The sequence below is a fragment of the Papaver somniferum genome, chromosome 6 (assembly GCF_003573695.1).
Source record: "Papaver somniferum cultivar HN1 chromosome 6, ASM357369v1, whole genome shotgun sequence".
NCBI lineage: Eukaryota > Viridiplantae > Streptophyta > Magnoliopsida > Ranunculales > Papaveraceae > Papaver > Papaver somniferum.
In genome coordinates this window covers 20,762,919-20,835,007 of record NC_039363.1, presented here as the reverse complement: position 1 = coordinate 20,835,007, position 72,089 = coordinate 20,762,919, and the positions used below count along the sequence as shown (strand labels likewise).

Below are 72,089 nucleotides of genomic sequence, written 5' to 3'. Positions count from 1 at the left end.
ACTTCATTGGGATTGTGAAGCCAGATCGATACTACTTTCTCGTAGTTGTGTGATCTGATCTTGTTGTTTCTATCGTACGAGTAAAATCGCAAAGATTGGCTTGAGATTGATATCTCCGATAGGCAAGATATAAAAGTAGTCACAAACATCTTCATCTCATCGTTTGTGATTCCACAATATCTTCTTTCGCCGCGTCGATTAAGATTATTGTGAGGTGATTGATAATACTAGGATGTTCTTCGGGAATATAAGTCCGGGTTATCAATTGGTTCCTGTTCACCTTGATTTATCAAAAGACGGAACAAAACTCGTAGGTATTTCTGTGGAAGACGGATTTATCTATTACCGTAAACTTTTCTGTGTGATACATATTTGTTTATTAAAGTCTTCGACTTTGGATCGTAGCAATTCTTAGTTGAGGGTAAGATCAGCTAAGGGAATCAAGTACGTAGTATCCTGCTGGGATCAGATATGTAAAGAGCGCAACTGTACCTTGGATCAATGTGAGATTAATTAGGGTTAAACTACAGTACAGACCGAAGTTAGTTTGTAGTAGGATAGTATCTGTAGCGGCTTAATACAGTGTGTGTTCAATCTGGACTAGGTCCCTGGGTTTTTATGCATTTGTGGTTTCCTCATTAACAAAATTCTGGTGTCTGTGTTATTTCTATTCCGCATTATATTTTGTTATATAACTGAAATATCACAGGTTGTGCGTTAGAATCAATCAATTGGAAACCTGACCTTTGATTGTTGATTTATATTGGTTGATACTTGAACATTGGTCTTTGGTATCGTTCAAGTATTTTCCCTTGTATTCAATTAGACTCGCATATATCTATTTGCTTGAGTAAGAATTGAATCGAGAAAGAGAGATGTTATAACTCTTTTATATATTGTTATCTAGATTGAGTGTGACTGTCTAATTGATTCTCTAGAAAGTATATTGGAGTTAATCCATAAAGATTGCTAAGCGAAATATTGGGTGTGGTTTTTGTACTCCCGCTTTTTCACTTTTGGCATTTCTTGAGTGGTTAAGAACAGGTGAATCTTCTGGTAAAACTGGAGGTAAGGATTCTATTGCTACGGAATATTCTTGTTCTTGTTTTTTCACCCAAGCCAGTATTTCTTCTGATGTTGTTTGCTTTTGGCGGTAAATTAGTTCATTCCTGGCCATCCATAAGGTCCAGAATAAAAAGCAAAAAGTATAGATGACAGATATTGGTGCTGATTGTTGTAGAATTTGGGAAATGGTTGTTTTCGGTGTTAAAGGACATGTGGGGTTATAATTGGAGTTTGGTAAGGTTGATAGCTGAGTGAATAAGGTGTTCCAAGCTGCAGTTGTCATTGGGCAGTGAATTAGTAGGTGAGTCGATGATTCCTAATTAGTGTTGCATCTGGGGAAAATGTCGGAATTGGTCAGATGGATGTGATGTAGGAGAGAGAAGGTTGGTAGACCCTCATTGATTGCTTTCCACAAGAAAAGCTGAATTTTTAGTGGACACGGTAAAGTCCACAAGAATTTAGTAGGTGGGAGGGGTTTTTGAGTAGGTTGACCTTGGGTTAGACATTTGTATCCTGACGAAGTAGTGTATTTTCCAGATTTTGAATGGGGCCAGACTATTTTGTCCTGGGGGATATCTTGGGGCAGGTGGATGTTTATTATTTTCTGAGTTGTATGATTGGGTAGGGTGTTTAATTTTTCCTGGTTCCAGTTATGAGAGATCGGATCAGTGATATCAGCCACTTTCAGGATAGGGTAACATTAAGCTGGGTCTAGGTTTGGGGAGTGTGGAATCCAGTTGGATTCTATTGGTGTTGATAACCCATTTCCAATACAATGAAAAATCAATTGTTGCATTGTAGGGACGAGTGATGCCAATTGTCTTCATTGAGCACTGGAGGAAGACGGTATGGTATCAATGCCCTGTAGAATTGGTTGTTGGTTGAGATATTTTTCACTGCATAAACTTCCACAAATGGATTTAGGTTGTTCATGTAAATACCAAATTATTTTCTTGAGAAGTGACTTGTTATGATCATTGCTTTTCCTTATGCCTAGCCCTCCTTCAGATATTGGTTTTTTTACTTTATCCCAACCAATAGGGTGAAGCTTCTTAACTGACGAATCATGTTCCCAAAGAAAATTCCTCGTGATAAGATCTATTTTTTTGTGGAAATTGATGGGTAGATGTTGTGTTTGCATGAGGTGGTTTGAGGTGGGGGTTAGGGAGGTTTTAATGAGGACAATTCTCCCAGCTGGAGTCAGACATTTTGTCATCCACCCTTTAGCTTTTCGAGCTAATCTTTGAACGATCAGTGCAAAGGTATGATTAGATGCTCTTCCTTGTTTGAATTGGACTCCAAGATAAATTGGGGGTTTTGATGTGGACGACATATCAAAAAATTGCTGCAGATTACTTATTTCAACTGGATCCAATATCGGGTAATGAATAATTACTAATTTGGAAGTATTAATTACCTGGCCTGCCGAAGTGCCATAAAAGTGAAGTAGGTTCATAAGTTGGAGATTAATCTGAGTAGAAGCTTTATATGTGATTAGAAGATCATCAACATACATTAAATGAATAATTGGTGGTGCTTTTCTTGAAATGTTAAGTCCTCGAACCAACTTTTGATTTTGAAGGTTTCCCAGATTGGTAGACAAGATTTCCGCACAAATTATGAATATATATGAAGATAGTGGATCTCCTTGTCTACTTCTATTTGGGTTGATATATCCATGAGGCGTGCCATTTATGTTGATCGAGTATGTAACAGTTGTGATGCATAGCATAATGTAATCTACAAAGATTGTTGGAAATCCAAGTTTGGTGAAGGAAGCTTTGATGAATCCCCAATCTAAGCTGTCGTAGTCTTTCTGGATATCTAGATTTAGAGATATTTTCGGGTCTTTTGTGAGGCTTGAAGTTTTTATATGGTGAAATAGTTCTCCAGCGATTGTTATGTTATCATGAATTGATCTTTGTGGAACAAAGGCACTTTGAAAAGGGATTATCAAAAAAGGGAGTAGTGGTCTAGTTCGATTAACTAGGATTTTTGCAATGATTTTATAAATGACGTTACAGAGTCCCATGGTCTGAATTGAGAAGGCTTTGATGGATGGTCCACTTTGGGTATTAGTGTTAGGTTTGTGTGGTTCATGAGTGGATGTATATTAAGATCATTGAAAAAACTGCGAACCATGTCAATCAATTGAGGATGAGTTGTTTCCCAAAAAAATTTGAAGAACTTACTCGTATAACCATCTGGACCAGGAGCACTCTCGGAGTTTATGGAGGATAAAGCTTGTTTGGTTTCTGCTGCAGTTACCTCTTTAGTAAGAAGGTTCATTTGTCAGGGACTTAATCTGGGATTGATATCTGTGAAAATATCTTCATCTATGATTGTAGGTTGAGCCGTGTATTGTTGGTAGAAATGGTCAAGAATGAGTTGAACCACATCTTCTTTCTTATTTACCAAATTGTTATGTGGGTCCTGAAATTTTTGTATATTGTTGCATGCTCGGTGGATGGTTGCTTTAGTGTGGAAGAAAGTTTTACTGAGATCACCTGATTTAGCCATTAAATTCTGGATCTTTGTTACCAGTATGTTGAGTGACATTGTAGCAGACTCGGGCTTGAATATGCGTGGATTTACTACAGATAATAAAAAAGACAAAAATACTTTATGACGATGTCACATTAAGTTTGCAAATAATTTTTGTGTGAGTCGTTGAATTCCAACGCAATGACTAACTCCCACTATACTTAAACAAAAAAGGCTATTTCTCGTTTTGAATAAGGTTGAGTGACTAGACATGATTTAGACTCAACGCGGTCTGCGTCATTAGAGAAGAAAAAGATGTTCAAATGAGAAGAGTTGAAAAAAAAAAGTGTTTTCCATGATATATATGACAGAACATCCATGCACATCTATGCTAAGACCATGTTAGATGAGGGAGGAGGGAATTCTCTTAAAATATGATGTGGCAGCGAATCTAATCGACGTGTAAAGAGGTAGGGGAGCACCAACCAAGTCTTATGGTTGTCAAAATGACATGTATTACGATCGTTTAAATGTTTCCTGACAACTAAAATGTTTCATGGTCGGTAAAATGCTTAGTGAGAAACATTTTCTCAATAAATTATTACAACCATAAACACTAGTGCTTAGTGAGGAATCACCACCAACTCTACGGATGATCCTAACGTTGTTTCTCCAGAAAGGAATCATGTGACCGAAGCTATGGCACTGCCACTCATACTCATCAACCACCAGCTACGTTATCTGACTACCATTGCTCTTTCTCTTCTATCTGGTCTCTACATGAACCCAAATCCTACACGGAAGAATCTACCTGTCATGTTTGGAAAAACTCTATGGGCGAAGAGTTAACAACAGATAAGAACGCAAATACATGGGACATGGTAGATCTTCCTCCTGAGAAGTCTGTTGTTGGTAGCAAATGGGTGTACAAGATAAAGATAAATTCAGAAAGGAAAATAGAACGATATACATATCGTTTGGTTGCTCAAGGATACACACAAGAGTATGGTATTGACTATGAGGAGATATTTGTTCATGTTGCTCGTATGACTATGGTACACACTCTTATTGTTGTTGCGTCTTCTAGGAATTGGGATATTCATCAAATGGACGTTAAAAATGCCTTTCTCTCTCTATGGAGAACTTCAAGAAGAAGTTTATATGCAACCACCACCTGGATTAACTCACTCTCCAAATCAAGTATGAAAACTTCGCAAAGCACTATACGATCTCAAACAAGCACCTCGCACTTGGTTTGAAAAATTCTCTAATGTTATTCTTCAATATGGATTTTATCAAAGTGCATATGACTCAGCTTTGTTTAGTCGGTCAATTGAACAAGGCATGGTTATTCTTCTCATGTATGTTGATGACATGATCATTACAGGCAGTGACTTGAAATAAATTTATGCTTTGAAGCTTCATCCAAGCTGTTACTTTGAAATGAAAGATCTTGGTCTCTTAAGATATTTTCTTGGGATTGAAATCGATAAATCTTGTGATGGATATTTTATTTCCCAAGTAAAGTGTGCATTTGATATTCTCCAATGTGCAGGGTTAACTGATAGAAAGATTGTTGACACACCTCTTGAACTGAATGTTAAGCTCAACTGTTATGATGGACAGACATTATCTAATCCTTCAATGTATCGACAGATTGTGAGGATTCTTAACTATCTCAGCATTACACGACCAGATATCAACCATGCAGTCCACATTGTGAGTCGGTTCATGATATCTCCAAGATCAACATACTTTGCTATTTTTTTTCGAATTTTACGTTACATCCAAGGTACTTTATATCAGGGCTTACACTTCTTAAACAATTCAGATTTTCGTCTTCATATATACTCTGACTCTGATTGGGCAGGTGATATTACTGATCGACGATCAACCACTAGATTTGCATGTTTTTAGGTAATTCTTTAATATCTTGGTGTAGTAAGAAAAAAATTGTGGTCTCTCGCTCCAGTGCTGAAGCTGAATATAGAGCTCTTGATCACCCTAGTTTAAAAATTGTTTGGCTACGATGGCTACTTCAAGATATGGGAGTTAAGTTATCTGAACCTACTCCACTCTCCTGTGATAACAAGGCAACAAGTCTGCTGTTCATATTGTTCACAATGATGTATTTCATGAGCGTACAAAACACATTGAGATAGACTGTCATTTTGTACGTCATCACTTCAAACATCTCACAATCACACTGCCGCATGTTTCATCAGAATTGCAACTAGCAGATATCTTTACCAAGACTTTACCTTCTGTTCGTCTTCATTTCTTGGCTTTTAATATGAATATGTGCTCTGCACCATCTTGAGTTTGAGGGAGGATGTTAGAAATAATATCTCTATAGCTATTATTTTATTCTGCTAGAGATATTATACGATTACATATCATGTTTCCTTAGGCATGTATATTCTGTGTTATGTTGTAATATTTTGTTTCCTTGTATATTCTCTGTTCATGTGTATAAGATCAGTGTGTATTGTATCTCCTTTTATCAATCAAGCAATACAATTCTATTTCCAGAATATACATGCCATGACTATTTCTGTCAAATGGTTTTTCTTGATAAGATACAATGCTGGTATGGATTGGCGGCTGTTTGAGAATTGCAGAATATTACACCACACCGACATGAACATGAACACGATGGATTTTTTTTATAGTGAAGATACAAGGAATTGATGGCTTTTTGTTTGGGAATCAAAATTGAACTGGCAGCCGTCGGATCTAATATATGTGACATTATGAGACTATGGGTTTGACCCAGTTATCTTTGTGTTTACTTTACCAAGGAGAAGGAAATCCAAAAAGATAACTAATCTCCATTATGGTTGTTTCTCATGTTTACATTTTAGTTTCAAGACAAGAAGATTAGAGATTTGATATGCATGTAGATAGAATTCGTGTTTGTTAATTTCAACGAGGATCCAATTCAGCGACGGATACCTCATTTACACTCCATGCCTCTTCAATTGCTTGATTTGAAATAAAATACGCAGGCCTTGTAGGTAGTGTGAGAGTCATGGAGTTACTATTAAGCATTAGAATAACCGAGGCCATCGTCGGTCTATCTTCAACACTGTCTTGAACACATAGTAGGGCAATGTGGACACATCTCATAAATTTATTGCTCGAACAGTTTTCTTTCAAACTCGAGTCTAACAATTCCATGGTTGAACCATTTTGCCAATGTCTCCATGCCTGAGGAAAAAATGTACTTTTAATTTGGCTTGATAAAATAATACCGTAGTATGAATGAAGATATCAAAAAAAAAGAAGTATCAGCTGGGATTTATTTGGGTGATGCAGGATCTTGAAATTTTTTAGCCATTATTTTATGGGTAGTTCCACGATATTTGTCACGGAAAATTAAGCTTTCGATTAGAAACTCCCATTTGTTTATTTTAAATGACCTAAAAAATTGGGATGATTTTCATACTCACATAAGTTAGAAGATCTTGAGCACCACCTGTTACAGATTCATGAAACGAAGTGTTCCTCTTCCCGCTAAGAATCTCGAGAACTAAGACACCAAAACTGAAAACGTCTGATTTTACGGAAAAACGTCCATGTAATGCATACTCCGGAGCCATATATCCACTGAAAATATATCATATGCAATGATATTTAAGTAGCTAGTTTCATGTTTGTTTTAACCATATGTTGTCAAAAGGTTGAGATTGATTAATAAATCCCTTCATGCTAAATGGTGCTGGAAATATGGAAAGAAGAGGAAGGAATTAACGAGATCTATAGTCCACTAGAAATTTGGTGGGAATGAGAATGCTCTACTGCCTAATAAATCTTCAAGCTCTGTTGATAAAAGTCTTTCGTGTGGTATTCTAAAATCAAAAGATATTGTCAAGAGCAACTCTGCAGTTCAGATTCAAAGTGGTAATAGAACTTTATTCTGGAAAGATAATTGGAATGGGAATCAGTCGTTGGATTCTCTATTTCCTACTCTCTACAAGATCTAAGAAAACAAATTTGCTACTATTAAGGATATGGTTTGTCTCTCTAATGTCATTCGTTATTGGGATTTTAAATTCTTCAGAAACCTTAAATAAGATGAAGTGGCGTCTATAAGTAATCTGTTTCATCTTGTCAATATTCTTATTTGTATGATTCTGATGATGGTTTCCTCTCTTAGATACCAGGTAATACTTTCTCAGTAAAATCCTTTTATAATATCATGGAAACTGATGGCCTGATCAACTTTCCTAACAAAAATTTATGGAATCCAAGAGTTCCTCAAAAGGTGTCTTTCTTCACTTGGACTCTTTGTTGTTAGAGAATTGCTTGGTCTAACTCGCATACGTTGCTATCTCAAGCATGTTTGTCAATATTAGTGATCAAAACTATAAGTCTTGATTTCTTGTCTACTATATCTAAGGTCTCGTACTAGGATAAAAAGTGTAGTTGAGCTCAAGAACTCCATGGAAATCATCATACAAGACGAAGGACTACTCAAGGAACTGGTGGATCTTCATCGACTAAAAGGTATGTGGAGACTTGAACTTATCTATCACTCAAAATTCTATTTATCTCCTATCTTGAGACAAAAGTCGTTTTGCTATATAGATTTAGATTATAGACATTTGGTATTTCGAGCCGAGTTTATCTCGCCTATCTATTTCTCTAAATATGTGTTGGTAAGCTTTCGCTTTAGCCAAGTTCATCTTTACCTAGTGACCAAAGTCATGTTATGTTTCAATCACTTTCAAAATTTCTCTGACGAAAAATGGTTTGTGAATAACAATTATATAACGTCCTCTGAGAATGTTTCATTGATTGAAATGAGAGTTTAGATTATATAACCATTGGAGGATATAAGCATTATTGTGGAAACACGTATATGTATAAGTCCTTATTCCTTGAACCGAAGTTTGCGAACTTTGTTGATCAAGTGAACCGGAGTAGTGCGTGAGCTAAGACCGCGAACTCAGTCCACGAACCCAGTCCGTGAACTGGCGAAGTTCTCATACCCGAGAATTTTTGCTGTAGTTTGTAAACTCCATCCTGGAACTTAAGTCCGCGAACCCAGTCCGCGAACTTGAGTAGGTTATATCTAAAAGACTTTTTTTGTGAACTTATTCATATTAACTAAGGAATGCAATTGCAACCCGTGGCTATATAGTTCATGAACCAATTCGAGTGAATCACATCGTTTTTGCTTCAATTGTGTCTTGTGTAGTACATAAGATTTCCTTGCAATTGAAAAACTATCTAACTAGTTCATTTGAGTAATTTTAAATAATTATGGTGAAGAAGAATATGGTTGATATGAAAGTGATCATATGGCTAACCATTTGGTTAACTATTGTTGAACCAACTAATGTACAAGTTTGGGTACGGTTACACAAGCCTAGAAACGTGCATTTCAATTGTGTATAACAATCTATGTTTTCGATCTAACGGTTGATAAATATTAGCTTGAATCTAATCAGGTTTTCATCTAACGGTGAATATTGAATGCTTTGTTACCAAGCTAACATTGATTGCAAACCCTGATTTGAAAGACTATATAAAGAAGAACTCTAGCAAATGGGAAACCTAATCCCCACACATTCTGTGTGATACTAGTTGTGCTAAGCTAGAGTCGGTTCTCCTTTAACCTTTGGTTTCTTCTTCTAAACCAGGTTAACGACTTAAAGACTTCATTGGGATTGTGAAGCTAGGCCGATACTACTTTCTTGTAGTTGTGTGATCTGATCTTGCTGTTTCTATCGTACGAATACAATCGCAAGGATTGACTTGAGATTATTATCTCCGATATGCAAGATAAAAAGTAATTACAAACATCTTCGTCTCATCGTTTGTGATTCCACAATATCTTTTTTCGCTGCGTCAATTAAGACTATTGTGAGGTAATTGATAATACTAGGCTCTTCTTCGGGAATATAAGTCTGTATTATCAATTGGTTCCTATTCACCTTGATTTATCAAAATACGGAACAAAACTCGTAGGTATATTCGTGGGAGATGGATTTATCTATTACTGTCGACTTTTCTGTGTGATACAGATTTGTTTATTAAAGTCTTCGACTTTGGGTCGTAGCAACTCTTTGTTGTGGGTGAGATCAGCTAAGGGAATCAAGTATGTAGTATCCTTCCGGAATCAAAAACGTAAAAGCATAATTGTACCTTGGATCAGTGTGAGATTGGTTGGGGTTCAACTACAGTCCAGATCGAAGTTAGTTTGGAGTATGGTAATGTCTGTTGCGGCTTAATACAGTGTGTGTTCAATCTGGACTAGGTCCCAGGGTTTTTCTGCATTCGCGGTTTCCTCGTTAACAAAAAAATTCTGGTGTCTGTGTTATTTCTTTTCCGCATTATATTTTGTTATATATAATTAAAATATCACAGGTTGTGCGTTGTTCAATTAATTAGAATATCCGAACTTTTGGTTGTTGATTGACACTTGGATATTAGTCTTTGGTACCGTCCAAGTTATCTCTCTTTGATAAAGACTTGCAGATTTCTATTTGCTTGAGTATAGATCAAATCGAAAGATTGAGATACAAAACTCTTTGTTGTACTTTTATCTAGATTGAGTCTGACTATCTAGTTGATTCTCTAGAAAGTATGTGTGTCCATACAGATTGCTAAGCGAAAGATTGGGTGTGGTTGTTAGACCCCCGCTTTTTCAATTGGTATCAGAGCAGGCAAACACGTTTAAGACCTTACAAATCTGTGTTTGTAGCGATCTGACTATATGGATAATATTGTCTCTGATAACGCAATATCAGTCAAAAGACACTCATGTGTGTCACAAGGTTCTGAAGCTTCCGAGAATAACTCTATCTCCTGTTCCTTGACTGAATTATCGTTCGACTGGGAAAAATCTCTTGATGAGAAGTTAGATGATCTTTAAGATGACACTGATTCAGAAGAAGGAAAGAGTATTGATGAGGAAGTCTCTTAATATGTCAAGTTGTTCGACCGTGCCTTGAAAGAAAAAAGGTCAACAACTTGATTGAGTAAGTACATGGCTCCTATTTTTCAAGAAAACAGAAAATTGAGGAAACTCTTTAAAGGATATCATAGTGGATATAATATCCTAAAATTTATCGTTAAAGATCGTGAAGAAGATGTATGCACAAAAAGGTCTGAATGTGATAATCTTCTTCGAAATCTCTCTATGTTGAAAGAAAGACTTGTAGATGCTGAAGCAAGGTATGACTCTCAACAAAAATGTTTTAATGATAAAGAAATCAGTCTTCTCGCCAAATAAAAATCCTTGGAGAATGACCTTGCAGCTGCTCTCAATAAAGTGAAATCACTGGAAGATAATATGAGTAGATTCAATTCTATCTCTACTAAATTATCTTCTATGATTGGAGCATGTAAAGAATATCGTGATACACATGGTCTGGGCTATAAGGGAATACACGCTCCAAAAACTAGTAAGATCAATTTTGTTACAACTATTGATAATTATTCATGTGAAAAACCTTTAGAAGTGGGTAATATGCCTAAAAACAAGGTTACTTCTCCTTCCAAATCTACTCACATAGTTAAGAATAATTCCTTTAACTGCTATTACTACGGAAATAAAGGACATTCTGAGCGAAGATGTCGTCTTCGTGTAAGGAATAAAAAACTTCACAACATCCTTGCATGGATGTCTAAAGAAGTTATCAAACCCGTCTCTTATATTGTTGGAATAAAAGGAAATTTCAACAATCAAGAAAAATTCCTTGATAAGTCGTTTCTTAATCGTGCCTTTGAAACAAAAAATGTATACAATGGTAGAAGGAAGAAAGGCAGAAGAGTAACTGACTTCTTAAAAAACTCAGAAAAGAGAAAAAGTCATAGGAGAAAGAAAAAAAGGTCAAGTTCATTGTCTTTCTCTGAAGAAGGACGCGAATCCAAGAATTATGCCCCAGATTTCTTACATATCAATAATCGGGTCTCAGAACTTAAGATAAGCATAAACAGGCTCAAATGGGGCATCAAAAATACATGGAAAGTGAATGACTCAGGTACTCCTAGTTCCTATCCTAATAAAACTTCTTCAATCTTGTTGTGTGATTTGTCTCTAAATCCCCTTAAAGGAGAAAAAGAAGAAGCCAATTTTGATGAGCATAATGATCATCTTAACACACCTGACTGCTCACTATAGCATCCATCTTTTATTAAAGAAGGATGCTCCTTGTTCTCAAGAAGTTGTCTTGAGAAAGCTGTCAGTGTTGTATGCTATCTTTTGATGATCTCAAAAATCTTTTGAGTCTTTTTTTTTTGGAAATCCCTTGTTCAAACGTCCTTCCACTAGTCTTTTTCTTCTCCATTTTCTTGGTCACATAAGTACTTTGACCACAAGTGCACGTCCACTAGACCCACACGGACTTCAAGTTACCTAGGGTTTTCACGGAAGATCCTTATATTTCTATATATATATATGTCATCGATTGACATGTCGTTCCATAAGGTCAAAAATAAAATAAAAAATTCTACTAAATTTTTAGCACAATGGATGGAAGCAACAAAGATGTGGTTAAGGAGGGAAAGACTATCGAGTTCCATGAAGATCATGTTTTCATAACATGCCATCATGCTATTGATCATGAAAACAAACTACCAGTTCATATGTCTTCACAACTGGTAGGAAATCTTCTTCGGGATTTTTAAATCGTTCGTGAACAACTCGGAATTGCAACAAGGAATCTTGAGTTTCTGAAAAACGAACTGAAGAAAGCAACTGATGAACTTATTCTTGTTCAAACTTTAGTTCCTAAACGGTTTTAGTGTTTTTCAAATCATTTTCTCCTAGATTTTGTTTGGAATAGCCATTATTGTGATTACACATAGCTATGTCCAACGTTTTCATCTTCATGTTTTTAGGTTTATTTGTTTAAATTCTAAAATCGTTTGGAAGATGAATTTTTGCAGTATTAATCTTTATGGTTTTATATATTGCAATATCATTATGTGATATGTGTGTTTGCGTCCGTGAACTTAATTGTCCCATACCTTGTCAAAAGTAAAGTCGTTCTTGAGTTGATATGCATGTATTGATAAAAGAATGAATGGACTTTTGACAAATACAAAAGTTAAGCCTATTATGTCAATTTTTGATGGAAGATAGGTTAAAGTATTTTGTGTTCAAGGATTATGTCTATTGAATGTCGTTATGAGAATAGTGATGGAAAATAGAATGAATCCTTGCGTATTCCACGGTATAAGGTCGATCTCCGATCCACAATTTTTGTGTACATATTGTGTTGTTCCATAAGGTGTCTTTTGTTGAGCTCTATCGACTGAGTCATTGTCTTGGCATAGTTGTTGTTCCATTAGATACTTTGTGTCGAGCATGACCAATTGATTTATTACTTTTGTGATTAGTTTAGTTGTGTATTTTGATTAGATTAATTATGGGATTTTCTTGTGATGAATCTAATTTAGTGTTTTTGAGTCTCAATAAGTTTACTTATGTTGAGCATGTTTGATTAAATTAATCATGGGTTCTCTTATGGTTAATTTAATTGAATATTTTGGATTCACATTCATACTTGTATGTGATTTGTTATGTACAAAGAAATATTTCTTTTCTTTTTTGAAATTAAGGTCACTCTTGTTGTTCTTTCGGGAATGACATTTTATGAGGGAGAGTTCTTAATTGAACTTGTGCTTAATTGCAAAATCTTTGTGGGGAGTGCGGCTGTGGAATATTATAGGGGTTATCTTGTATCTTTATACACTCCTTGATGAATGCATTTAGCTTCGGCTTTATGATTGCATCTAAATAAGATGATATATGCTTTCTTTTGGTCATGAAATGTCTCCTTCGGAAATTTCATTAGGATCCCGTTCTTGTACCTTTGCCAATTTTATTGACAGAAAGGGGGAGAATTAATATGTATTTCACATTACAAATACATATGGTTTTCGGATCATTATGTAAGGGGGGGGGGAGGAGGGTTTCCATGTGAGATGGAGTATTGACTAAGGGGGAGTGCCATATCACCATAGTATTGTTGTTAAAGTTGTGATACAATTGAACTTTGACGCTGTGTAATGATACTATGACACTGTATAACAATGATTGAGAACTCTTGTTTTCTCGTTGTTATAGCTACGGATTTTCAACAACGATGATGCTAAACTTACAACCTTTGGGATCATTGGAGTACTTGGAAGTGACGAAGATTTCGAGTAATGTTGAAGATTAGGCATGTGGAATAGGAGCTACAAAATTTTATTTATATATTTTTTGTATTCCATATGTACTGATAGTTTTGTCAATAAAATTGACAAAGGGGGAGATTGTGAGAGCATTGCTTGGTATAACTCGCATGCGTTGCTATCTCAAGCATGTTTGTCAATGTTAGTGATCAAAACTATAAGTCTTGATTTTTAGTCTACTATAGCTAAGGTCTCGGACTAGGATAAAAAGTGTAGTTGAGCTCAAGAACTCCATGGAAATCATCATACAAGACGAAGGACTACTCAAGGAACTGGTGGATCTTCATCGACTAAAAGGTATGTGGAGACTTGAACTTATCTATCACTCAAAATTCTATTTATCTTCTATCTTGAGACAAAAGTCGTTTTGCTATATAGACTTAGATTATACACATTTGGTATTTCGAGCCGAGTTTATCTCGCCTATCTATTTCTCTAAATATGTGTTGGTAAGCTTTCGCTTTAGCCAAGTTCATCTTTACCTAGTGACCAAAGTCATGTTATGTTTCAGTCACTTTGAAAATTGATCTGACGAAAAATGGTTTGTGAATAACAACTATATAACGTCCTCTGAGAATGTTTCAATGATTGAAATGAGAGTTTAGATTATATAACCATTGGAGGATATAAGCATTGTTGTGGAAACACGTATATGTTTAAGTCCTTATTCCTTCAACCGAATTTTGCGAACTTTGTTGATCAAGTGACCGGAGTAGTGCGTGATCTAAGTTCGCGAACCCAGTCCGCGAACTGGCAAAGTTCTCAAACCCGAGAATTTCTGATGGAGTTTGTAAACTCCATCCGGGAACTTAAGTATGCGAACCCAGTCCGCGAACTTGTGTAGGTTATATCTAAAAACGATGTTTGTGAACTTATTCATATTAACTAAGGAATGCAATTGCAAACCGTGGCGGTATAGTTCATGAACCGATTCGAGTGAATCACATCGTTTTTGCTTTAATTGTGTCTTGTATAATACATAGGATTTCCTTGCAATTGAACAACTCTCTAACTAGTTCATTTGAGTCATTTGAACTAGTTATAGTGAACAAGAATATTGTTGATATGAAAGTGATCATATGGATAACCATTTGGTTAACTATTATTGAACCAACTAATGTACAAATTTGTTACGGTTACACAAGCCTAGAAATGTGCATTTCATTTGTGTACAAAAATATATGTTTCGATCTAAGGGTTGATAAATATTAGCTTGAATCTAATCAGGTTTTCATCTGACGGTGAATATTGAATGCTTTGTTACCAAGCTAACATTGGTTGCAAACCTGATTTGAAAGACTATATAAGGGAGAACTCTAGCAATTGGGAAACCTAATCCCCACACATTCTGTGTGATACTAATTGTTCTACGCTAGAGTCGATTATCCTTTAACCTTTGGTTTCTTCTTCTAAACTAGGTTAACGACTTAAAGACTTCATTGGGACTGTGAAGCCAGACCGATACTACTTTCTTGTAGTTGTGTGATCTGATCTTGCTGTTTCTATCGTACGAGTACAATTATAATAATTGGCTTGAGATTTCTATCTCCGATAGGCAAGATAAAAAGTAATCTCAAACATCTTCGTCTCATCGTTTGTGATTCCACAATATTTTTTTTCGCTGCGTCAATTAAGACTATTATGAGGTGATTGATAATACTAGGCTGTTCTTCGGGAATATAAGTCTGGATTATCAATTGGTTCTTGTTCACCCTGATTTATCAAAAGACGGAACAAAACTCGTTGGTATATTCGTGGGAGATGGATTTATCTATTACTGTAGACTTTTCTGTGTGATACAGATTTTTTTATTAAAGTCTTCGACTTTGGGTCGTAGCAACTCTTTGTTGTGGGTGAGATCAGCTAAGGAATAAAGTACGTAGTATCCTGCTGGGATCAAAGACGTAGGAGCATAACTGTACCTTGGATCAGTGTGAGATTGGTTGAGGTTCAACTACAGTCCAGACCGAAGTTAGTTTGGAGTAGGCTAGTGTTTGTTGCGGCTTAATACAGAGTGTGTTCAATCTGGACTAGGTTCCGGGGTTTTTCTGCATTTGCGGTTTCCTCGTTAATAAAATTCTGGCATCTGTGTTATTTCTTTTCCGCATTATATTTTGTTATATAATTGAAATATCAAAGGTTATACGTTGTTCAATCAATTAGAATATCCGACCTTTTGGTTGTTGATTTAAATTTATTGACACTTGGATATTGGTCTTTGGTGCCATCCAAGTTATCTCTCTTTGATAAAGACTCGTAGATTTCTATTTGCTTGAGCATAGTTCAAATCGAGAGATTGATATACAAAACTATTTGATGTACTTTTATCTATATTGAGTCTGACTGTCTAGTTGATTCTCTAGAAAGTATATTGGAGTTTGTCCATACAAATGGCTAAGCGAAAGATTGTGTGTGGTTGTTAGACCTCTCGCTTTTTCATTTGTTACAAAGCATCTCCTACTATGTATATTTTCAGGAGTAGAATTTTTATAAATGGCTGCACTCTTTGTAAGAAAGCTGTAGAATCAAATTCTCACATTTTCTTGCACTGTACCGAAACCATGAAGCTTTGGAATTTTTTCTTCAACACTTTTAAATTATTGTGGGTGTTTATAGAGGATGTCAGAGCTACACTTTGGGAGTGGAATGAGAAGAAAAGATCCTCAAGAAAAAAATAAAATTTTTGGAATGATTCCTCTTTCAATTTGGTGGACTGTTCCGAATGAGAGAAATAGAAGGATGTTTCAAGGAAAATATAAGCTATATAATCAACTTTTGGATGAAGTGAAGTGCTTATTATTGAATTGGTCTCTGGGTACTATTATCTTTGACAAGTTTCTCTAAACATGCTGCTCCATAACTGGGATGGAGTCATGGATAAACATTAGTCTTACTATTCTTTTTTTTTTCTTTTTTGTTTCTTGGGTTTGTTTTTAACAGTTCATCTAGCAACTGTTCTATTGAGTTGTAAAGCTTTTTGTTTTCCTCAGAGTTCCACCTTTTTGGTGGAGTTTCTGCTTTTCCTTAATATATTGTCCTCTTCATCGACTACATTGTAGTTTCAAGACAAGAAGAATAGAGATTTGATATACATTTAGGAATGATTCGATTTTGTTAATTTCAGCGAGGATTAATTCAGTCGCGGATACCTCATTTACACTCCATGCCTCTTCAATTGCTTGATTTGAAATAAAATACGCAGGCCTTTTAGGTAGTGTGAGAGTCATGGAGTTACTATTAAGCATTAGAATAACCGAGGCCATCGTCGGTCTATCTGCAACACTGTCTGAACACATAATAGGGCAATGTGGACACATCTCATAAATTCATTGCTCGAACAGTTTTCTTTCAAACTCGAGTCTAACAATTCCATGGTTGAACCATTTTGCCAATGTCTCCATGCCTGGAGGGAAAAAATGCAATTTTAATTTGGCTGGATAAAATAGTACTGTAGTACGAATCAAGATATCAAAAAGAAAAAAAAAAGTATCAGCTGGGATTCATTTGGGTGATGCAGGATCTTGAAATTTTTTAGCCATTTTTTTATGGGTATTTCCACGTTATTTGTCACGGAAAATTAAGCTTTCGATTAGAAACTCCCATTTGTTTATTTTAAATGACCTAAAAAATTGGGATGATTTTCATACTCACATAAGTTAGAAGATCTTGAGCACCACCTGTCACAGATTCATGAAACGAAGTGTTCCTCTTCCCGCTAAGAATCTCGAGGACTAAGACAACAAAACTGAAAACGTCTGATTTTACGGAAAAACGTCCATGTAATGCATACTCCGGAGCCATATATCCACTGATAAAATATCACATGCAATGATATTTAAGTATCTAGTTTCATGTTTGTTTTAACCATATGTTGTCAAGAATAAATTTGAAGTTGTTTTACTTGTATACTTACAAAGTTCCAACTATTCTCCTTGTGTTAGCTTGAGTTTGATCTACCACAAAAAGTCTAGCCATGCCAAAATCTGAAATTTTTGGAGTCATATCTGTGGCCAGTAATATATTACTATTTTTTAGATCCCGATGAATGATCCTGACTCGAGAATCCTCATGAAGGTACAGAAGACCTCGAGCAATTCCTCCAACAATCTTGTATCGTCTTTCCCAGTCTAAATATGTCCGTTTCACAGCATCTACGTATATTTATCAATGAAATCATCAACTAAAACCACTCATTAAGATTTTATTGAAAAGAAAGAAAAAAAGTGCAAACATACCAAATATGATATGATCGAGACTTGCATCCATTGATTCGTATACAAGTAGCTTCTCTTGTCCATGTAAACAAAAACCTAATAGTCTTACAAGATTTCTATGCTGAAGTTTAGCCAATAATAAGACTTCATTCTTAAATTCCTCGTCACCTTGACCTGAACTTTTGGAAAGTCTTTTCACAGCAATTTCTTGTCCATCACTTAGAACTTGTTTGTTTGCAGCTGACTCGGTGTCTGGGTCTGAGTCAACCCCTGACTCGCACCGAGTCAGCAGTCAGATCGTTTGTTTTCCACTTATTGTAACCCCTGACTCGTGAGCTGACTCACTATCAACCTCTGACTCGGACCCTATGGACTCAGGTACAGAGATATCCTTGAATCACTCGCTCCAACTCCTGACTCGTACGAATTTTCGAAAATACCCTTGTTGGGCATATAACTCGTTTCATTTTCTTTCTCTCTCTTTTTCTCTCGTTTCTTCCATCCATCGAGACCAGCGATGGAAAATGATGAAAAACCCGATCTGATGTCTCATTGATCCCCTTCTCAATAAATCTAATCGTCTCCTTCATCGGTATCAACTAATCTCTCTATTGTTTCAACTCATCATCTCGTTTTAAAAGGGTCATCAACGTCAGGAAATAAAGAAGAGGGATTAAAGGCTTCAGAAGGTATAATAATTTTGTTCCATCTTGTTTCTTTTAGATCCAGGGGTTTCCTGTTATGATGGATTATATCTGGGTCTATTTTGTTTTGGGGTTAAACATTTGTGGATGTTTTGGGGTTAAACATTTGTGAACCCATTGTTCTGTATGTGTCAAGCTATTAAGAGATTATTAAGAGATTATTCTTCTTTTGGGGTTAAACATTTGTAGATGTTTTTACAAGGTGTGAAGAAAAAACCCATCTACTTTTCAAATCTAGGATTTTAATAATTTTTGTTTATTTTCGATGATTTTTTATTTTATTTGGAGATTTCTTTCTCTGCGTGGTATTGAAATTGCTGATTTCTACTTCTGATCCTTGCAGTTATTGATTTCTTTAAAACAGTGAGTTTTGTGTAGCATTTATAAACCCTAATTCACCTTCTACTTTTCTGATCTTTTTCACAGCAGTTAAGATCTAGGATACCACCACTGCTGCTCAATTTCAGGTGATTCAATGTCCCCAGTTATTCTTTTGTTGAAGATTTAGATAGTTTCGAGACTTTTTTATTGATTTTTTACATTTCAATGGTCTGTGTTGCAGGTGGATTCTTAGTTTGCAGGACAATTTGGAAATTCTTGGTAACTTTTCATTTGGAAATTACTTCAAAACTCAATCTAGAGAATCTTAGATTGTTGAGATTCGTAGTTCCGTCCTCAGATTGGTAACATGAAGTTAAAATTAAGAATCTCACTTCATTGTGCCTGTGATATCATGTTTGGAAGGAAGGAATTGTTTCCGTTAATTGTGCCGATTAGCTCGATTATGCCAATAGTAATTTGTAAATTGGGATTCTGTTGAATTTAGAAGCAACTTAGGATCCATTTTATAGGCACACGTTGAATGTTTAGCTTTTAATTTGAAGAACTGCCCATTGGAATCATACAGTGCTTTGTAGAAGCACATGGGGTTTATCGAGTACTTGTGCAATCGCATAGTGGATTAAAGATTTTTATTTGTATATGTGGTTATGGTTGAAATGGTGTTTACAATAGAATTTTTGGGTGTAATAGTATTAGTGTGGCCTAAGCAAAGTCTAAGGTCTGATTGTAATGGAAACAAGATAGGGATATATGTCAGATTTTGGCAAATAAAGTCGAATCATTAATGGTGTATGTAATGGAAACAAGATATGGATATTGTCTGACTTTGGCAACTAAAGTCGAATCATAAATGGTATATATGGGGTTGGTCCTGCTACATGTTCCAAAGCGTATGACGCTGAAACTTGTGGTTTAAGTTTTCCTCTTGTTAATTTTGTATGAGATCAGTTCATATCTTCCTTAGTGTATGTAGACCTGGTATACTTATTTAGATGATATTTCAGTGATATTAGTTAGATTTATAAGTGGTGTACTTATTGGTATGAGTTTTCATTGGGTATGAGTTTTCACATTGTTTATAATTCTCCACATCATAGCTTACTTGTTGGACCAAAGTGCATCAGTACTTTTCTTTTAAGAGCCAAAGTGCATCAATCCTTTACGTTTGCATAGGCCATTATCATTTGAATTTTCGTGGTCCAGGGCAAGTAGATGGTTGTGATCATAGTCGACAAGATGTTAGCTGATGCATAAACATAGATGACCTATAGTGGTCATACCAAACCAGTATTTTCAATCTAGAGAATTCATTATCATTTAAGCACATAGCAGTAGTATCCCTAGTTGTCTCTGAGTTTGAATCTGACATCAACAACGGACATTTTTAATTCCGTTAGTTGACATATTGATTTATGGTTTAGCTTTAACTAATTATCTTTAATAATGTTAATTACTGAGTTAGTGTTTATTGTTTATAAATAAATGTTGTTTGGCTGCATTGCAGGGATAGTTCGCATACAACCTTATACATTAGCTCAGTACGCAGACATTTGTTGCCATCACTGGATCCTAAAGCAGGTATTTTCTGCTCGGCCTTTCTTCCGTTACATATAAAATAACAATGTACATACTCTGTTTACTTTCTCAGTAGCTAGCACACTCTCATCTGTTTCAAATTACCCACGCCTTGTATTGTTTTACTTTATGCTAGTTCTCTATGGAGAAAAAAGAAGATGAAAAATCAAATAAGATAACTTTTAGGAGCGTTCCAGAATTTAGAGGGTTATTTATTGACCAATGTTTGGCACAATCTACTGAGCATGGGTTTTCTGGAACTTCTTTGAAGTAAACTTCGTGGGGAAATTTGTGCAAGTTCTTTTCTGAGAAGTATGACTGTACCATCACACAAAAAAAGTTGAGAAACCACTGGGATTACTTGAGAACCCAATATGTCACTTGGTCCCGTATCTTAGCAAGAACCGGCCATGGGTATAACGCGGAGACGAACACATTTGATAGGAGCGAAGAGCAATGGATTGAATTAGACAAGGTAAGAGACTATTTCAGTTTTGTTTGGACTTTATGATTGACAGGGATTCTTGTTTTACACTTTGGTCATTCGCATTGTCATACCTTATTGATTTACGCTTCAGTTTCATTTTTCTTTCCTTACTTTGGACTAGCATATATGTTACCTCTTCTTGCAGTTTCATCAACATGACTTCATAATGTTTTTTTTGAAAATTTGCAGACAAATACTATCTATGTGATGCTGCGTACTCTCATACACAAGGGTTTATGTGTCCGTATCGCAACATAAGGTATTGGATAGGTGATTACCGAAGAGTACCTCCAACGGCAAAAGAGGAGAAGTTTAATCAAGCCCATGCTCGATTGAGGAATGTGATTGAGAGAGCATTCGGGGTATTGAAAGTAAGATTTCCCGTCTTAAGTAAAATGCCTTCTTACTCATTTGAGACTCAAAGAGATATCGTTATTGCTTGCATGTCAATACATAACTTTCTACGTCGTAATGCATTGGATGATTGGTTATTTAAAGAATATGAGAATGAGACATTTGATATGAATGAGACACAGGTGGAAGTCGAAGTGGAATCGGAAACGGAAGAAAATGCACCTCGTTTGTTTGGACGACAAGAGCAGATATATATGAACAACTTACGTGATGAGATAGCTAGTCTCCTTTAGATTTTGTTGCTTCTTTTATGTTTGTAGGACTTTAATCTTTAGATTTTATTGTTTTATGATGTTTAATATGTTTAATTCCATCAAAAAGGGAAGTTGTTTAGACTGGAGTGGAACAATTTGTGATGTTTCAGTAGTGATAAATGTTTTGGTTTGAAACGTGCACAAGGGCATTTTCTGTCCAAAAAAATCCAGTCAGCTGAGTCAGGTCTGACTCACAAAACAAACATATTTTCTGACTCAGACCTTAGTGAGTCAGATCCAGATGAGTCAGGTGATTTCACTCAGATCCAGATGAGTCAGCTGCAAACAAACAAGGTGTAAGTGAATAAATAAAAATAATGGGGTGTGAATTGAAAGCTACAGATTTTAAAATATCCTACAGTAAGTTTAACTAAAAATAGTGAATCAGTGGAACTAAAAAAAATGTAAACTAAGAAGAACTACAATCCAGCACTAACATATTCCTAAACTTGACTCCATAAAATGAAAACAAACGGGAAAATTCAACCAAACCAACACACATAGGTTACAAAGAAAAATGAAATGCATGGACTCAAAACTACAGGACAATCAAAACCAAATTTATATTATAATTGCAAATGATGAAGATGTGAAAAATAAAATAAAAATAGAAACAGATGAATGAAACAACTAAGATAACATCACGAAAACAGAAAAATATAAACACATATATACAGAACTAAGCTAAGAACCAGAAAAGGGAAACTTTAGATCACTACACCGCTGCCGAGTCCTCGGCAGTGGTGCCAAAAACTTGGTAGGTCTTAAACGGTACCTACAATTGTACTAACTGCAAGTATACAATGTTGAGCATGTAACTGGGTACGTACGAGTCGATCCTCAGGGACAAGGTGGGTGTAGAGTTGATTCTAAGTCTTCCTATATTGATTCAAAAAGATTAACACAAAAGGGGTTTTGTTTTGTCTATACAACAAGATTTTGGTAGCGATCAAATAGTAAAACAGATTATAAGAAAAGATGCAAAGGGAAAGTTTGTAAACAAGGGTTAAAGAATACTAGGGCAGTTGAATCCACCTCCTAATCCTACGCAAAGGCAATACTCATTCAAGTTATATTCTTGTTCCTTTCCAGGGAAATCTCCAACGGATGATTTATCAACCAACTTCACTATTCCTAGTATTAATTATCTTCTTACAGTACAACTAATCACAGGCTAATTTGATCAATTAGCTAACTATCCTTCCTAAATCAACTAAGCACAACAAGAACAATAACAAAAACATGAATTATCTCAACATATGAATAAGGGTTTCATCTAAACCCAAGCATATGGAATTAGAACATGATAAAGATGATTAAAACACAATTATATTAAGATAAATAGTTGATCTTGAAAAGGCGAGGGTACCCAAATATATCTCAAGCTAAAACTTTTCCTACCTATAAGTCCTTTCTCCGAAAGTGAATGTATATGGACTGAGTCGAGACAATAAAACTAATCGGTTCACACTTCATGTGATCGTTTATGGATACGAAATCGAGACAATACAACAACGAAGTATTTTACTTTATACAAATGTTCGGACTTAACCAAACACAATAGGATTGCTTATCAAGTAAAAAGGAATTAAGGTTTGTGTAATTTACTTTAATTATAATAAAACAATTATAATGCGGAATATAAAAGTAAATGACACGGCAAGATTTTGTTAACGAGGAAACCGCAAATGCAGAAAAACCCCGGGACCTAGTCCAGAATTGAATACTCTCGGGATTAAGCCGCTACACAAAATTACACTAACTTCGTATAGTTTAGACCAAGTAACTAACCCTATAGTTCACCTAGTTCCTTCTATATTCCCACACCTCCAACTTATAAATAAGTCACGTACTTGGAACAATTCCTTTGTTTCGTATTCCAAACAGTAAAGGAACAACAAATATGTTTGGTATCAACTCTATTCAACCAAGTGATATGATTTGGACAAAGGATCTTCTGTTTATCTCAACATAAACTCCCTCGTCATGTCCTTAGATCTATCTTATATTCAATCACCCAAAGTTAATCGTTTAAGATTAATCCAACAACACCTTTATCCGAAGAATTGTGTTGATGTCGATATACTCAATTAATCAATCCAATCTACCACAAGGATAAACCGATTATTAATTGGATCCTCTTTTACAGAAACAAGTATTGTGAACACCACAGATTATAAAACCCAAATCAGATCTTCAATTTCTTCTTTGTCTTCAAATCTTCTTAAATCTTCAATAAAAACCTGCACACAATCACTTGAATCTCTTGTGATCAATCACATACAGAACGGAGTCTGTTAACAATGGATTATCACAATATCGTCTTTAGAACTAACAACAGTCTAAAGATCCATGTCGAAACTCTGAACTAGTTTGGGTGAATCTTATATCAGAAAAGAAGATTCTCAAGAATAAACAAACTAGGTGCAATCATATTTCAACTACCGTTAGTCAATCAAATCAATCGAAAACAAAAGATAAACCGCAATTATCTAGTTTCCCACCAACGGTACACGCTAGAGCTTCTTAATCCCAAAGAAGACTTTAAACTGAGCGACCGTAAGAGATTTCGCCTAATTAGGTTACTCTCCTCTCCGAATAGGCGGCTACACCAGTAACAACAACAAAAGAGTAAATTTGTTGTTACGAAGGATTAGTTTGCTAGAAAGGAAATCTTCGACTATTTATAGACAAGGAAGTTTGGACACCAAGGAATTTCCAAAACTGAAAATATTCTCAAGATATTCATATAAACACAGATTCGGTTTTCATAATTCCTGGTAATGCTCTGTCCAAAAATAACGATCGAAAAATCTAATTAGTAAATGCACATTACTAATTCTGTGATTTTCCTACAAAATGAAATTAATAACCTTAATTAAAAGATTCTTAACTTACTTATGTTTCGATCATGGGATTCTCTTCCCTTAGTCATTAAGGAATATCTTTGAACAATTAAAGAAATAAACATTCACATCACGTGTTCAAAGTTTGTCGATATCTTAACTTTGTAAGTTCTCTTTCACACTTACAACCTTGAAACCGATTTTCCACACATCCAAACAAGTTTAGAATTGGTTCATCTGACTTTCAAGAACTATGTGATTGATCAAACTAACATTCAATCACAATCATGGGTTTAACGGTTCTACCAAAACAAGTTTCGGTTCTACCTCCATGCGAGTACTGTGTATAGTCACACTAGCTTTCCAAAAATTCGGTTGACTAGGTACTAGGATCGGTTCCCCACATATATATGGTATCTAACTTATATGTGTTCCACATGTCGATAGGGTCGATTCTCCTTTGCCTAAAAACGTGTTGCACATGTCCATAAGATCGGTTCCCCTTTCTTCTATAAACCTTGTTGCACCCCATACAAGGATCGGTTCCCTTTGATGTACTTTACCTCTTACAAGGATCGGTTCCCCTTTCCTTTTAATTGGTCAGACATACAAAATTCGATCATACCACAGGTGATTACTTAAGATCAGTTTTACTAATAAAAGTTATACCAATACATAAGTCAGGCCTTTGAATAGTTCTACCAAGAACACAACAAGTTGTGAGAAGTTATACTCTATCACACATATTGGTTGTTCATAAGATACGAAATGAATAACAAAACCAATAACACCTGGAAATTTCCTTTTCGGTCCACAAACAAGTTTATGAACTTACTTCCTTAGAACACATGTAAACATTGTTCCCTAGGATAAAATCCTCACCTCATACCCATACATAATCACAATAGCACTCAAATGATTATGGCGATGTCTTATCTACAAAGTTTAATGGTTAAGCAATAAAACTCGTATTGTATTCCTTAATACTATGTCTATCTAGAGGTCAAATATTCTTCGCAGTTATGTTTTCAATATGAACGACTTGAAAGATACTTTAGGGAATGAAACAGTTCAAGTCAAATATCACTAACCTCAAGTCGAAGGATGATTATTGTTGTTGTAGCTCCTTGCTTCTTCACATCTTCAATACTTTGCAATACTTGTAATGTCTCATATCCTAATATTTTCAAGCTAACCTATACGAAGTTGACTCTAGTACATAATCAAGCGACTCTTAACATGAGTTTTGATTCACTAAAATATGACAACCAAACTTGACATACCAACGCTTGGTGGGTTCAAACGAGCAATGCTCTAACAGATCCAGCTAGAAATGGATGTTGAATTACAAAGCATCAACCCATATTTATACACAAAATTCTCCTTATTCTTCTTCAATTCGACAATTAAGAGGGACCCACCTCACCAAAACGTTTTTTCTGACAGTTCCCTTCTTCAATTCAACTCTGCAAACCTGATTTTCCAGCTGTTGAACAAAACCCTAGTCATATCTCTCTCAATCCTAGCTTCTAGGGTTGTTTTTCTTGATAAAGTTAAAGATAAGATTTAGAGGGGAGCGTCTACAGCTGGGACAGCAGGGCCTTGTCCAGATCTGGGACATGAGGTGGCACAATCTTAATGGTTGAGAAGGGAATGATTCTAGCATCAGGATTAGTAGCGGGGTGAAGAGGGGAATGATTAAAGGTCTGGATTTATTGTCCCATATCTGGAAAATAACAGTTGTCCCATGTGTAGAGTTTTCCGATTTAGAGAGAGACAGAGACTAAGAGTTTAGTTGTGTTGGTGGTTGTGGGCAGAGATGGACGTGAAGATGGATGTGATGGAAAGGGAAGTGTACATAGATGGTCGGGGAGATGAATGAAGAGAAGAAATGGAGATGGTTTTGGTTTATGAAGAAATAGGTGGTGTTACGGTGTGGAGCATAGACATCAAACTTTGATGAAACGAGCGGAGATGTTGTTGGATCTTGAACATCTGTTGGGTGTTGAATGGGTGTATCAGATTTGATGAACCGGGTTTGAAAAACGGTTTTGGGTTCTCGACCAAGACCATGTCTTATTCAAAGATAATATATCAATCCCACTGTTAGTGTATCTCTTTCAAGCGGCTTGCGGAATGAGTGCAAGCGGATTGCAGCTGCTCTTTCCGCAACATTTCTTCGGAATTTCTTATTGCCTTTACGCCCCTGGCCACCAATTTCCTACTCTTTTGGATTTTCAATTCATCCAAGCTTTACTTAGTACCTAAAAACACAAAATTAATTAGTAAAAGTAATTATTCTTGAAAACAATAAAAATACAGAATTTGGAATAAAATAGATAATTAAAGCATAAAAGATGAGTTAAATGCCAATAAAAAGATGTAGAAATACGAAATATTTGACACTCATCAAAGAAACCAAAACCCATTGTTTATTGTACATATAAAAGACCCATATTGATTATTTGATTTCAAGAACTTCAATAAAACAGAGACGGTGTAGAATTTTAACAAAAGATTTTTCTTCTATGTTCGAGTCCTTTCCAGTGATTTCCTTTTTCATCATCATAGAAATCAGGAAAAGAAACAATAGCTTTAAGGGGCCTTGATTATCTCTACTTTTTCTTTTCAACTTTTCTTTGATCTGAATTACTTCTTTTGATAGTAAAAATATTTATGATCGTTTGAATCCGGGTCTTTTTATACATCTAAAATCTTCCTTTAATTTTGCTTCTGATGCTGGTTGGGCCGATCGAGCGAAGCGAGGGAGGACCTTATATGGCCACTTTTTTGTAACATCTAAGTGACCAAATTGACATAAAAAGATTGATTTTTTTTTTTGGTAGTGTGTACTTGAAAAACCAAAAATGTCCCTCTCTTTTAATCCAATTACTATAAGTCCTTATGTATCTTACCTTTTAGGAGTATAATTGGAAAGCAAACTTTAATATAACATATTTAAAAATCCGTGCCTTGGAATTTTACAAATTTTATCTTGTTGGAAAGCTTATAAAAAAAATCTACGCAACGAGTATAAATAACAATATCAAATTTAGACCTTTTACGAAAAATTTGGAGGTATTTATCATTTTAGGCATAATTTTGGAAAATTAAATATACATCCATTATGCAAACTACCACAAAGGATAATACCTTTATGTAGCCATATTTTGGTTTATGAATCAACTAATTTCCGTTCCAACTAATAAAACGTATGCTACATGCTTCAAAAAAAAAAACATATGTACTCCCTCCGTTTCAAGAAAAGTGATACTTTCACTTTAGGCAAAATTTTCCAAAATTGAATACATAGCCATTATTCAAACCACCATAAAGGATGCATAACACATTATGCAACCATATTTTGGTTTATGGATCGACTAATTTTTTGTTTTTAAAAAAGTGATACTTTCACATTCTGTTTCAAGAAAAGTAATATATTTACTCCGTTTTAGGAAAAGTGATACTTTCGCTTCGTTTCAAAATAAGTGATATTTTTGTTCCATTTCAGAAAAAGTGATACTTTCGCTCCGTTGTTGAAACGGAGCGAAAGCATCACTTTTTTAAATGGGGCGAAAGTATCACTTTTTCTGAAATGGGGTGAAAGTATCACTTTTTCTGAAATGGGGTGAAAGTACCACTTTTTCTGAAACGAAGCGAAAGTATTACTTTTTTGAAACTGAGCAAAAGTATCACTTTTCTGAAACGAGCGAAAGCAAACAAACACCATCTTCAGATTCTTCTTCGGTCGGCCCTCCCACCGTGGCAACGGTTGTACTAGTTTAAATTATCCCTCTTTGTGATCTTAGAAATTGTGCAACTCGGATATCTCTGTATTCTGATACTCATTTGATTATTACTTCCGATAAATTTAGTTCTCAATGTGTGTTATATCCTGGAACTGTCAAGGGATTGACAACCCTTTGAAAGTTCAAAGGATGCAAGATCTAGCTTGCAAGCATAATCCTGCTATTTTATTTTATCGGAAACGATTGTGACTTCTATCTATATGCTAATTTAAAAAGCGGGGGTCTAACAACATCACCCAATATTTCTCTAGCAATTTGTATGGACAAACTCGAATATACTTTAAAGAGAAACAACAAGACTCAATCAATTAAAAGTATATCAATGAGTTTATATCTATCTCTTGATTTGATTTACTCAAGCAGGAACTGCGAGTTCTAATCAAATACAAGGAATAACTTGGATGGTACCAAAGACCAATATCCAAGGTGTTAGAGCAGTGCTCGGTTGAACCCACCAAGCGTTGGTATGTCAAGTTTGGTTGTCATATTTTAGTGAATTTAAACTCATGTTAAGAGTCGCTTGATTATGTACAAGAGTTAAACTTCGTATAGGTTAGCTTGAAAGTATTAGGATATGAGACATTACAAGTATTGCGAAGTCTTGAAGATGTGAAGAAGAAAGGATCTACAACGACAACAATCATCCTTCCACTTGAGGTTAGTGATATTTGACTTGAACTGTTTTATTCCCTAACGTATCTTTCAACTCGTGCATATTGAAAACATAACTGCGAAGCATATATGAACTCTAGATAGACATAGTATTAAGGAATACAATACGAGGTTTATTGCTTAACCATTAAACTTTGTAGATAAGACATCACCATAATCATTTGAATGCTATAGTGATTATGTATGGGTATGAGGTGAGGATTTCATCCTAGGGAACAATGTTTACATGTGTTCTAAGGAAGTAACTTCATAAACTTGTTTGTGAACCGAAAAGGAAATTGCCAGGAGTTATTGGTTTTGTTATTCAGTACATATCTTATGAACAACCAATATGTGTGATAGAGTATAACCACTCACAACTTGTTGTGTTCTTGGTAGAACTATTCACAAAGTCCTTACTTATGTATTGGTATAACTTTTATTAGTAAAACCAATCTAAAGTAATCACCTGTGGTATGATCGGATTATGTCAGACCTTGGGGAAAGGGAACCGATCCTAGTAAGGCAAAGGGAACTGATCCTAGTAAGGGAAAGGGAACCGATCCTAGTAAGGGAAAGGGAACCGATCCTTGTAAGGGGTGAAGTACATCAAGGGGAACCGATCCTTGTATGTGGTGCAACAAGGTTTATAAAAGATAGGGGAACCGATCCTATGGACATGTGCAACACATATAAGTTAGATACCATATATATGTGAGGAACCGATCCTAGTACCTAGTCAAACGAATCTTTGGGAAGCTAGTATGACTATGCGTAGTGCTCACATGGAGGTAGAACCGAAACTTGTTTTGGTAGAACTGTTAAACCCATGATTGTGATTGAATATTGGTTTGATCAATCACCTAATTCTTGAAAGTCGGATGAACCAATTCTAAACTTGTTTGGAAGTGTGGCAAATCGGTTTCAAGGTTGTAAGTGTGAAAGAGAACTTACAAAGTAAAGATGTCGACAAACTTTGAACACGTGCTGTGAATGTTTATTTTTATAATTGTTCAAAGATATTCCTTAACGGATAAGGGAAGAGAATCCCAGGATCGAAACATAAGTAAGTTAAGAATCTTTTAATTAAGGTTATTAATTTCATTTTGTAAGGAAATTACAGAATTAGTAATGTGCATTTACTAATTAGATTTTCCGAGAGATTTCGATCGTTATTTTTGGACAAAGCATTTCCAGGAATTATGGAAACCGAATTTGTGCTTTAATGAATATCTTGAGAATATTTTCGGTTTTGGAAATTCCTTGGTGTCCAAACTTCCTTGTCTATAAATACACGAAGTTTTCCTTTCTATCAAACTAATCCTTCGTAAAAACATATTTACTCTTTTGTTGTTGTTACTGGTGTAGCCGCCTATCGGAGAGGAGAGTAATCTAATTAGGTGAAATATCTTACGGCCACTCAGTTTAAAGTTTTCTTTGGGACTGAGAAGCTCTAGCGCGACTCGTTTGTGGGAAACTAGATAATTGCGGTTTATCTTTGTTTTCGATTGATTTGATTGACTAAAGGTGGTTGAAATCTTATTGCACCTAGTTTGTTTATTCTTGAGAATCTTCTCTTCTGATATAAGATTCACTCAAACTAGTTCAGAGTTTCGACAGGGATCTTTAGACTGTTGTTAGTTCTAAAGACGATCTTGTGATAATCCATTGTTAACAGACTCCGTTCTGTGCGTGATTGATCACAAGAGATTCAAGTGATTGTGTGCAAGTTTTTATTGAAGATTTAAGAAGATTTGAATACAAAGATGATATTGAAGATCTGACTTGGGTTTTACAATCTTATGTTGAGATAAACAGAAGAACCTTTGTGCGACTCATATCACTTGGTTGAATAGAGTTGATACCCAACAGATTTCTTGTTCCTTTACTGTTTGGAATACGAACCAAAGGGATTGATCCAAGTACGTGACTTATTTATAAGTTGGAGGCGTGGGAATACAGACGGAACTAGGTGAACTATAGGGTTAGTTACTTGGTCTCAACTATACGAAGTTAGTGTAATTTTGTATAACGGCTCTGTATTTGCAGTTTTCCTCGTTAACAAAATCTTGCTGTGTCCTTTATTTTTATTTTCCGCATTACAATTGTTTTATTATAATTAAATTAAATTACACAAACGTTAATTACTATTTACTTGATAAGAAATCCTATTGTGTTTGGTTAAGTCCGAACCTTTGTATCAAGTAAACATACTTCGCCGTTGTATTGTCTCGATCTCGTAACCATAGACGATCACACGAAGTGTGAACCGATTAGTTGTACTGTTTCGACTCAGTCCATAGACAATCACTTTCGGAGAAAGCACTTATAGGAAGGAAAGTTTTAGATTGAGTTATATTTGGGCACCCTCGCCTTTTCAATTTGTATCAGAGCAGGAAAACACGAAAAGATCTAAAAATCTGTGTTTGGTGCGATCCAACCTATTAGAATGAATCTAATGAGTGATTCAGTTAACGTAAGTCAAGATAATGAGAACAAGATCTCAAGGAAAACCAATGGAAATTGGTCTCGAAAGTCTTTTCGAAAATCAAAGAAAAATTCTATGACTAATAATTTGATTACGAATCAGGTTCCTGATCAAGAAGGGGTGAGTTCGAAACTCAAGAAACATGGTTTGGACTCGTCTCCAATTCCTTGTGAGAAATCTTCTGAAAATGGATTCGATTCACTCGTTTTCCCGAGTTCTGAATTTGCTAAAATGATGGAAAGCTTTTTCAAACATACTGAAAAAATTTCAGAAAAGGGTAAATCCATTAACAATCTAGATGATGTCCTAGAACTTATTGTTCAAATGAATGTAAGAATATGTGAAGGAAAGCGAAAAACACTTAGTCTTCAAAATAATATGATAGATTATGAGGAACTTAAATTGGCTTTATGCATTGAAGTTCGTCAATAGAATATAGAGTGTGAAAACCATACTCATTCGCTGGAACACTCACAGATAAGGAATAAGTCCCTTATTGAGAATCTTCTTACAGTAACATGCCAAGAGGTATATATGAACAAGTGTTTAGAAAAACATTTCCAACAAGGAATGAAAACCTTAAGAGGACATATAGAATGTCTTGAACAAGAGATGTTAGAAAACTGTCACTGGCAGATATAGACGAAACGGGTTCAAGTTCAAGGAACATACCATCCTGGCGCAAAATGTAATTAAGGCTATTGTATCTCACAATTACCTTAACAAAAAGGATGGGTTCAGAACCCACGAAGAAGAACATGATTATGTTCAAAAGGGAGAAAGATCTCCTCCTGAAGTGTATGATGAGGATTATCCTCATCCCAGTGCTTAACCGCATTACCTTTCCCAATCCTCGGATGTAAGGAAGCACAGATACTTGGGAAGCTGGTATCAAACTAATATATCTTATTCAACATAGAGAGATTACACAATCTACCTTAAAGATATTAATCATTTGTTTGGTAGAAAGGTTGTCTTACAACAACTTGTGTAAAAAGGATAAGCTAGTATCTATTGATACCAATTTTTGGAGATAATCTCTTTAAAAAAAATTGTGTTGCTGTAACATATTAGATGCGAAAATCTTTTTCAAATCTTGTCAGAATTATTTATTTAAGGCTGATATCTAAGTTAGGAATTTGTTAAAGGTATTCCTTGTATTAGTACTCAAAGTGTCAGAGAACTTATACAAAAGAATGAACTCTCAAACCAAATCTCAAGAACAACTTCTGAAAGCCTTGAGAGGAATGACTTCTAAAGAAAATTTACATCTTGATAACACCTTCAAGAAATATGGTTGTGAAAACATCGATAATGAAAAAGATGATATGACTCATCTCCTTGTCCAAAACAGTTTGGATGCTAAGGTTGATATTATCAATCTTCGACAAGTCCTCCTCAGTACCATCGAAACTCATCGCAGACAGGCAGCATTACTAAGAACTGTTATCTGTAACCAAAGGAAACTGATTAAACTTGGAATCGGTAATAGGGAGTATGCAAGAAATATTAATTGGAAGGTTAATGCTTTAGCCTGTGAACATAACCAAGGTACTGTGTGCAGAATCCGAGATATCAGTCGAGATGTTGTTGATGAAGATCCTGAAAAAATTTGAGGAAATTGAGGATGACTTTTGAAAAACTCCTGTCAGAAGGTCATTAGAGATTAAGTTATTTGATATATTACTTAATCATGTATAATAGACATCAGTTTGTGATTTTTTTCATTGATTGTACTGGTCTATTATGAATAAAATTATTTGATTAGTAATTTTTCTTGTGATAGTTTTCGGTTTACATAGCTTGTGTTTAATTGCTTTTATCTTACTCCTATGTATGTTTATGAGATGTATGTTTTCGGTTTTACTACCTTAATATTCAATCTCATATATTGTGAACCCTTATGGTTTGGGTGACTTTTTGATTTAGCGGGATTAAGTTCTAGCCCTAGTAGGTAAGCTTTATCAAAGGATCATGAGAGGTTATAATAGAAACAGTATGTGAAAAAGTCACAATATGTTGAATCGGTTTTGGTTTAGCATAAAAGCATATGTGTTCCGACGGTTTTCAACTTTTGCTTGCAAATGTTAAAACCGGTTTTCAACCTTTCTCTGGTAAAGGTTGAGGTGTGTTGTTATTCTTTTGTTTGTGCATAAGAATGACAGCGTGGTGATATTTCGATATCAATTCTCCCTGGACGAAAATGCTATCATATTGGAGAAGTGGATGCGAAATCTGAGGTAACAATCTTGTTAGTTAATTGTTTTCCTGTTTAAGAAAAACCTGAGTTCATATTATATATATTTGTTGCTTTTGCTTAACAAAATTTAGGTTCAATTGATATTTATTCCATGATGTGTGTGTGGATGTATGTTTCAATTGGTTCATGTTAAGAAAAACTATTGTTATCTTGCTTTATTGTGTGGTATCAATCGTTTAGGCTTAAAAAATTTCGGTACAATTGATTTGTGTGTGATTCAATTAGTTCCGGTTAAGAAAAACTATTTTTATCTTGCTTTTGTATGGTATCAATTGTTTAGGCTTACAAAATTACGGTGCAATTGCGGTTCTTTTAATGTCTATGTTGTTTCAATTGCTTCCGGTTGAGGTGAATAATTATGAAAGTTGATTTATTTTGGTTTGTATGAATTATTTATGGCTTAACGAAATAATATGTGTATGGGATGAGTTATTTAATCCAAATCGATTCCGGATAAGAAACTAAGTTAATTCTGATCTTAGTTTGTATTATCAAAGTGAGGTTTCGGTTATTCAAGTCTAATCGAATGCCTAAACAAGGAAATGCTAGTTAACTAACCTAGTGTTTGGCTTGTTTAAAATTGAAAGGTCTAAGTTTATGGATAATTAGAACCTGATGAGAAAAATGGAGTTTATCTTTATTTTGGTCTTATCGAATTAAGCGGTTGTTTTTGAACAATCGGTTTAGCAAAGGGACTAATTGATTAGTTATTTTTGGTTTGCTAAACTAAATGGGAAAAATTGTTTCGGGCAATTTTTTCCTTGGTAACATATCAAAATAAGACTATTTGTAGTTTCGGTTTTGATAGTGGTTATCAGAACATGATGTGTGAAATCCTCGTGCCTAACTCTACAGGTTTGCAAGTCTATTCTGAGATTTGTAAGATTCTTTACGTGTTGTCTTTTATTTTTCGTTTCTTTGTCATTTTTGTGACAAAAAGGGGGAGAAATATGTGGAGTAAACATGTGGTACTGGTATTGATTTTATATTGATTGGCATTGCTAGGGAAAAGAACATTGGTACTTGAATGTTTTATCTAACGAAAGAGTGAAAGCACAGACTAAGGGAGGGTAACATGTCATATAGATTGGTATAACAAAGACGTGCAGATTGAATATCTACCTATCTTCCTTAGGGGGAGTATTTGCTTTGTTATTATAATGTCAACAGCGGCATTTTCAAAGATTGAATGTAAACAGTTTTACTGTGTTGTTGAATTGGGAATCAAGCGGAGTGTAATAAATTCTTGTAATTTGTTTATCCATATGATGTAAGAGTTTTGTCACTAAAATTAACAAAGGGGGAGATTGTTAGAGCGTTGCTCGGTTGAACCCACCAAGCGTTGGTATGTCAAGTTTGGTTTTCATATTTTAGTGAATCAAAACTCATGTTAAGAGTCGCTTGATTATGTACTAGAGTTAAACTTCGTATAAGTTAGCTTGAAAGTATTAGGATATGAGACATTACAAGCATTGCAAAGTCTTGAAGATGTGAGGAAGCAAGGAGCTACAACGACAACAATCATCCTTCCACTTGAGGTTAGTGATATTTGACTTGAACTGTTTCATTCCCTAACGTATCTTTCAAGTCGTGCATATTGGAAACATAACTGTGAAGCATATATGAACTCTAGATAGACATAGTATTAAGGAATACAATACGAGGTTTATTGCTTAACCATTAAACTTTGTAGATAACATATCGCCATAATCATTTGAATGCTATTATGATTATGTATGGGTATGAGGTGAGGATTTCATCCTAGGGAATAATGTTTACATGTGTTCTAAGGAAGTAAGTTCGTAAACTTGTTTGTGAACTGAAAAGGAAATTTCCAGGAGTTATTGGTTTTGTTATTCATTGCATATTTTATGAACAACCAATATGTGTGATAGAGTATAACCGCTCACAACTTGTTGTTTTCTTGGTAAAACTATTCACAAAGTCCTGACTTATGTATTGGTATAACTTTTATTAGTAAAACCATTCTTAAGTAATCACCTGTGGTATGATCGGATTATGTCTGACCTTGGGGAAAGGGTACCGATCCGATTAAGGGAAAGGGAACAGATCCTTGTAAGGGAAAGGGAACAGATCCTTGTAAGGGAAAGGGAACCGATCCTAGTAAAGGAAAGGGAACCAATCCTTGTAAGGGGTGCAGTACATCAAGGGGAACTGATCCTTGTACGAGGTGCGGCAAGGTTTATAACAGAAAGGGGAACTGATCCTATGGACATGTACAACACATATAAGTTAGATACCATATATATGTGGGGAACCGATCCTAGTACCTAGTCAACCGAATCTTTGGGAAGCTAGAGTGACTATGCGTAGTACTCACATGGAGGTAGAACCGAAACTTGTTTTGGTAGAACCGTTAAAACCATGATTGTGACTGAATGTTGGTTTGATCAATCACATAGTTCTTGAAAGTCAAATGAACCAATTCTAAACTTGTTTGGAAGTGTGGCAAATCGGTTTCAAGGTTGTAAGTGTGAAAGAGAACTTATAAAGTAAAGATGTCGACAAACTTTGAACATGTGCTGTGAATTTTTATTTTTATAATTGTTCAAAGATATTCCTTAACGGCTAAGGGAAAAGAATCCCAAGGTCGAAACATAAGTAAGTTAAAATCTTTTAATTAAGGTTATTAATTTCATTTTATAGGCAAATTACAGAATTAGTAATGTGCATTTACTAATTATATTTTCCGAGAGATTTCGATCGTTATTTTTGGACAGAGCATTTCCAGGAATTATGGAAACCGAATTTGTTCTTTAATTAATACCTTGAGAATATTTTCGGTTTTGGAAATTGCTTGGTGTCCAAACTTCCTTGTCTATAAATACACGAAGTTTTCCTTTCAATCAAACTAATCCTTCGTAACGACAGATTTACTCTTTTGTTGTTGTTAATGGTGTAGCCGCCTATCGGAGAGGAGAGTAATCTAATCAGGTGAAATCTCTTACGGCCGCTCATTTTAAAGTCTTCTTTGGGATTGAGAAGCTCTAGCGCGACCCGTTGGTGGGAAACTAGATAATTGCGGTTTATATTTGTTTTCGATTGATTTGATTGACTAACGGTGGTTGAAATATGATTGCACCTAGTTTGTTTATTCTTGAGAATCTTCTCTTCTTATATAAGATTCACTCAAACTAGTTCGGAGTTTCGACAGGGATCTTTAGACTGTTGTTAGTTCTAAAGACGATCTTGTGATAATCTATTGTTAACAGACTCCATTCTGTGCGTGATTGATCACATGAGATTCAAGTGATTGTGTGCAGGTTTTTATTGAAGATTTGAAGACAAATAAGATTTTGAAGATCTGACTTGGGTTTTACAATATTTGGTGTGCACAATACTTTTTTCTGTAAAAGAGGATCCAATTAATAATCGGTTTATCCTTGTAGTAGATTGGATTGATTAATTTAGTAGATCGGCATCAACACGGTTCTTCGGATTAAAGGTGTTGTTGGCTTAATCTTAATCGATAACCTTTGGGTGATTGAACATAAGATATATCTAGACCTGACGAAGAAGTTTATTTTGAGATAAACGGAAGAGCCTTTGTCCGACTCATGTCACTTGGTTGAATAGAGTTGATACCAAACAGATTTCTTGTTCCTTTACTGTTTGGAATACGAACCAAAGGGATACATCCAAGTACGTGACTTATTTATAAGTTGGAGGCGTGGGAATACAGACGGAACTAGGTGAACTATAGGGTTAGTTACTTGGTCTCAACTATATGAAGTTAGTGTAATTTTGTGTAGCGTCTTAATCCTGAGAGTATTCAATTCTGGACTAGGTCCCGGGGTTTTTCTGCATTTGCAGTTTTCCTCGTCAACAAAATCTTGATGTGTCATTTACTTTTATTTTCCACATTATAATTGTTTTATTATAATTAAAGCTAATTACACAAACGTTAATTCCTATTCACTTGATAAGCAATCCTATTGTGTTTAGTTAAGTCTGAACCTTTGTATAACATACTTCATTTTTGTATTATCTCGATCTCGTATCCATAGACGATCACACGAAGTGTGAACCGATTAGTTGTATTGTCTCGACTCAGTCCATAGACAATCATTTTCGGAGAAAGAACTTATAGGCAGGAAAAGTTTTAGCTTGAGGTATATTTGGGTACCCTCGCCTTTTCACAAGGACCAATCAATGAAAATCAACAACCAAAGGTTGGATTATTCTAATTGATGATCTAAACACAACCTGTATTGTTTCAGTTATAAAGATAAAACAATATAATGCGGAAATAGAAATAACACAGACACCCGAAATTTTGTTAACGAGGAAACTGCAAATGCAAAAAAACCCGGGACCTAGTCCAGATTGAACACACACTGTATTAAGCCGCTACAGACACTAGCCTACTCCAGTCTAACTTCGGACTGGACTGTAGTTGAACCCCAATCAGTCTCCCACTGATCCAAGGTACAGTTGTGCTCCCTACACCTCTGATCCCAGCAGGATACTGCGAACTTGATTCCCTTAGATGATCTCACCCAAAACTAAGAGTTTCTATGAACCAAAGTCGAAGACTTGATAATGAACAAATTTGTCTCACACAGACAAGTCTATCAAAGGATCAACCTGTCTCCCACAGATAAATCCTAAAAGGTTTTGTTCCGTCTTTTGATAATAATCAAGGTGAACAGGAACCAATTGATAATCCGGTCTTATATTCCCGAAGAACATCCTAGAGTTATCAATCACCTCACAACAATGTTAATCGTATGGTAGCGGAACAAGATGTTTCGGAATCACAAATAATGAGACGAAGATGTTTGTGATTACATTCTATATCTTTCCTATCAGAGATATCAATCTCAAGCCAATCAATCTGATTGTACTCGTACGATAGGAGATGCAAGATCATATCACACAAATACGATAAAAGTAGTATCGATCTGGCTTCACAATCCCAGGTTAAGTCGTTAACCTGGTTTTAGAAGAAGAAAACCAAAGGTTAAAGTAGAACCGACTCTAGTATGCAAACTAGTATCACACGTAAGGTGTGGGGATTAGTTTTGCACAGATACTAGAGTTCCCTTTATATAGTCTTTCAAATCAGGGTTTGCAATTAAGTTACCTTGGTAACAAAGCAATCAATATCCACTCTTAGATGAAAACCTGATTTGGATTCAAGTTAATATTTCTCAACCGTTAGATCGAAAACTTAGCTTGTTACGCACACTTGACAATGCACGCTTCTAGATTTGTTAACCGTACCCAAACGTATGCACTTGTTGGTTCAACAATAGTTAACCAAAAGGTTAGCCATATGAGCATTTCATATCAACCACGTTCTTCTTCACCATAACTAGTTCCAATGATTTCAAATGAACCAGTTAGAGAGTTGTTCAATTGCAAGGAAATCTCATGTACTACACAAGACACAATTGAAGCAAAAGTGATTTGATTCACTTGAATCGGTTCATGAACTTTTATAGCCACGGTTTTCAAAATGCATTCCTTAGTATTTTTAAGTTTAAGTTCAGAAATCATCTTCAGATATATAACCTTCTCAAGTTCGCAGACTAGGTTCGCGGACTTAAGTTACCGGGCAGAGTTTACAAACTCCGGAAGAAATTCAAGGTATGAGAACTTCGCCGGTTCGCGGACTGAGTTCGCGTAATTAGTTTCACGTGAATAGTTTGTCAACTCCAACAGAAATTCTCGGGTTTGAGAACTTCAGCAGTTCGTGGACTTGGCTCACGCCATTCTTCTGGTTCTCTTGATCAAAAAAGTTCGCAAACTCTGGTTCAAGGAATAGGACTTATACATAAATGTGTTTCCACAACAATGCTTATGTCCATCATTGTTTATGTAATCTAAACTCTCATTTCAATCATTGAAATATTCTTAGAGGAAGTTATATAGTTGTTACACCATTTCGTCAAAGAAATTTTCAAGATGATTGAAACATGTCATGACTTTCGTCACATGGTAAAGATAAACTTGGTTAAAGCGAAAAGCTTACCAACTCATATTTCGAGATATAGATAGGCGAGGTATACTCGGCTCGAAATACCAAATGTGTATAATCAAAGTCTATATATATAGCATACGACTTCTTGTCTCAAAGAGTAGTAGATAGAGTGGATAGACTTTTGAGTGATAGAAGTTCCACCGGTTCCTAATGTAGTTCTTCTACTTGTATGATGAATCGCCATGAAGTCCTTGAGCTCAACTACACTTTATATCCTAGTCCGAGACTTGGCTATAATACACTAGAAATCAAGACTTATAGTTTTGATCACTAACATTGAAAAACCTTAATTCTCATCAAATGTATCTTCATCTGCCATACGAAGATTCTCCCAATCAGAATTAAGGTTTTGAAGCCTAGCTTCCTTTTCACTGGAGTTACCTTCAAATACGGTTTCTAAGATATCCCAAGTATCTTTAGACCTAGTGCAATTTGACACATGGTGCTGAAGATTTGGGGTAATGGCATGTATGATGGCATTCAAACCGTCGGAATTTTGTTTTGCAGCAAGTATCTCGGCAAGACTATATTCACCAATATTCTTGGGAACGTTTACATCTCCAACTGCCACAACGGGAGTATCATAGCCATTAACAACATATACCCATGATTGAAAATCACGCGCTTGAAGAAAAGCTCGCATAGCAATTTTCCACCATAAGTAATTAGAGCCATCGAAGACTGGTGGTACGTTAATAGAGATAGCACCTCTGTCCATAAAGTCAAATCGCTACAAACACATACTTGTAAGGTCTTAAACGTCTTTGCCTAATCTGATACCAATTGAAAAGGCGGGGGTCTACCAACACCACCCAATATTTCTCTTAGCAATCTTTATGGACAAACTCGAGTATACTTTTAAGAGAATCAACAAGACTCAATCAATTAAAAGTATATCAACGAGTTTATATATCTCTCTTTATTTGATTTACTCAAGCAGGAACTACGAGTTCTAATCAAATACAAGGAATAACTTAGATGGTACCAAAGACCAATATCCAAGGATCAATCAATGAAAATCAACAACCAAAGGTTAGATAAATCTAATTGATGATCTAAACGCACAACCTGTATTATTTCAGTTATAAAGATAAAAAATATAATGCGGAAATAGAAATAACACAGACACCCGAAATTTTGTTAACGAGGAAACCGCAAATGCAAAAAAAACTCGGGACCTAGTCCAGATTGAACACACACTATATTAATCCGCTACAGACACTAGCCTACTCCAAGCTAACTTCGGACTGGACTGTAGTTGAACCCCAATCAGTCTCCCACTGATCCAAGGTACAGTTGTACTCCCTACACCTCTGATCCCAGCAGGATATTGCGCACTTGATTCCCTTAGCTGATCTCACCCACGGCTAAGAGTTTCTACGAACCAAAGTCGAAGACTTGACAATAAACAAATTTGTCTCATACAGACAAGTCTATCAAAGGATCAACCTGTCTCTCACAGATAAACCCTAAAAGGTTTTGTTCCATATTTTGATAATAATCAAGGTGAACAGGAACCAATTGATAATCCGGTCTTATTTTCCCGAAGAACAACCCAGAGTTATCAATCACCTCACAAAAATGTTAATCGTATGGTAGCGAAACAAGATGTTGTGGAATCACAAACAATGAGATGAAGATGTTTGTGATTACTTTTTATATCTTTCCTATGGGAGATATCAATCTCAAGCCAATCCATCTGATTGTACTCGTACGATAGAAGATGCAAGATTAGATCATACAACTACGATAAAAGCAGTATCGGTCTGGCTTCGCAATCCAATGAAGTCTTTAAGTCGTTAACCTAGTTTTAGAAGAAGAAAACCAAAGGTTAAAGGAGAACCGACTCTAGTATGCAAACTACTATCACACATGAGGTGTGGGGATTAGTTTTGCACAGATACTAGAGTTCCCCTTATACAGTCTTTCAAATCAGGGTTTGCAATTAAGTTACCTTGGTAACGAAGCAATCAATATCCACCGTTAGATGAAAACTTGATTTAGATTTAAGCTAATATTTCTCAACCGTTAGATCGAAAACTTAGCTTGTTATACACACTTGACAATGCACGCTTCTAGGTTTGTTAACCGTACCCAAATGCATGCACTTGTTGGTTCAACAATAGTTAACCAAAAGGTTAGACATATGAGCATTTCATATCAACCACGTTCTTCTTCACCAAAACTAGTTCAAATGATTTCAAATGAACTAGTTAGAGAGTTGTTCAATAACAAGGAAATCTCATGTACTACACAAGACACAGTTGAAGCAAAGATGATTTGATTCACTTGAATCGGTTCATGTATTTTTATAGTCACAGTTTGCAATTTGCATTCCTTAGTCTTTTTAAGTTTAAGTTCTGAAATCATCTTCAAATATATAACCTTCTCAAGTTCGCAGACTAGGTTCGCGGACTTAAGTTACCGGGCAGAGTTTACAAACTCTAGCAGAAATTCTCGGGTATGAGAACTTCGCCGGTTCGCGGACTGAGTTCGCGGACTTAGTTTCACGCAAATAGTTTGTCAACTCCAGTAGAAATTCTCGGGTTTGAGAACTTCGGCAGTTTGCGGACTGAGTTCGCGGACTTGACTCACACTATTCTTCCGGTTCTCTTGATCAACAAAGTTCGCAAACTTTGGTTCAAGGAATAGGACTTATACATAAATATGTTTCCACAATAATTCTTATGTCCACCATTGGTTATGTAATCTAAACTCTCATTTCAATCATTGAAACATTCTTAGAGGACGTTGTACATTTGTTACACCATTTCTCGTCAAAGCAATTTTCAAGATGATTGAAACATATCATGACTTTCGTCACATGGTAAAGATAAACTTGGTTAAAGATAAAAGCTTACCAACTCATATTTCGAGATATAGATAGGCGAGGTATACCCGGCTCGAAATACCAAATGTGTATAATCAAAGTCTATATATATAGCATACGACTTCTTGTCTCAAAGAGTAGGATATAGAGTAGATAGACTTTTGAGTGATATATAAGTTCAAGTCTTCACATACCTTTTTGTCGAGAAGTTCCATCGGTTCCTTGAGTAGTTCTTCTACTTGTATGATGAATCGCCATGAAGTCCTTGAGCTCAACTATACTTTCTATCCTAGTCCGAGACTTAGCTATAAAAGATTAGAAATCAAGACTTATAGTTTTGATCACTAATATTGACAAACATGCTTGAGATAACAACGCATGCGAGTTCGACCGAGCAATGCTCTAACACTAATCTTAGCTACAACTTGACATTTTCTTAATTGTTTTTCTGTACCACCTGTAGGCCACATAGGTGGCTTCTCTTTTTTTTGGACAAACCAAATCAACATCCAAGTCATATTTTTTAACCAATCTATTATTCACTCCATTATGATCTCAGTCACGATCTCACCTTGGTTCCTTTCTGCAATCTATGGACCTCCTCATTTAACTGTAAGAATGGACTCGTGGGAATTCTTACTTGCAGTTCTTAATATAGATGACGATGATCCACATTTCATGAAAGTGTATTTTAATGACATCGTTTCAAAAGCTTTTTCAATTTAATGCAATTTAATAGTTCAGTTTCACAACAATTTGATGGTGCAATTTAATGCAATTTTAATGATTTTTTTTATTTCAAGAATTTCAATGTCCTAACACTGATTTCGAGGCTACTTTACTTGTATCGGCATGAGTTCCATCTACTTCAAAAAGCCTCGCATTTCCAAAATCGGAAATCTTTACAATTCCGTCTTCCGCTAATATAATATTTGGAGATTTCAAATATCGATGAATGATCCGAAGGCCGGAATCCTCATGGAGGTAGACAAGACCTCTATAGATCCCCACTATCACCTTGAACCTCTAATCCCATTCAAAGCAAGCCCATGTTGACAACATCTGTAGAAACTCCTTTCTTTAAGAAGACACTGTAAAACCTTATTAAAGTGAAGAAAGAACTTCAAGTTTATTTCACAAGTTCATGAAGTGACGAGGGTAAAAAAAAAATATATATATATATATATATATACTACAACCTCTATATAAGAATAATCCATATAGAAATAACCTCCATATAAGAATAAAAATTTATGGTCCCGATTTGGACCAGTTATATTTAACAATAAATAAACTCCATATTGGAATAAGTCATAATTTTTTCGGGTCCCATCTTAAGGAACTTACCTTCATATAAGAATAATTCACAATAGTATATAAATAAGATAGGTCATATCGTACATCAAAGTTTAAGAGTAAGAGATTCTTTTAACCGATTTGAAAAATCCTTTTACTTTTTAGCGGTGTATATTTTTTTTCTTTTTTTGTAAGACTCATCGAATATCTTCTTTGATCATATGATTTTATTTCTCAATTTTCCATATCATTGTTGATTTTTGTGTGGCTTGTGTTACATAGTAAACTTCGTATATTTAACTAATACATATGAAATTAAACAAATTTCACATATGAAACTAAACTAAATTAATGTTTTCCTTGGTATTTCCTAGGTACATTATGTTGCATAACAAATTTCCTATATTTAACTTACGTATCATACATGTGAAACTAAAAAAAATGTAACTAATATTTGTATTTCCTAGGTACGTTTTGTTGTTTGTTGTGCATAATTATGTTTTCTCCTGTATGTAAAACATAATTACGCACAACAAACATCAAAACGTACCTAGGCAATACAAGTATTATATATATAAAACAAACTTTTATTGATCGTTCAAGGTAGACCTCCATATAAGAATAATAACCTTCATATAAGAACTGTTTTTTTTTTGGTCCCTAGGATACTCTTATATAGAGGTTCTACTGTACCAAAATTTTGAAAACGTAGAAACCTTTTCCCATTTTCGTGAAAAATATAAGGCCTAAAATGTCATAGATGGTAACAAAACGAAACTCGCCGCCCTAATTTAGTCTTTTGAACAAATATAAGCATACGAAAATTTAATTTTCATGCAGTACGAACTATGAGTCTAAGATGAAAAAATTGAAGCTAAAATGACTAGAATCAATCCATTACAGAAAAACAACAAAAATGCGTACCAAAAAGGAAACTGTCAAGACTGCCTTTCATCAACTCTAACATGAGGAACTTCATTCACAAAACTTCGTTCCTAATTTCCTCATCACCTCGAGGTGAATTTCGAGAAAGTCGTTTGACCGCTATTTCCTTCTCGTCCCTAAGAATCCCCTGAAGATTCAGCCACAAATTTTTATAATTAAGAAAAAAGTTGATTAAATTGAAAAAAAAATATAATCAATGTAAATGTGCCTACCTTGTATATGGCGCCAAATGCACCTTCTCCAATTTTGTTGTTGTCAGAGAAGTTTTCAGAACACGAAACTACAGAGAAAATAGATGGCTCTGGCTTCACAATCCCAATGAAGTCTTCAAGTCGTTAACCTACAGGGTTTTGAGAAAAACCTAAAGTTAAAGGAGAATCGACTCTAGTCGCAACTAGTATCACACAGGAGGTGTGGGGATTATGTTTCCCGGTTGCTAGAGTTCTCCCTTATATAGTTTTCAAATCAGGGTTTGCAATCTAAGTTACCTTGGTAAGAAAGCATTCAATATTCGCCGTTGGATGAAAACAAGATTAGATTCAAATTAATATCTTTCAACCGTTAGAAGTCGAACTTAGCTTGTTATACACAAATGAGATGTGCCTTCATTTAGTTATGGGTAATCGTACCTAAACATGTACACATGGTTGGTTCAACGATAGTTAACCGAAGTTAGCCATATGAATACTTTCTTATCAACCTTGTTCATCTCAATCATAACTAGTTCAAATGACTCAAATGAAACTAGGTATGGAGTTGTTCAAGTGTTTATATTCTCGTAGAAGTATACAAGACACAATTTAAGAAAAATCGATTTTGATTCACTTGAATCAATTCATGAACATTATAGCCACGGTATGCAAAAGATTTCATTCCTTATTATATAAATGTATTAGTTCATGAACAAGCCGATTTTAGAACTTAACCTACTCAGGTATGCAAACGGGCACGCATACCTAAGTGACCGGACTCAGTTTGGGTTTGCTAGTGCGCGATCGGGTACGCATACCTTCCAAACTCAGTTGAATTTCCCGGAACTGAACTTACGCCAGCATGCAGTACGCATACGGGTATGCGTACCATGGTTCTCGGACTTGGACAACACATACACAAGTACGCATACTATGATATATCCAATCATGGTTAATCGTTCTAAACTCCCATTTCAATCATTGAAACATTCTCGGAAGACGGGAATAGCTGTCTCACACAAACTATTAGCTTCAAAGCAATTTTCAAGTGATCGAATAATCAATACGAAACATTCTGAGTCTACATCAAATGACTGTCTTACACAAATCATGTAAGATGTTACGAGGCGATTTTCACATGATCATATTTTGACTTTCGTCAAGAACATAAGATGAACTTGGTTAATGCAAAATCTTACCAACACATATTTCGAAAAATATGTAAGTGAGTTAAACTCAGCTCGAAATCTCAAAAGTGTATAGACTGAAATCTAGATAGTTATACGACTTTTATCTCAAAAAGGAGATAGAGTATAAATAGACTTTTTGAGTGATATATGAGTTCAAGTATCCACATACCTTTTGTTGATGAAGTTCCATAAGCTCTCCTTAGTAGTTCTTCGTCTTCAGTCGATGAACGCCGTGAAGTATAAAGCTAAACTACACATTCTATCCTAATTCGAGATATAACTATAAGTAGACTAGAAATCAAGACTTATAGTTTTGGCAATTAAACTTGACAAACAAGCTTGAGATAGCAACGCTTGCGATTTCGAATGCACTAACAATCTTCTCCTTTGTCAATTTTAGTGAGAAAACTATCAATACATATGGATTACAAAGTAAATAAACTTTGTAGCTTCTCATCCAAATGCTTGATCTCCTTGGTTCTTCAACATTACTCGAAATCTTCGTCACTTACAAGTACTCCGGTGATTCTGAATGTGTTCAACTCAGCATCATAGTTGTTGAAGATCCGTATCTATGACAATATATAAAAGCAAGATATTTTCATATTGTTATACAGTGTCATAGTTATTACTACATAGCATCACAAATTTGACAATAATACTATGGTGATATGTACCACTCCCCCTTAGTAAATACTTCATCTCACATGAAAACCTCTTCCCCTTGCATAATGATTTGTAAACCATATGTATTTGTAGAGTGAACTACACATTAATTCTCCCCCTTTTTGTCAATATAAATTGGCAAAGGTAGGAAAACTAGTGGGATCATAATGAAATTCTCATGGAGACACTTCAAGACTAAAAGAGAACATATCAACTTTTTTTAGATGCAATCATATAGACGAAACTAAACGCTTTCATCAAGGAGTTTATAAAGATACAAGATAACCCCTATAATATTCCGCAGCCGCACTCCCCACAAAGATTTGGCAATTAAGTACAAGTTCAATTAAGAACTCTCCCCCATAGAATGTCACTCCCGAAAGAACAACAAGAGCGACCTTACTTTTGCAAGAAAAGAAGGATTTTATTGGATATTAACAAATAACATGAAACATGAATTTGTATCCAAAATACTCAATTAGATTAACCACAAGAAAACCCACGATTAATTTAATCGGAAATGCTCAACATATGAGAACTTACGGAGCCACACAGTATATCACATAAGAGTGGATCAGGGAAGGACCAATACTGTAGAATATTCAAATATTCATTCTATTTTCATCAATATTTGCATAAATACATATAGTAGACTTAATCTTTGCAATCAAAAGTTCATTCTATCTTTTATCAATATTTGCATAATGACATAATAGGCTTAACTTTTGACATATATGGGACAATCATAGTTCGCGGACGCAAACACTCATATCCCGTAATAATTTTTGCAATATATAAAATCAATAAAGATTAATACTGCAAAATCATCTTCCAAATAAACTTCAGAATTTAAATAAATAAATCTAAAAACATTGCAAGATGAAAATCGTTGGAAATAGATATGTGTACTCACAATAACTGTTATTCCAAACCCTAGTTATCCTTATTAAAAACACAAGAATAAAGAAAAATTCTCATAAGAAGTTTCCTAGACATTAAGACCTTTGAAGAATTCTTTATCGTCCCCGAACTCCTTGTCGTCAACAGCCATTGGAACATAAGGTTCATGAAGAAATAAGTCAATTTCAACAAACCTTCTTGACTGATGCCGAACCAGGGCCTTCTGAATTTCAAGAGTCCTAAAAATAATAGCCTTTATTTGTTGTATCTCCTTTATTGTTTCCTTCAACTCTTCAAGAACACCAGAAAACTTCGGAAGATTTAAAGGAACAACCCTTGGTTTTCTCACATTCCTCATTTTTCTTTTCAAAGATGAACATATGTACTGGAGATTTATCTTTTTCCTTTATGATTGGCGGCTTAACAATCATATTAACATCTTTTCCATCAGAATACATAATGCTTGGAGTCTCCATAAAAGTATGTGATTATGAGAGGAATTCACAAATCAGACTCAACAAGCAGTCTTCTGATAAAAAGAGTTTTTTAGAGAAGCAAAAAAAAAGAGTATAGGGTTACAAAACCTTTATACAAAAGAAGATTCACATATGCACAATTCTCAATCCTAAGGAAGGCAAAATTGTCGATTTTAACCCTCTTTTATTGATCAAACAGGGAAAGTCCTCTCAATATCAGTTAGATATGAGAAGATTGAAAAATTCCAAATAGGCAAACAAAAAAAAACTAAACCAAAAAGAAAAAAGTCAAGACATACAATTTTTGTTTTCCTAAAGCCTGAAGTGTGCAATTTCTCGTCTTTTTTTTGAATCAGGCACCTGAGACAAGATACACAAACAACACAATTAAGTTGTGCTGGGGTGAACAATAATCTGTCCACCATACTTTTCTTGCATGGAATTTTTAGAACCCTGTTTATCATAGTGTTTACACCGTATTTTTCTCTTTAATGGTTTAATCTTTTCTTTGGAAATTAACTTCTTCGGGAAAGAGATGAGTTTGGATCAATAACACTTAATCGAAGTTAGCCACATTAATACTTTTGGTTTAGCCATATTCATCTAACATTTCTAAATCAAATATGATAATCAATCAATCACGATAGATCATCTAATGAATCTGAATGTGTTTTAAGAGAGTTGTTCAAATGTTCACTATCTCATAGAAATACCCATGAACAATTTGAAGCATATTCGATTTGGTTTGTAATCTTACAAAGTACTTATACAAGAACCAATTCATGAATATAATGCCACGGTTTGCAAAGAAAGTTCGCGTACCTTAATTCATTGACGTTCAAGGGACTTAAGTTCGCAAACGAACCTAAGTTCATGAGTATGAATTGTCATACTTACTGATTTTAGAACCTACACACTGTGTTCGCAAACTGAGTACGCGAACCACAGTTTCGGACCTTGATCAGCCTTGTCGTTCGCATACCCTATTCGCGAACCACAGTTCTGGACCCATCACAGGTAAACCCGTTCACAAACTCAATTCGCGAACAAGAGTTTCGTACCCGAACTAGTACTTCACAGTTCGCATAACAAGTACGCATATTGTATTGTTTCCAGGAATTAGTAGTAATTCTAAAACTCTCATTCAATTATTGAAACATCCTTGGAGACTGCAATGGTAATATTACACATACCACTAGCTTCAAGTAATTTTCAAATGATTAACTGATCAATACGAAACTTCTCAAGTTAACATCAAATGATTGTCTCACATAAATCATGTAAGATGTTCAAGGTCATTTTCACATGATCATCTTGACTTAATATTTAGTTTCCAAAAAATAAATTGTTTACAACTAAACCCGTCAAGTAAATGATGAAGTTAACCTAAAGCTTTGAACTTGTATTTATTTAGACGATTTGTCCGGTTTCAATTTTTTTTTACCTATGGCAATTATGTAATTGAGTAATAGATCTCCCACCACAGATTCACAGTTAAAAAAGATACTTACAATTTTAGAAGAAAGGTTTATATTTTGAAGTTTAAAGATTTAACACAGTCGTCGGCTATTATTATACTTACATATCTAGCCTAATTCACATAAGAAATTGGGATGCACCAGCAAGTTTTGCATGTTTGCGGATCATATAGCTAGGTTCTCACCATTCTTAAAAAAACCAATCATATACTATCTAAGGAAATGAACAACCCATATATTACCAAATCCTTTTCAGTACCGATGAACACAATTGGAAAACCTGTTGATTGTTGATGTCGCAGATGTTGTTGAAAATGAGGAAGATAAAGAAAGAACCAATCAAATTTGGAAGAAGAATAAATAACTGAAGAAGAAAAATAATAAGTTACCAAAGAAGAAGGTAGCGAATTCGGTGAGAGTGTTAGTCGTGGTGGTGGTTGTGAAGAAGGTTGTGAGAGTGTTAGTCGCGGTAGTGGCAGTCTCACGGTGATGATGAAGAATAAAAAGTGAATAAAAGGAAGTGGAGAACAAGTGAGTTTTCTGTGTTTGAATTGATCTCGACTCAGTGAGAGATGGAGACTAGAGAGTAAAGTTAGATTCAGTACCTATGATTAATACTAATGGCTAAGATTAACCGGTTTTCGGGTACCGGTACGGGAAGGAGTAGGCTTAGAACCATTTCCCGTACCTCTAATTAACGGTTCTGAAATTTAATCTCGTTACCTCGACCGTTGATCTCGGTTTGGGCTCAGTTTTTGGTCCGGATTTGTCTACTCTAATCGGGTTTGGCAATTCCAGTCCGGTTGGTGTGCAGCTCTACACGTTATCTATCTATGCAATTCGGAACTAAGTTTATAACCATTAAGTCAACCAAGTTCTTTTTAGTTTAAATTGAAGTAAAATTCGTCCGGCTAAGACCATGTTTGTTTGCAGCTGACTTGGCGTCTGGGTCTGAGTCAACCTCTGATTCGTGTCGAGTCAACAATCAAACTGTTTATTTTCTATGTTGAGTCAGATCTGACTCAACCTCTGACTCAGACCTAATCCCCGACTCGGACCTGTTTGAGTCAGGTAACAAAATACCCCTGACTCATGGAACCAAACCACTGACTCATTCAGTTGAATCAAGTCTGACCCAACGCAAATATATTAAGTCAGATCAGACTCAAGTCAGGTGATTTCAGTCAGATCCAAACAACTCAGACGAATCAGAAGTAAACAAACATGTCGTAAATGTACTGTAAGCTGACTGTAAAAAATATCAGTGAAAACAAACTAGGCGGCTGCCCCTGAGCACGTAAGTAAAGTAATGTACTGATTTTTGAGTCTTTGATGACCTATTCTTTGTGGCTCCATATTCTAGGATGTCAAGTGTACAATTATAAGAACAAGATCATATTAATGATGTTATGAGTAGCGACGATGATGATGTTGAGATGGTAGATTCTGTGAATGTCTCTGCAGCTGTTGGTTGTGCTTGTGCACCTAAACCTGTTTTAACTGAAAAGAAACCTAGACTTAGATCTGACGTAAAAAATAAAGATGGAAAAAAGTATGGAGTGTGTAAGGCTTGTGATGCATCATATAAATATGATAGTCAAAAAGGTGGAACCTCGTCTATGAGAAGGCATGTCTTCCCTGAGCGTCAGTCTAAAGACATAGGGCAGATGATCTTATCTGCAAAGAGTGGCTAGCTGTCTTCTCGCGTACGCAAAGTTGATCAGATGAAATTTCGGGATCTCGTGTCAGCATTACTCATTGCAAGAAATGTCTCATTTTCGTTGGTGGAGTGGAAAGAATTTAGGGACATATGTGCTTATCTAAGTGATGATGATGTTAAACCAATATCAAGGAACACTGGGAAAGCTGATGTTGTCAAAAAACATAAAACACGAAAAGAAGGTATTCGAAACATATTGAAACTTGCTCCAGGTACGATCCAGAATTTGCTGATTTTTTGTTTTATACTTTTATGTATAAGTTACTGAGTAATTGATTATGATAATATTTTCTGATGTGTATGACTTATTCTTACAGGTAGGATGTGTCTAACATTAGACATGTGGACTTCTGTTACGACTACAAGGTATATAACCTTAACTGTGCACTTTCTTGATCAAAATTGGGAGTTAAAGAAGTATCTTCTGAATTTTTGTGAACTTCCACCACCTCATACAGGTGAAGCACTTGAGTCTTGGGATCTTTTATTTTATGTGCATGTGATATTTATATTTTACTTGAGTCTTGTTGTGATCTTCCACCACCTCATACAGATGAATTACTTTATTGGGAGTTTAACTTTTACCTTTCCAGGTGAAAACCTTTCTGCAAAGCTATTTGCAATGATAGAAGATTGGGGAATTGAAGACAAAGTATCCAACATCACCTTGGATAATGCAGTAAATAACGGAGCTTGTGCTAGAATTATGCAGAGTAGACTTGTTGCAAAGAAGATCTTGTTTAACAAGGGACAATACTTTCATGTTCGTTGTTGTGCTCACATCTTATCTCTTATTGTTAAAGATGGACTTGTGAAGATTGATCCATCTGTGCTCAAGATAAGAAAGTCGGTGAAGTCCCTTAAAAAGTCCCAAGTAAGAAAACAAAAATTCTTGATGCTTTAGGAATGTATGGAATAGGAAGGGGTATTCGCCAAGACGTTAAAACTAGGTGGGTTTCCGCTTTTCTTTTGTTATCCAGTTAGCGTATTGTATTAATGTTTATAATATACTCACTGAATGTTGTTTTATACAGGTGGAATTCAACCTATCTCATGTTAGACAGTTGTCTTGCGTATAGAGTTGTTTTCTCTCATTTGAAGGAGGTGGATCCAGATTATAAACACTGTCCAACAGATGAAGAATGGGAGCAAATTGAAGTTGTCACAAAGTTTCTCAAGACGTTTTATGATCTCACAACATTATTTTCTGGTAGTAAGTATCCTACTTCCAATCTATATTTTGAAGGAGTCTGTCAAGTTCAGGTGTTACTAAAAAAAGAAAGCACAAATGAAATTGAATTCATTAGAGACATGGTAAAAGAGATGCAACAAAAATTTGACAGTTATTGGACAAACCTGAGTCCTATATTGGCTATGGCACTTGTGTTAGATCCTAGATGTAAACTGCAGTATCTAAGCTTTGCTTACTCCAAGTTGTATCCTGATGTAAGAGAACTAGAAAGTAAAGTTGAAGATGTGCGTGAAAATATGAAAAAACTTTATAACGAGTATTACACCTTTTCAAGAGCTTCTGGATCTGGAACTGGAACTCAGAATGTGGATATTCAAACTGGTGGGAATTCTTCCCATCAAGGAAGTGAGTGGTTCCAGGTAATTTTAAAGCTTATTTATGGAGTACATGTGGTTTTGTATTGTTTTGTGTTTGTGAATCTGTGATGTTCTTCCTTGTACTCATTTCTAACTTCTTGCTTGTTTCATGCAGGAATATGCTGCAGCACGGGAAAATGATGGTGATTTGCAATCTGACTTGTCAGAGTTAGATCTATATCTTAGTGAGAAACATGGATTTCAACGAAATGTCTCATTCGACATCCTAATGTACCGAAAAGGACACGAACAACGATTTCCAGTACTTTCAAGAATGGAAGGGGATATCTTGTCAATTCCTATTTCAACCGTCGCTTCAGAATCTGCATTTAGCATTGGTGGTAGGGTAATTGATCGATTTCGTAGTTCTTTATTACCTGAAAATGCTGAGGCGGTGATAACAACTCGTGATTGGGACCATGGAGTTGGTAAGTGTGCCTAAGTAGCGCCGCGTTAGTCAATAATATTTCATTTAGTTGAATGTCTAAATTTCAGATATAACTTTGATTGTTTTTAATCCATGTAGGAAAAGAAGATTGGGATGAGGACAATGGGATTATTGGAGAAGATGTATTAGGATTTGAACTTGGTGCAGTGGAGGATGAAGCTGTGGAGGATGGCGAAGTAAGTTCTTATGCGTCTAATTAGTATGCGTACTTCTTCAATATAAAGCAGGGTAAATATGCAAATTTCATGTTTTTGATTTGAATCTTTTCTTTTGTTTGATTTGTTTTTGCTTGAAGGGACAGATTCATATTGAATAGTTGGAGCAACTCAAAGATAGACATGGAAAATGAGAAATTGAGAATGTTTTTTTGGACAGAAAGTTATCACAGTCTCTCCAATTTGTATAGGAAAGAGATTGGAGATGTTCTTTTTTGGACAGTTATCACTTTTTTTGATTGACCACAATATATATTTTGTGCAGGAAGTGGTTATTAATATATTTATTGTTGGAAAGTCACAAAGTACAAACAATGGTATTACTACGGTCTTGAAGGGTGTTTTTCTTTGTTGAAGATATCATGAACTAATGATTAGTGTACTACTGTACTGTGTTCCTTTTAAAGTACAGACTACAGAACTACAAAACTAATGTGGTTAAGTTACTTAAGTATTTCAATTTTCTTGATCTTAAATTTTGGTGCCACAATTCTGTTGAAGTGTTGATAAGTTGATTGAATTGAATCTAAATATCAAATGAATTAGAGATTATTGTTAGGTTGCAGAGAAGGAGCTTTAGATGGCCTGAATATGGCCGGAAATATACCAGATATCGGAGGAAACTCTGTCAAATTGGTTTCTGGTGAGTTGACTCAGTCACACAGTTGAGTAACCAGAAACGGGCTAAGTAACCCGCGAACCCGCAAGCTTAACCCGTTATGGGCACGGGTTGAAGAATTGACCACCCGTTACAAAAACTGACCCGCGGGTTTTAACCCGTATTAACCCGAACCCGTGTAACCCGTAACGGGCAAGCCCGACCCGTCGTTTGCCAGCTCTACTCTCAAGTATCAAATGTTTTCTACTAGTCACCATAATTTTTGAAGGAGAACCAAACTCGTAGACAAAGCCAGCGCTCCAAGCTCCCGCCATAATACCAAAAAGATTTTCGAGAGAAAATGTTAGAAGCAAAGAGTTTGAGAAAAGCTGCGATTTCTCCAGCTCTCGTCCAAAATCCTTCTCCTGGAAATCTACAGTCTACTCGTTTTGCTCTTCATGTAAAACCCTAAACCCTAACCCTTTTTCTCTCACACTCACATTCGGATTCTAAACCTTCACTTTTTTTTTTTACAAAAAAATCAGGTTAATGAAGATGAATCTTATTGTTCCGCATTTATAGCTTCAGGACGCAATATATACAAGCTTGAGGTGATATTTTTTATCCCAATTTGATACTTAGGTTTTTGTGGATTTCTTATTCTGATTAGGTGATTGATTCTTTGTTTTTTCTATTTAGATTTCATTAGAAGATTCTTCGATTTCCAAGGGAAAGGAGAGCCTCTTGATTCCTGTCCCTGCAAAGGTAAAGAAACATTCATTTACTAAACGAATTGATAAATCATTGCTGCAGCTCAACTTATCTTTAATGAGTTTGGTCATAGAAAGTATTTTTGGTGAAGGCTTGATGGATTTTATTTATAAGATAAGTCAATTTTGTTGAGCAATATGTTGTTGTCCCATCTAGAACCTCGTGTCCATCTGATAAAGTGGAAGTCATTATATCGTATTACTGTTTCGCACAAGGTTGCAATTTGCAGTTTTATGATTCAGAGAAGTCTATAATTATTATTGTTTTCAGGTTGGTAGATGTCTAATTAGTACTGTTTTATTCCAATGCTTTCAGAGGTTCTTGGAAATATCCTTGGATACCTTTTATATGTGTCAGACTATGACGCTCACACGAGCGTATAATTGTTTTAGAGGTTATTCTCTAGTTTTGAGTAAGAGCGGTTTGTTGACTGTTTCTTCTGTTTTTTTTACACTTTAGTAGCAATTTCTGTTGTCGTGCTTTCATTATGATTCTTATCTTTTCTTTCTATTCTGGAAGACTAACATAGTGACCTCCCTTTTGAAGGTTATCCGTTCTTCACTGCTTAAAAGTTGCCCCCATCGTTCAGAAATTCAAAGTGTGGTGCTTGCTGGAACAGATTGTAAGTTTTTGTGCTGTATCGAATTCATTCTTCAATCTGCAGTGATTTTCTGATTTGAGATTAAGTGTTATACATGTATGATAATCTGAAGTAGCTATACCTTTACTAATGGAAAGGTGCCTCTTACTAGCATATAACACATTAACTTTATTCCCTTAGTGCAGTGGTCAAAAGTTGGTTCTTAATCAAGTAGCATCAGCTGTAGATCCTTATATGACTCATTATTTTTGTTCCCTTAGTCTGGTAGTCAAATTTTGGTTCTTAACAAGTATAGCATCTGCTATGATTCTTGTATATGCTTAATTTTCTTTTAGTATTGATCCTATGAAGATGAATACAATAAACGGATGAACCTATGTTTGGTAATTCTTCTGTACGTTACAGGTTGCAATTAATGTTTGTATGTGTCAGTTCTGTTATTATCTTTATAGAATATGCATTGAAATATAAGTTAGGTGGGTATTACATTATACAGATAAGAATGCATGTACACATAAAACGAGTGATTCAGATTGAGGCATATAGTCTCTCTGTGTTTGTTTCATTCCTAAAATACTGGCTCAATCTTAGTCCTCAATGTGTTTCTCCAAATATTTTTGGCGGTTTGGTATATATGCATATAGCATTCCTCGTTCATGTACATAATTTAAAATGTAGAGTGCGCATTAGGAGATCTATAGAGGTTTTGGATGCTGTTCGGGAGAATAAGTGTAAGAACATTTGGAATAAACCACAAAATGCCTACTATTTGGAACGTTTAATCTCGAAATACTTATTATCCATATCTGCATACTGTGCTTGATTCTCCAAGTAATGGATCTTAATACAGAAGTAATGTCTTTAATTGATCTTTATTTTTCAAATGCAGCATCTTCTGGGAATGACTGCTTAATTCTGGGTTCAGTGGATTGTTATGGCCATCTTTTTGTATCTCGGTTGGTTACAAGTGATCAAGGTACCCTCTCTTTATGTGTTGTTTTCTCATATTTGTGTCTAGGGATAAATTATTTCTGTAACTAAGATCGGTGTACTTCTACATAATCTTTTCTTAATTGCCTTAAAGTTTATTCAAATGTTGCCAAACACTATTATCTTATCAGTATCATTGTTCAGTCATGCCATATTGCTTCAGCAGAGAGTCAGTCTTGTAATATTTTTTACTAATGGTTTATCCTAATGCATCCAGATCTCATGTTCACAATAAAAAGTCATAGTCCGTAGATTCCCTAAATTATTCTTGCTAATGCATCCAGATATGATAGTTAGGTGATGCCTAGCACTGATAAAATAGTAAACGTCACAAGTGTAATCCAACTTACTCACCAAAATATACTGAAGGAACATGTTTCTGTGCTTCCCTACAAGCTGTCATATGGAGACCCCAATCCTGTTACTTAAATCTGTTTTTGTTGTGGCCAATTGTTGATCTTATTAATACGCACTACTGAATTTTCAGATGTTGACAGGATCACATATTCAGTTTTACCTCGTGATAATGGTGTAGGGGAGGGAAGTTGGGCAGGGCTTTGCTTCAATCCAAGCCAATGGTACATGGTACTTACATTGTCACATCTGCACATATTAAAGATTTTTGATGGTGATATGATACAATTTTTATCTTCTGATCAAGCCTACAAGGATCCTAGTATTTGGACTGACTCTGGCTTGCTTAACACTTTGTTTTCTAGGCAGCTGTTGCCCGTAGCTTCTGCAAAAGTGTTGATGTTTATGACCAAGATATCCACCTAAGGAGTTTCTCCCCGTGAGTATATATTTTTATTTTATTTTGGCTCTGTTCTGTTGCTATTATAGATCGGAATCAGTGCAAAGGAGATGAATGCATTTCTCAAGTCCAAACGCATCCTAAGGGTTGAATGCCATATTTGTTACACCTAACTTTTTCGTTTTTGTCGAAAAATCTGTCTGGCGTACTGGATATCCATTCTTCTTGTTCTCTGTTACTTTATGAGGCTGCTATTTATGACTCACCTGATCTGTCTCCAGTCCATCCATGGCTTGAAACCACACTCTCTGCAGTAGATATGCCTGATTAAAAAGCCTAGCATGTACATGCAGAAAGCTCCAGTATTCTTTAAATCTAGTTATCCTGCTTAAATTGCCTTTTGAAGATGCTTAGTTTGTTAATTAGAATGGTTATATTTCAGCTTGTATTATCCAGCTGCATTGAGCTTCGTGAAAAGTTCATTTTCTACAAATGAGGATTCCATATTAGCAGTTGCTGAAGGTTGCCAGGTACGGCTGTCCACCAATTCTAGTTTAAACCACGTAATCTGCATGATATTTGGTTCTTACACCATGGGTACTGTGTGGAACTGCAGCTGAGCATATGGGATTTGAGGGTGAAAGAGAACGGTGGTTGCATACAGAGAATCTGTGGCTCTGTGGGAGATATCCTTTATGCTGTTTGTGGTGACTCAGCTGGGAACATTGCAGTAGGTGGAGCTGATCGTACTGTAACTGTCTATGATCCTCGCAGGTTAGCAACTCGGCGTTTCCCTCAACACTTGATCAGTTAACAGAATATGTTTGGAAAGGTTGCGTAACGAGAGTACCAGTGATACGCTCGTTTGTTATGCACACTGTCCCTATTTTCGACAATACATATCTTTTTAGGCGGTGATAATCATGTTTAGAATTTTACACAGATAAAGCAAGGTTAATTTATTATCTTTTTATGTCAGATGTCGTTCTTCTACAAATATTTATGCTCCCTATGTAGAGAAAATAACAGTTATTTGTGTTACAGATGGTCGGCTTTGGGGAGATGGGTGAACTGCTCAAAATACGAGGTGAGAGTAGTTATAGAGAGATGTTAGCTCACTGGTCAGTTTTATGATCATATGATGTACTGCTTCTCATACTTCCCGTAGATTTTTACTAATGTGAGCATCTGATGGAGCTACAATTACTCTTTATATTGCTTGCAGCTGAGAGTTTGAGCATGTGGTTATTTTCGTATCTATTTTATAAAGATTGTGATATTGTGGTTAGGTTCAGTAGGAATCTGTTTAGCGTATTAGCCTGATCTTTAATCAGTTGTCTATCATCATCAAAAGCTGTTGCAAGTGCACCAAGCTGCTTGATTACATGCATTTTGTTTTTACCATTTACAGTTAACTGTGCTTCTGCGTTCTGAGTGATTGGTGTGGATACACCCTGCTTTGTGTTTTCTTTCCTTCTAATGGTAGTAGTCCAGATGGATAGAAGATTATAATTTATTTTTTTGTTTTTGTTTTGTTTTGTATAATTGCAGATAACTGGACTTGCTTTCTCATCACTCGAACCAAGTCATATCTACGTACAAGGTGTTGACTATGAGGTCAGTGCCCAATTAAATCCTTCTCTTTCTCAGTTTCAGGCTAGTCATCCATAGATCATGACATAAAAAAGAAAAACAACAAGAAAGATAGAAAAAAAGAAATCCACGGCAGTGATTTTTATACTGTGCTCTGGTATAATGACTTCGCGAAATCGACTAGTATCCTTGTGATACTTGAAAACTGAAGATCACATGATAAATGATATAATTCTTTCTTACACATTAAGTTTATTGAATTTTAGGCCCAAGAGCACATAAATGATATAATTCTCTCTTACACATTAAGTTTATTGAGTTTTCGGCCCATTTACTGAACCTACTCCTTAGATATAGTAGTCACATGTTTGTCCAGGAAAGCGTTATGGCTATCTTTTTCCCTGTAATAAAATCATCAGTGAACTCTCATGCTCTGATGTTTTAAATTTGAATTTATCTCTATACACTTCAATGATCCAAAGGGTGGCTCTACAAAATAACGAACTTTAGAAGAACATGGTGGAAATCGTCATGTGTTTGACAGAATCATGCAATGTGTGTGCACTCTTTTAGTGGTGATAACTGGTCTGGTCAATGATGAGGCACCACTTGAAATTGAAATTGAAATTTTATTTTTGTTTATATTTTTTCAGGTATTTTGTGGAAAGTTTAAAGAGAAGGAAAAAGTACTTTCCTTTAAAGGTGACTCAAACTGGCTGGGCTTCAGCAAGGTATGTGATTATCAATATACCAAAAGCTTCCAAACATAGTCTCTAGGCAAAAACATCCATAAACAAACACAGTCAATTGGTTTCTCATGCCCCACAATTATATGTCAGTCAGCAATCTTCAAAATTATCAAAGGTCAACTTGAGAATCCCAACTTTGCTTACTCATTCTTAATATCAGTGAACAAAACCCACAACTTTAATTGGTCGATCTGAATTGTGTTTCCCACAATCCAATCCATACATTTTGTTCACCCTCTTTCAATTGAGCACTGGTCATTCTGCGGTGGTTTTAATGCTAAAATCATCTAATTGGAGCTATCAAGCATCCGAATTGTGACATCGTCGGGTGACAGAGTTCTGTATTTAACAACTCGATTACTGCTGGATATATGTTGATCCAATTAGATAATTCTGCTGTCATTGCACTCTTCTTTTTTTTTTTTGATTAGTGTGTAGAAGTTTCACAGCATACTAATTGACATTCGCCACACTTTTTGCAGTGCTCCAATAGGGATGTAGTAGGTGGCTGGACTGATTCTGGTAGCATATTTCTAGCTGATATCACAACAAAAGAGAATGAAGTATGAACTAAACTTAACACTTGTTACCCAATATTTGCTTACTCATTTTTAATGTCTGTGGATGAAACCCACAACTTTAATTGGTCTATCTGAATTGTGTTGCCCGCAATCCAATCCATAAATTTTGTTCACCCTCTAGGTGGTTTTAATGCTAAAATCATCTAAATTGGAGCTATCAGGTATCCAAATTGTGGCATCTTAGGGTGACAGGGTTCTGTATCTAACAACTCGATTACTGCTGGATATTTGTTGATCTAATAAGATAACACTGATGTCATTGCACTCTTTTTTTTTTTTAATTATTGTGTTGAAGTTTCACATCATACTAATTGACATTCGCCACACTTTTGCAGTGCTCTGATATGGATCTAGTAGGTGGCTGGACTGATTCTGATAGCTAGCATATTTCTAGGTGATATCACGATAGAAGAGAATGAAGTATGAACTAAACTTAACCCATGGTATCCCTTGATGACTTCTTAATCTCGTTTTCTTAACCCCACTTTTCCTTTTTAATGGTTCAAAGATGCTTAGTGGTTTGAGTCAGTCAAAGTCTCAAGTCATTTGATAGATTCCCATGGTCCAAATTCATCTGTTATAGCTCTTTAGGCAGATAAAACATTGTTATCATCTCGTCTTAAATCGATAAATATTAGTATTTATTAATTGTAAAGAACATGAATTCAATTTTCACAATTGAACCTTATCTATTGAACCATACCTTCCATAAACACACATACATCAAGATCTTTCTTTGATATCTTGATATTTAGTCATTGTGGACCTCTCTGCCTTTTCAGAGCCAACTATGGGTCAAATTCATTAACACCTTTCTGTGAAGTGGTATAAGAATATGATATTAAACATCAATGTTGTAGGGTTCTAATATCTTCACTCAGTTTCAATTTTTAGTTACAGTGAAGCCTCAAATTCAACTGTTGGTTTTTGTTTTTGATTAGTTATGAATTTGCCGTTTGTTGAGAGATGCTATCGATATGTTTCTTTTATCTTGTCATAATTCTATGCTGAGAGGGATATCTAACTAGTTTTCTATCCAGTAATGGGTTGCATTTGTTAGGTTTTGTTCTTTTTACTCCACTTGTTTGCAAATTTTCTCTACTTTCAACTTCCCTTTTGACTCTTTTAATTTTTCAAGGAGTATATTTCTTTTCCCATGTTGAAGGATAATGATCCACGTGAGGTTCTATTTTTCAACTTATGGTTTTGTTTTGTGTTGCTTTGGTGGTGGTTGTGTTAGGAGGCCTAAGAGTGGGACTCAATTTTGTTGTACTGAGTGTTCAATCTACAGCTCATACTGAAATGATTTTTGTAAAGGTCTAATATAGACTTATGTGCGTAGCATTAACATACAAGGGTCAAACCAAGCTTTTTGATAGAGAAAGAAAGACAACTACTTTCTTAGGTTTCGAGTTTTGCTGCATTCCTCAATTGAAACCTTCACCAGTGGGACTATATCCTGGTTGACCCTTAAGTCTAAGACATTGAATATAACACTGAATAAACTGCATTTATATGTTCTACAACTTCTACTTGTTGAAACTCAAAAGTATTTGCATTTTGTTATGAGATAACATCTCCGGTTTGTATTGTTTTTAACCGCCTAGATTGTTTGAGGAGTTGCCTCGTATCAGTTCTTAGAAATCCTTTTGTCACACTCAAGGTGAACAAAGGGTACAAAATCAGTGAGAATGATCTCGTTACAACATTCGCATTTTGTTTTATTGAATCCAAAGAATTGTGTCACTTCAATGAAAATGGTGGATTTGGAATGAGCAATTGAACATATTATTGAATACTGGATAGTTAGGTACTACGTACATTCATTAGTTTAGCCATCGGGGGTAGGTCTTGATTGAGCCACTACAGTGAATGATATATATTAGTACTGAACATTAGAAATCATTTGAAAATCTTATCAACATTGTTTCTCTTTAATCTTACTATATTCATTTGAAAATATGGCAATTGCTTACGTTGTGATTAATTCGTGACCTCCATTGTGTGCAGTTTTAAACTCAACCTGTTTTTCTAATCTATCTTTCCAAATATATCTTGATACCAATTCAATCATTCAAGTTGACCTAGTTGATTTGATGGATAATGTATGGGTTTATACTTTGTCCAATGTCTTACTACATAAATACATCCATACGGTGGATTTTATCAATACTATCTTGAAAACCTTAACCCTGCCAACTTGTAAGAATACGCGCGATATTTGATCTTCATCCTTTGCTTTAACTTTGAATATAACGAGAGATATGACTGTAAGCACGCGCATATCCAACATACATTGTGGTGCAAATGGAATAAAAAAGAGATAATTTTGGTTTTTGCAGGTTTAGCGCTAAATGAAATAAATAATAAAAAAAAGGAATAAACCTAAATTATTCGATTTCTTTTGTTAGTAGTGTGGGTTTAATAATATCCGACCAAGATAAAAGCAATCAATCACATAAACACGTGATTAGCGTATATCCATATTCTTGGTATCAATAGTTTATTTGATCATCATTATAGGGTTGCTAATCAAATTGCTGGATTGCTGGTGATCTTCCTCGAATGTTACATAAAATCTCCCTTAATCATATATTAATACGATCTTGATTATTTAATCAAGAAGTTTGTTTGGAAAGACATCAAAAAGAAATCTATACAACAGGGGATATGTTGTTACACGTACACTTCTTATCTGTAAATGCAGGTAAAAAGTCGGTTGTGATGCTTTTCCTAGTGACAAAAACAAAGACAGTAGGGGAAAAAAGAGAATGAAAAAAAATATTTCATGTTGGGAGATTTTTGGAACGAAAGAATTGATTTAAATTTGGTCGGTTATCGTATCTAACTCTTGAAATGATTATGCTGCGTTTTCGGATATAGCCAACGGAATTTTGAAGGTGTGTGACTTGGAGAATAAAGGGTAAAATGCAGTAGAGGAGCTAAGTCTAAAAAATGTTGGATATAATAGTGAAGTTTAGTCTTTCACTATGCACAAAAGCACGTATGCTGGCTCCAAAATTAGCTGCACTGACGGGTGACTGCATTCTACAGTCTCTAGCCTCTACTGATTTTTCCTCCATGCAAAAACTTTAGAACATGTATGCAAAAGATCTGCAAGTGCGACAACCTAACACTTTTGTGACTTTAGCTTTAGGCATTACTTTCAAAGTCATGTGTTGTAAACGTCAAAGCAAAGTTAAAGGAATTTTGAAGTATGTTTATTTCTTCTTTTGACCGGAAGCATATTTTATTTTGTGCTTTAAATAAAGATCATTTTTTGAAGAATTACTGGTAACTACTAATTATCACGTCCAATATTTATTTTAGTAAATAGTTTTTAAAGAAAAATTCTTTTTTCTTTTTCATCGGGAAAGAATTTGATACTGACGATTTGCGAACTCAGGTCACAGGTTTCATCACTCAGTGATTTACCATTGTACTACAGTGACACCAATGATTTAGAAAAAAAAAAAAAAATTGGATCTCCGACGAGAGAATACAACTAACTGGCACAGCTTAATTGGGGGCCCTGGAGAATAATTGGGGGCCTCACACTACATGACAAAAAAGGTCATGAAATAGTAATTGGTTGTTATCGCTTATCCTAATTTTTTTAAATGGCTAAACTACCTCTAAATCATTAGTGTTAATTAAGTTAATTAGTTGTTAATTAGCTTAGTTAGATTACAATCAGATTTATGGATAAAATTTTGATAAAAGAAAATATGCATTAGTTCAAAGTGAGAGTCGTTAGGTCGACTGGCTTATAAACTAACGACCCTAACGAGTCGTCAATGATTTGACACAACAGTTGACGACTCTAACCTGTAACTTTTGCAGGTTATGAAAAATCGTCAACCAAGTGTGATAAAATTGACGACTTCAGCTGGTTGGGTCACCTAGAGTCGTTAGTTGAATTTGTTTAGAACACGACGAGTCTCAAATTAAATGCTCTCTGCAAAAATAACTATCAGGGTCGTCATTTTGGTATTCATATAAGATGACGATCCTAACAAACCATTTCATCTTTACATGAGAGTCGTCATTGCCACATCTATAAATAATAACGACTCTATCACAGTCTTTTATAATTTCTGATTTTATAGAATCATTTCATTGAATCGTAAAAGGCAAACATCTTTCATAGCGATACATTGAAGGAAATGAAATATAATAGATAATAACGGTGCACTTATATACTTAACCATAAATAGCGTAATTAAAAATAGTGGTTTCCAAGATACGGTAACATTCGTCGAACTCAAACTTTTTCCCACGAAGCACCTCATATCGGGCATAGCCTTCCCCAACTGAAAACACAAAACATCATCATCATCATAAGCAGCACATTCACCTCATAAAGGAATTTCTTCATGTTCCGTGACTTCTTCTTCATCGCTTCCAGTAACAGACACAACATGAGAGGATGAAGCTGACGAATCATTACCTTTTCCTCTTGGTTCGCGGATACAAAAGGCTATCTCACTCGGTTTTCTTCCTCGTAATGGACCGACATTTAGGTATTTTTTGTTGCACGGAGGTCTGGATGGAGGAGTTAGCATGGGAAGCTTATCTTTTTTATTCTTGCTAGTATAGGCCAAAGACAACAAAATATCAGTTCAAGGGTCGTCAGGAAAAAATCTAAAAATAAATGACCTTTAAAAAAAATTGAGGACTCGATGTACTTCATTAACGATTCTCAAATTATGCTTGACGATTCAACTGTTTTTCCTTGACGATCCTTACAATTTTTTTGACAGAGGAGCTACATATGTATTGTACAAAGTCGTTTAGTTTTTAAATTAATTGTCAAAAAGGAATTGTTAACGTATTACAATTTTATTGACGACCCTTTTATTATTTGGGACAGAGAGGTGGTTTGGCATATCATAGAGTAGTTGATGATTAAAAATGATCGTCTAAAGAATCTTCTACAGTTCACTTATATGCTTAACGACTCGATGCTCTGGCACATGACTACACTAGAGTCATTTTCACCTATTACTAATGGTTAACGATTTTTGATGAAGTGAACATGCAGATCAAAAATCGTTAAGAAAAAAAATACTCGTGATTAACGACTCGGTTTCTGAAAATCCAATTTTGCAGTTAAAAACCTAATTTTTCAATAGAATATCAAATTAAACGCAAACCCAATTTAGAGTAGGGGGTTTTGGTGCACATACCTTCTGATTGGAGCTATATTTTTCTCCGGTTGAAGAATTTTTTTCTGTCCACAGTCGTTAATGGAGAAAATGGGGACGACAGAGAGAGGGAGGGGAGGAGAAGAAGAAGAGTTTTGGGTTGAAATGAAAATTGGGGGCCTATCTTAAGTGTTAATAGGATTTCTGGGTTAGTTATTAGAAAAGGGTAAAGTGTTAATAGGATTCTTCCTCTTAGTTTCAAGAGGAGTAGGGGCATTTTGGTATTTTCTGGTTATGCTTTACTTCATCTTTCCTCTTTTCCTATAGAATTTTCTTCTGGTTGTTAAACTTTTCATTGATTTGACTTTATATTTTAGAGATGGATGGGATGGAGTTGTAAGGATTAGGGACCGAAAGAGTGACTTTATGGAAAAATGATATTGGATCAAATCGAGAGTCTACAGTGTTTCCTTTGTTGGCTTCATGGAGTCTAGCAGATTCTTGATATTGTGACCTTTCCATTTCTTCTCCAGCACATTATCCTTATGACCATTCTATGCTTCTTTTGGAAGGTTATGACCTCAGGATTTGGAGAAATAGTCTCCTCAACCTGGTGTTGACAAACCGGCCTTAAAATTTATGTAGTCTTCAAGACCATCCAATTCCACAGTACTATTGAACATCACAATTTTCCTTTGTGCATTCCTCATCTTGATAGCAAATTCAACAACTGCATCCTTGTAAGAGTGGGATCTTTTTTTAACCTCAGGAGCATTGCTCTTAGGAGGGGTGTTGATGTGTTTGGGTTCTGAGGGGGGTTTAGAGGTGTATAGTGTTGGCTGACTTTCCTCATTTTCTTCACACAAAGGATCAGGGTGATCAAGGATTTTGCAAACTCTACAGAACTGAATACCATTAAGAGCATAAGAAAAATCTCCATCCAATGGGAAATTGTAGGGGTTTCATAAGCATTGATTCCATATTTTAGGGCTCTGGTGATGTCAATATCCAGGAGTACTTCTATGTTCTTTTCATCTTGATCTCTACCATAAGCTTTTTTTGCCTCTTGGAAGACTCATGCAGGTCTGTGGATACTATTGATATAAGGTATGATGTGTTTTGGAACCATTTCGACTAGAAGCCAGATTTTGACATTAATAAATTTGCTTCATCAATGTAATCTGTACCAAGAAGAGTTACTTCAGTAAGCACAATGAGTTTGTTAAATATCCCTGTAGTACCCCATTGTCTGAATACTCTGTAATCTTCTATAGTTCCCAACCTAATGGAGTAGTAGTTTCTTCTTCTTTTTTCCAAAGGTCTACTTTTGCAATTTTCTTGAGCTCCCAGTTGTTGTGATGAATCTTGATATGGTTTTGGTGTCATGAGAGGATTTGTTGCATAGTCTTCCAATATAAACTCATTTCCAGTTTCTTTCCTTTTTGGGTAAGAAGTTTACATAGTTATTAATGAATCTTTGGGAATAACTCCCAAGAAATGTTAGGAAGGAGTTCATCTGGTAATAAGGTTTGCAATAGACTTATCATTTTTGGTTCCTGAAGTGGAAGCCATGAAGATGAAGGTATTGAGATTGATAACAATAGGAATTGTGGTTTTATGGATGAGGGTGGTAGTTTGGTTGGGACTTTGTGAGTTCACAACTTTAATTTCAAGCTCAAGGGAGTTTGAAGTTGAATTGTAGGTTTCACTCTGATCAGAAGCTCTAGCAAGCAATATTTTGGTTTTGGAGTTAATTCTAGCTCCAATGAGCCAATGCCACCCACCGAACAGTACATAGTCCATGTGATATCTGAGTGAAGCCAAATTTTTCTTTGCAGTAGGCTAACGTTTTTGGTGAGATAGTTGACTACTAGCATACCTTTGGGTTGAGACATGTATGGAGACAAAGCAAAGCTCGAGAGAAACATAGTATTTAAACTGGTAAAGGTAAGTCCGTGAGATTTTATGTTCCTGGAGGTCAGTTTATTTGTACTTGGTATGAAAAATAAGTATTAGGGGTTATGTTGTGTCTAGGCCTGGGATATATGGAAAGGTGAAGGTGACTTCCTTTACCGTCTCTAACCCAAGAATTATTATGTTTTCGTTTTAATTTAACGGAGGTTTCTAATACCCTAGTTAATATAGTTATTCTCAACTTACGACTCATATTTGTATGCCCTATAAGAACGCTAGAAAAATATCCGAAGTAGTGGAAAAGATTATACCATGACGGAAAGATTTATACTGGTTTTTATGTGCATGTGAAAAAGGATATGTGCACGAGTGGAGAATAGCTGTGGGGATCCAGTCAACGACGCCCGCATGCCTGAACCACTTGGCACTTGTCAAAGCAGGATAATTTGTGTCGCCATTTTTCAAAGAGAGAGAAATCTAAGGTCAAAATATCTTGGATGATTTTTCCTCATATAGGGTTTAGGCTATGATTGTATAGAAGCTTAGAAACTAAAGCGACATGCATGGGATGGTAATATGGATATCTCACTGGGAACCGCTGCATTTAATTGGTGAATAGACCCAGTTAAAAGTAAATGGAATTCTTTTAAGAAACCATTTCAATGCATTCGGCTCACAATCTTCCTCCCATTCTTAGCACAGTGATCTTCAACTGGTTGGTGATCAATTCAGAAAAACTTAAGGAGATTTTGCACACATCATCATCATGTCTAGGGATAACATTTGTCTGATAAGGAGAAGAAGACATTGCAAAAGGGAAAGAACGTGATGCTTGAGGTTAATATTGAGCTCTGAATCCATTGGTTTCCTTATGAGTATGTTGTAGAGCAATTGCCTCATGAAATTGCATTTCCTCAAGATTTCGAATCTCGTGATTACCAGTATACCTTCGAAGATTTTAGATATGCAACATTCAGATTAAAATGACGAGATATCAAAAAAAAAACATGAGAGAGAGTGTCAGAGAGAAAGAAGAAATTCTTGGTTCAATTATTCAAATTGAATCAAAAACTTTTGAATTTTCTTCTCAATCTTTAGTAAGCAAGAGGGATTCAAGATTATTGAAAGAGGAGAACGTGGTCTAAATTTTAAAATAATATTTTCAGCGGACATAAGAGCATGGATGAGCAAAGCGTTGGAGGATAATCTTCTCTCAAAAAATACAAAAAGGAAATGGACAAATAGAGAGGGCAACTTCTCTTTTATTATTCAAAGACTTCAAAACTCAAAAGGTGAGTTTCTGAAAATAGCTAGAACTGATGAAAACAGGGATAACAATAAAGCCTTGTTTATCCCAAAAGGAAGAGGGCATTATGGCTAGATCAGATTTAAAGAGTTGCTGGACAGTTTAATTGGAAAGAAAACATTAAATGTTCAAAGAGTACCGGTTAGAGAAGACTTTCCATCAAATATTAACAACTCAATGCATAGAACAAATCGTACTTTATGTTGTATGGCTTACGGCAACTCATCATGAAATTAAGTGGCTCAAAAAAATGCGGATAAACTTCAATGGAACAGATATCTCAAAATCAATGTCATAAATGATAACATGGCTTTCTTTCAACCCAACAATGATCAGGAATGGGGAAGTTTTTGGAAACCAATTAATTGAAGCTTTAATGACAAAACCATTGAAGTATACAGATGGATAGATGATGATGTAACAATCAACAAAAGATCTATCTTTTTAGCACAAAACTGGATTAAGATCAAAGGATTACCGGTAAAATTATGGTCTAAAGAGAATTTTGACAAAATTGGAAATCAAATGGGAGGTATTGCTGAGGTCGATCAGAGCACAACTGACAAAAACCCAAAGTGATGCAGATTGAGAGTCAAATGTGCAGCTCAACAAATTCCAGCAGCAATCCATATTTCTTTAAATGGAGTTGATCTAATCCTAGCGGTGAAATGGGATTTCAATTTTTCTCCGGCAAAAAAGGTAACGGTAAACTCTTACCGACAAACTCTGCAACAGCTGGATAAAAGTACCAATCAGAAGCAACTTGTTGTCTCAAAATCAAATTCAAAATTTGAATCTTCTGATAATCACAATCACCGTTCCCATAAAGTAAAAAATTATCAACGACCCAAAAAGGAGCACGTGAATAGGAGGCATCCAAATTCCAACTCTGGTAAACATTCAAAAAATACTCCCAAAATTACTGAATTATTTACAGATTGGTTTAAAAATAATCCTGGTAAAAGGGAAGGTATAAAAAAACCGCATCCAAAAATAACGGTTACAGATTTTGTTCATCGTTACTTCCCTGTCAGCAAAGCCAATCCAAAAGGGATTGAGCCAAACAGATTCTTCATTCTGGCAGATCAACATGAGCCACAAGACTTGGTTAATATTCCTGAAGACTTGGTTAATATTTCTGAAGATTCGATGGAAGAGGTGAAAGATACTGAAATCTTGAAGACTCCCAACACTCAATTATCTCATAATCTCAATCGAGAAATTGTCAAAATTAATGAAATTCATAATTGTGTGGATTTGATAATGGAAGCTACAAGGAATATTGGTGCAAATTTTGGAGATCAAGAAGATAAAGCAAGAGCTCTTTACACAGAAATTGTTGAAAAAAATCTTAATGCTGAAGGCCCAAGGAATATCAACAAAAATATTTCAGGGAAGGAAATGATTGTAGTTGAAGATACAATTGAGAACACAGGGTCAGAAAAAGAAGAAGATATAGAATTACTTGAAGATGTTGTAAATTTAGGTTCAGATGGTGTTAATGGATATTAAAGTCTTAATATGGAACTTGAGAGGTTTAACATCAGTTAACAAAATGGATGTTTAAAAAGTTTAATAAGAAAAGTAAAACCAAATGTGGTTCTAATTCAAGAGACTCGTATGATGAAGATGGATAATTGGTGGGTAAATCAAATTTGGGGCAATGAACACAATCAATGGAGAGACATCCCATCTCAAGGTTTATCTGGAGGTTTACTCACAATTTGGGATGATACCATGTATGGATGCTTAGATGAAGTTTTTGGACCAAATACTCTTGCTTAAAAGCTCAAATGTAAAAATGCAGATTATGAATGGTGTATTACAAATTTTTACTCTCCATGCACATATTGGGAAAGATGAGAATTTTGGGAGGAACTTGATGATTTATCTGGTTGGGCTAACACTAATTGGTATATGGCTGGTGATTTCAATGCAATTAGAAGGAGAAGAGAAAGAAACAAACCTGGAGGTTCAAAAAGAAACCAAAGACTATTTAATTAATACATGAAAGAACATAATCTGATGGATTTTCCATTGAATGGAAGGTTGTATACATGAAGTAATATGCAAGCAGATCCAATATTTTGTAGACTAGACAGAGTTCTAGTCACTCCTCAATTTGAAGGTAAATTTCCCCTTCTCACTCAACCTGTTCTTTCTAGAACGTTATCGGATCACTCTCCAATCTTGTTAACAACATCAAATGTAAATAGGAACAAGCCACCTTTCAGAGTTGAAAGTTTCTGGTTTTCTCATCCAGATTTTATCAATAATCTAAAATTGTGGTGGGACACTTTGGTATTTTCTGGTTCTCCTAGTTACATAATGTCAAAGAAACTGCAAAATCTCAAATTCTTCTTAAGACAGTGGAGTAAATCAACTTATGGGCAGATGGAAGACAAGAAAAATGAGCTCACAGGTTTCATTGACATTCTAACTGCATTAGAGGAATATGGAGCACTAACTACTCAACAATTTAATGATAGAGAAGAATGGAGAAGTAAGCTCAAACAAATCAACCTGGACAATGCAAGAAAATGGCTAGCAAGAGCCAAAACTCAACATTTCAAATAAGGTGATGCAAATACTCAATATTTTCATACTCTTGCAAATGAGAGAAGAAGAAGGAATACAATCCAGAAGCTGATCATAAATGAGGCAGATAATTTCAATCAAGATGACATTAAAGAGGAGATATCTTCATATTTCTTCAACCTCTTTCAAGATAAGCATTTAGTAAGGCCACAAATGAACCCTAAATTCTTCATAAAAATCTCTGAGGAAGAGAGCATTGAAGTGGAAAAGGAAATCTCTAAACATGAAGTTTGGAAGGTGAACAAACAGTTCAAAAATAACAAATCTCCAGTCCCTGATGGCTACAATATGGAGTTTTATAAAGTGGCTTGGGAGGTAATCAAAAAAGATTTTATGGCAGTCATAAAGGAATTTGAATCTGTGCAGAAGATGGATTGGAGGATCAACTGTTCTTTCATCAGTCTAATACCAAAAATTGAGCAAGTGGTATCTCCAAAAGATTTCAGACCAATCAGTCTAGGAATCAGTGTATATAAAGTGATTTCTAAAGTGCTTACACAAAGATTTAAGTCAGTACTTCCAAAATTGATATCAGAAAATCAAGGGGCCTTTATTGCTGACAAACAAATCTTGGATGACATTTTGGTGGCAGGAGAAATGATTGACTCAAGATTCAAATCAAAAAAACCTGGAATTTTATGCAATCTTGACATTCAAAAAGCTTTTGATAATGTCAGCTGGCACACCATCTCAAGTGTTTTAAAAAGTTCAATATTTGGAGACAAATGGA

General features: G+C 35.3%; 1 protein-coding gene across 1 annotated transcript; it reads left to right on the top strand.

Annotated features, from left to right (window-relative positions):
• The first annotated feature begins 54,656 nt into the window (after window positions 1-54,656).
• On the top strand, window positions 54,657-61,103 carry LOC113285537. The gene is made up of 14 exons (XM_026534403.1): window positions 54,657-54,815; window positions 54,901-54,966; window positions 55,055-55,120; window positions 55,673-55,748; window positions 56,617-56,703; window positions 57,205-57,302; window positions 57,437-57,510; window positions 57,914-58,001; window positions 58,088-58,245; window positions 58,516-58,558; window positions 59,023-59,088; window positions 59,718-59,795; window positions 60,296-60,376; window positions 60,730-61,103. The coding sequence occupies exons 1-14, from the start codon at window positions 54,717-54,719 to the stop codon at window positions 60,775-60,777; spliced, it is 1,128 nt and encodes a 375-aa protein (XP_026390188.1). The 5' UTR covers window positions 54,657-54,716; the 3' UTR covers window positions 60,778-61,103.
• The last annotated feature ends 10,986 nt before the right edge of the window (window positions 61,104-72,089 follow it).

What these genes read in the sequence shown, in the direction of transcription:
- LOC113285537 (XM_026534403.1), top strand. Translation starts at nt 54,717, where the DNA reads ATGTTAGAAGCAAAGAGTTTGAGAAAAGCTGCGATTTCTCCAGCTCTC. An exon ending in CTACTCGTTTTGCTCTTCAT is followed by an intron (nt 54,816 to 54,900) that starts GTAAAACCCTAA and finishes CAAAAAAATCAG; the next exon opens with GTTAATGAAGATGAATCTTA. An exon ending in GGTGCTTGCTGGAACAGATT is followed by an intron (nt 55,749 to 56,616) that starts GTAAGTTTTTGT and finishes TTTCAAATGCAG; the next exon opens with CATCTTCTGGGAATGACTGC.